Raw genomic sequence first — 72,089 nt, 5'->3', positions numbered from 1 at the left:
ATTCTTAATAATAACATTGCTTTAAAGAATTTTTTTATTCTTACAAAGGATCTTCAGCAAACTGTTATCTTAGGGACTCCGTTTATCAATTTGATAACTCCCTTTAAAGTGACAACTGCTGGAATCATTTTCAAAGCTAAAGATTCAAAGATTGTTTTTCCTTTTCTAGAAAAACCAAAAAAGAGAAATTTGAATCTTATCAAAGCACATTCCATTTACAATTTTGAAATCAATGCTTTGATCAAAGGTAAACAAACCCATCTTTCTCATCTTCAACAAGATGTGGGTTTGAAGAGAATCCTAGATCAACTGCAAAATGATTTTGTTCAAAGAAAAATTTCTGATTTTCAAATGAAGATTGAGAATGAACTCTGTTCTGATCTTCCAAATGCTTTTTGGAATCGAAAGCAACATATGGTAGATTTGCCATATGAAAATGATTTTTCAGATAAGCAAATCCCTACTAAAGCCAGACCCATTCAGATGAATGAGTCTTTAGAAAGCCATTGCAGATTAGAGATTAAAGATCTTGAGTCTAAGGGTTTAATTACAAAGTCTAGATCACCTTGGTCTTGTGCAGCTTTCTATGTCAATAAGAATAGCGAAATAGAAAGAGGAACTCCTAGGCTAGTGATCAAGGTTTGTGTTTGGTTCTGTTTGCTTTGGAGAAGTAGGTTGGGTTGCACCTTCAAGGATCCATTCTTTTGGAAGTGTAATGTCTTTCCATTGAATGGTCTTTGGAATGGTTGTATTTGATTTGGATAGATCTGTTTGAAGGAACAGTGTTTCTCCTTTTAGTGAGTGTAGCTTGTGTTTGGAACCAAAGGCAGAAATCATAGCTTTGTAATGAATTTTGAAAATTAATGCTATCGGAATAGATCCTTCAAGCATTTTGTAATTGAGAGTTTTGATTTGAAGAACGATGCTCTTTAAAACATTTTTATCGTTTAAAGAAATCGTGATATTTGGAAAACAATTGAAAGAAATAGGTCCTTTATTGAGGCTCGACTCAACAGTACCTAACAGGGAATCATAGAAATTTGTAAACCTAGCATCCCTAAGGACGGCTAATATGGAAGTATCTAGACCTTCTCTGGTAAGGGGCTTAATACCTACCTGGACTAGGCCTATGTGGATATACTTATAATCCTTTTCCATATGCTTTTGGAGGGTCTTTGGATTTAAGAGATAAATCTCTTCAAAAGGTTTTGAAATCTGGATATCTCTTTCTTCAGTCTTGATTGTAAAATCAGTCTTGAAGAGAGGGAACTTTGAAAACTCATAAATTTGTTTCTTTTAGACTTTGGGTATTTCCCAATCGTCGATATGCTTTGAAAAATCTTCAATAGTGATTTCTTCACTATTTACAGACCTCGATGATTGAGGCGGAAGAATTTGGAGAAAGGTTCTAAATTCATTTTAACCTAAACCAAAATAACTTTCACGTAAAATGAACAGAACTTGCCATAGGAAACTGATGCGATCTAAAATGAATGTAAAATCTTTGTAATGTAGATATGCTTCTAATCCGGAACCCATTGGCTCGACAAATTAGAACGAGATCAGGAATAGAAGGAAATATTAGCGTTGAAGATTTAGATCTAAGTTCGTGGCGTTGTAACCGGATTCACGCTTTAAGCGACTGGGAGCTTTAGATGCTCTGCGAATCATTTTCCAGCCTATAAACTTATAGATCTGAAAATAAATTTGATCTTACGAGGCAAGCACAGAGCATACGCTTGATGATGGGGAAAGAAGAAGAAGATAAATAAAGAAGATAAACTTTGAATGCTTTATTGATAATAACAGGCTTTGAACATAAACATATAAACAACTTTGAAAGCTTTAAACAAACATACAACTTTGTAAAACTTTGAAACAAGAAGAATATAGACTTACAAGAGGAGTTACAAGATTTCTCTCTCTCTCACTCACTCTTTTCACTCTAATTTCTTCTGTGAGAATTAGACTCAGGAAGAGCTTTCTTTCTTTCTCTCTTCTATGTTTTACTGAATGAATTTAGAAAGTTATTTTGGTTTAGGTTAAAATGAATTTAGAACCTTTCTTCTGTAGATCTTCTTCTTTCTCAAATTCTTCTGCCTCTGAATCATCGAGGTACAAAGGTCTAGTAAATAGTGAAGAAATCACTATTGAAGATTTTTCAAAGCATATCGACGATTGGGAAAAACCCAAAGTCCAAAAGAAACAAATTTATGAGTTTTCAAAGTTCCCTCTCTTCAAGAATTAGAGTGAAAAGAGTGAGTGAGAGAGAGAGAAATCTTGTAACTCCTCTTGTAAGTCTATATTTTCTTCTGTTTCAAAGTTTTACAAAGTTGTATGTTTATTTAAAGCTTTCAAAGATTGTTTATATGTTTATGTTCAAAGCCTGTTATTATCAATAAAGCATTCAAAGTTTATCTTCTTTATTTATCTTCTTCTTCTTTCCCCATCATCAAGCGTATGCTCTGTGCTTGCCTCGTAAGAGGATCCTGCACATCAGAAACTTGTTGATTGTTTCTGTTCAAATTTATTTTCAGATCTATAAGTTTATAGGCTGGAAAACAGATTCTGCAAGAGCATCTAAAGCTCCCACAGGCTGCTTAAAGCGTGAATCTGGTTACAACGCCACGAACTTAGATCTAAATCTTCAACGCTAATATTTCCTTCTATTTCCTAGATCTCGCTCTAATTTGGTATCGAGCCTACTGGGTTCCGGGATTAGAAGCATATCTACATTACAAAGATTTTACATTCATTTTAGATCGCATCGGGTTTCCTATAGGCAAGTTCATTCATTTTATGCGCAGAGTAAGTCCCGACAGGCGAAAGTCAGAGTCGTGGTCCGTGCTTGTCTAGAAAGTTATTTTGGTTTAGGTTAAAATGAATTTAGAACCTTTCTTCCGTAGATCTTCTTCTTTCTCAAATTCTTCTGCCTCTGAATCATCGAGGTACAAAGGTCTAGTAAATAGTGAAGAAATCACTATTGAAGATTTTTCAAAGCATATCAACATGATTTCAAAAGAGTTTGAAATTGATAAAAAACTCTTGCATGAAGATTTCTATTCAAAGAAAAACCATCTTAAGAAACTTTGGTTTTTTAAGAATTTTTTAAAAGAAAAAGATAGTATTCAGGAAAAATACTATCAATTTTGCATTCAAAACAAAGCCCAAATCAAATTTTTTGATTGGTTTCAAATTTACTGCAAAGAAAATGGTATCCTTTATCCCTTTAAGGATAAGTCCATTAGTCCTGTCACAGTAAGGAACAAAGCCCCTGAGTGGAAGGTAGGAGAAAACCTAACTGTCCAGTCTGAACATCCTCCCCTTAGAAAGATAACCATTCCTTATGGAGAGAGTGAGATAGAGGCTACACCTTACAAATTGGTAGGCGAAGACCTTGAGATAGATCATAATACCACAGCTCTCAGCTTTACTGCCCTGTCCGTCGGGACTTACTACTGCGCATAAAATGAATAGAACTTGCCTATAGGAAACCTAATGTAGTCTATCCCTTTTCAATTACCAGTGCAGTCTCTAGAAGACGTCTATCAAGTCAATTGCATCCCGGTGTGGGAATTTTCAATTTAAAGTCAAATTCATCACCCAAAAGGTGGAAAATCAAGAAAAATTCAAAAGCAAGTGAAGTCCTCAATATTCTAAGTAGGCAAAGTCCTCAAAATTCAAGCAGGCGAACTCCTCAAAATTTGAAACAGGTGTAATCGTCCAAATCAAGTGGGCATGGTCCCCACATCAAATAAAAATTTCAAAAGTCTAGGCTTACGGAGCGTGGCTTCTACAGCTCATTAGTATATCCTTTTAGCATATCCTTGATATTATGATCTATCTCAATTTATTTAATCACATGAGTGCTTATAAATTTCGACAAACCAGGGGTAGTTGTCAGCACCCATTTTTCGGATCCAGGTATCGAGGGAATTATGGAAAACTCTATGATGAAAGTTATAGTCTTTCTCGAGTCTCGAGAGATTGAGGATAGACAAATTGAACTAAGGTTCGAGAATAATTTGACTTAAAATCACTTTTCTAGAATCAATTTGGATCCAATCAACAAAAGAAAAAAATAACTTTGAGGGGTAAAAATGATAATTTTACAAGACTAGGGACTAAAGTGAAAATTTTTCTAAACTTTTTGCTCCTTATAGCCAATCGGCTTTACACAATGCCAATTTGCTAATTTTCAAAATTTGATGCCATTTTGCGCGTATTTGACTTTAAAACGCCAAGAATTAATAAAAAAAGGTTCTATAAAGTATTTAATGATAATTGATAGATTTTATTTATTTTATTTGAATTTTAAGAGATTTATTAGATATTAATAATTGATAAAGAATATCCTTTTCTTTGGAATTTAAAAATAGATATGACTCTATCTGCTCCTTTAAGGTTTCCTAAAAATTGTAGCTCTATATAAACATCATTATAACCTAATTCTAGGGTTACTAGTTCTCATCAATTTTTAGCAATTAATAGCAATTCTGAGTTAGAGAGAACATAGAGAAGCCCTACATTCACTTAAACAAAGAGTTTCTTTGGTGACTATAGATATAAGTCACTAAGAAAGAACTCATTTTATAGAAGTATTTTCATTGAACGACATAAGCTTTTTTTAAATCCTAGACAATGTTGGATTCTCATATGATCTTCAATTCAATTGCCTTATTGTCTCCAGAGACTCGCAAATCAGTAATCTACAGTGGCAACCTGAGAATTCCCCTACATCCAACATCATCAACCTCTCTTTCCCTTACTAGTTTTTTTGTGTTTTTTATGATTCTAGAAACATGTTTAAATTAATTGTTTGAATGATTTGTTTTGATTGGCATGATTAGATTATGGTTCCTCATGAATTAACATGTTTCTGATTTTATTAGGTTTTGAATCTAATAATATGTTATGTTCTGAGATTTGAATTTTACAATATGAATGTGTCCGGTTTTGAATATGATAATGAGAAGGATTAGGATTATATGACTTATGTCCTTTTTTTATGAATGATTATGTGATTACATGAAAGTCTAGAGTTGTATGTTCAAATCTAGAATCTGCCATGCGAAATTCTCTAACGATCTACCAGATTATTCTTTTTTGTATTTGTTTTATTTTCTATGTGTTTTAGTTTATTTAATTTATTTTCTATGCTTTCATTTCATTTTTTCTTGTTTGTCATTTTTTTACCTCTATGTATGTAAAATTGGCTCCTAGGCATGACAACTTGAAAGAAAATCGCATAACTAGCATAATCAAGCCCTAGAGTCGATCGACTCTATGACCTCGGTCGATCAGCTCTGTGACCTCAGCCAAGCGGTCAATACAAATCAATAATACAAATCAATAAGGAGAGCATGCAAAAGGAAGAAAAAATAGAGCCTAATTTTAGGCTTGAGGAGAAAGAAAAGGAAGCATTTTGTGGACCTAAATTTCATAAGGCAGCTTAGCCTTATAAACCCCCTATTCCTTTTCTAAACCGACCTAAAGAGAGTAAAAAGGATTAAAAAAATTGAAAGTATTGAGATGCTCTCTAAAGTTAATACTAATTTACATTTGTTGGATGTTATCAGGAATAAGCGAGCTTATGCAAAATTCTTTGAAGAGTTGAACACCAACAAAAGGCGATATGCGAACAATGAAAAAGTACAAGTAGCAAGTGTAATGCTTCAACATCAATTGCCCCTTAAGATGAAGGATCCTGGTAGCTTCACCATTGATATTACAATAGGTGACAAAAAGGATACAAAAGTCGTGTTAGATTTGGGAGCAAGCATCAACTTGATGCCGTATTCAATGTATTAAGTACTTGGCTTGGGAGAGTTGAAGCCTACTACTATGTCTCTACAATTTGCTGATAGATTGATAAAATATCCTAGAGGTATAGTGGATGACTTTCTAGTACAAGTAGGTAAGTTAATAATTCCATTTGATTTTGTAGTGCTTGACATGGAAAACACACCAGCAAGGGATAAAGAACAAACTATACTTCTTGGTAGACCTTTCATGGCAACTACTAGAACTGTGATTGATGTGCAAGATGGAAAACTTACCATGACAGTTTTAGGAGAAACTGTGGAACTTAAAGTATTTGATTCTCTAACTTTATCTCTTAAATCTACTATTGATAAGTGTTCATATAATTATTTAAATTCTCTTGTTTATGAACAATTATATGATGATATTCCATTCTTAATTGACAAGAGCTTTTGTGACACTTTAGATGTTCGCATTACAAGTATGAAGCCATACTTGAAAGGAATGGCTTATGACCAAGAGGTGGAGTGCGCGGATGAACGCCCACCATGAGCATAATCAGGAATGTCTAGCTATAGACAATAAACTTAGCAATTGTATTTTTATTTTTATACATTTAAGTTTGTTTTGTTTTTATTATTATTATTATTATTATTATTATTATTATTATTATTATTATTTTATTTATTATTTTTCTATTTTTTATTTATTTTATGTTTATCTTGTAGGCTTATGTTTGATCCCCAAAAGGCAATATGTCTCCATGAGGAAGCAATTAAAGCGCCAAAAAAAAGGAACAAAGAAATTAATAATTTTTGAGCGAGCCATATTGTGGCAAATGAATTTTCACACAGTCTGTAGTAGAGGCACCAAAGACGACACGGCCGAGTGGGGCAATTTTGTCAAGGCATGGTGCCGCCATGAGGAGGCTACTGCACCAAGTGTCGCAGCCACACCCCGTAGGCAAAGACGTCACACGGGTTTGGTCTTTCTACCAACGAGCCGTGCGGCACTAGCTACTTTCTCCCCTCAGACAAGTAAGCTAGTCAGCCTTACTCTTCAAATGCTAGGCAAAATGCTAGCTAGAATGGCAAGAAGAACAAAAGAGAGCTTAAGAAAGCTTAGAGAGCTTTTAGAAAGAGAAATTGCTTTATTTCCACTTGATTCTCCTTGATGATTTGCTTGATCATTACAAATGAATTCTCTAAGCTGTATATAGGCCTCCATCTCCTCAATGGGCAGTGAGGATACATTTGATCTAATGGCTAAGAGTAAGTATTTAGAATGTCCTATACATTTCCATACTTATCTACACATTATACATGTTTCCAGAAGATTCTAGAATGTTCTAGAAGGTTCCAGAATGTTCTAGAATCTTCCATTGCCTTCCAAGGAAGTCTGGAGACATCTTGGGCCTTTGACATTCTCCCCCACTCATTCTGGTGACGCCCTCGTCGCGTCCTCCTTATAGGCCTCGATTAAGTCCTTAAAGTTCCACAAAGTGAGCTCGTGCTCCCAACTAGCTTCACTTTCGGGCAATCCCTTTCACTTCACAAAATACTCGACACAGCTTGGATGGGAACCCCTTCTCGGTATTGACCCGATGTGCCATTATTTCTTCAGCTTCCTTCTCGGACATGGTTGTGATTGTTGTTGGAGCTCTTTTTGACTCGCCCTTACTTGGATCTTCCTTATCCTCATGGTAGGGCTTCAATAAGCTCACATGAAATACAGGGTGAATCTCTAAGTGTTATGAAAGCTTCAAGTGATAAGCTAGCTTCCCAACCCGTTGCTCCACTAGAAAAGGACCTTCGTAGCGCCTTACTAGTCCTTTATGCACCTCAGCAAACCTTCAGCTTTGATGGGGAAGGAGCTTTACCATCACTAAGTCTCCCTCCTCAAATTTCAAGTGCCTCCTCTTTCCATCCGCCCACTTCTTCATTCTTTTGGTAGCCTTGGTTAGATGAGCGCGTGCCATGTCGGCTTTCTCATGCCATCCTTTGGAAAACTTGAAGGCTGCAAGGCTAGAGCCTTTATACCCCATGGCTAGTGTGTGTGGAGTCAATGGTTGTTGTCCCGTGGTAATCTCGAATGGACTCGCCCCTGTTGACTCGCTCTTCTGCAAGTTATATGAGAATTGGGCCATATCGAGCAACTTTGCCCAATCATTTTGGTTGGCACTCACATAATGCCTCAAGAATAACTCTAGTAAGGCATTCACCCTCTCCATTTATCCATCGATTTGGGGATGAAAGCTTGTAAAGTTAAGCTCGGAACCCATGATCTTGAATAATTCCATCCAAAACCTTCCAGTGAAGCGAGTATCTCGATCGTTGACAATGGTCTTCAGTACGCCCCAGTATTTCACCACATGTTTGAGAAATAGGCATGATGCATCCTCGGCCGTGAACTTTGTAGGCACAGGAATGAACACTCCGTATTTGCTAAAGCGATCCAAAACTACCATAATGTTGCTACATCCTTCAAACTTCGGTAGGCATGTGATGAAATCCATGGAGATACTTTCCCAGGGCCTTTCTGGAATCGGTAATGGTTCTAACAAACCAGCGGGCTTGTTTTGCTCCACCTTGTCTTGTTGACACATAAGACATGTCTTGACATAAAGCTCAATGTCATCCCGCATCTGGGGCCAATAATATCCACGCTCCACAAGTGCCAACGTGCGATGCGTGCCTGGATGGCCTACCATTTTGAATCATGGCATTCTTTGATGATGGCCTTCCTCAAGCCTTCCTATTTCGGCACATAGACTTTATTTCCTTTGGTGACGAGCACCCCATCCTTTAGCCAGAATTGACGAGTCTTCCCCTTCTTCGCCAATTCCACCAGATTCTTGGCTTGCAGGTCATGCTCGAGTCCCTCCTTGATACGACCCACCAAAGGAAAGTTGGCGCTAGTGATGGAAGCCAACTCTGCCTTTCTACTTAGTGCATCAGCCACTAAGTTTGCCCTTCCCGGCTTGTACTCCATCATAAAGTCAAACTCCGCAAGGAATTCTTGCCATCTTACTTACTTCAGAGTGAGTTTCTTTTGCTTGAGGAAGTAACCGGTTGCCACATTATCAATCTTCACAACGAACTTGGTCCCGAGCAAGTAATGCCTCCAAGTTCACAAATAATGGACTACCGCAGTCATCTCCTTCTCTTGGACTGTATAGCAGCGCTCAGCATCATTGAGCTTGCGGCTTTCGTAGGATACAGGATGACCCTCTTGCATTAACACACCACCAAGTGCAAAATTTGAAGCATCTGTGTGTATTTCATATGCCTTGGTGTGATCTGGTAAGGCCAATAGAGGTTCTTCCATTGCCGCTTGCTTGAGTCCCTCGAATGCCTTCTAACACTTTACTTCCCAATCTCACACTTTGTTCTTCTTCAACAAATCAGTTAATGGGGATGCGATCGATGAGTAGCCCATTATGAATCTTCGGTAGTAATTGACGAGGCCAAGGAAAGAACGTAGCTCGGTCACTTTCCTCAGTGGCTCCCAATCTTCGATGGCTTGCACTTTTGCCTTGTCCATCCTAAGCTTGCCACCTCCCACAATGTGCCCTAAGAACATTACCTCTGGCTTCGTAAAGGCACACTTCTCCTTCTTGACATACAACTCATTTTCCTTTAGCACTTGGAAAACTTGTCGTAAGTGTTGGATGTGTTCCTTCAAGGTTTTGCTATACACCACTATGTCGTCCAAGTACACTATGACGAACTTGTCCAAGAAGGGCTGGAATACTCGATTCATTAAAGTATAAAATATGGCAGGAGCATTCGTTAGTCCGAAAGGCATAACTGAGAATTCAAAAGAGCCATACCTCGTAACACAAGCAGTTTTTGGGCTCATCTCCCTCCGCAACCCTCACTTGATAGTAACCCGATTGCAAATCAAGCTTGGTAAACCATTTTGCATCACCAAGTTGATCAAACAAGTCTGCAATCAGAGGAATGGGATACTTATTTTTCACCGTGATCTTATTGAGCGCCTGGTAGTCAATGCACATTCGAAGCGACCTATCACGCTTCTTTTGGAAAAGTACCGGTGCTCCATAGGGTGCTTTGGTTGGCTTAATGTAGCCAGCATCCAACAACTCTTTTAGTTGCCTCCGCAACTCCTCTAACTCAGGAGGCGCCATGCAATAAGGGACTGCCGTAGGCGGGCTTGCACCTTCTACTAGCTTAATCTTATGATCCACCACTCTCTTTGGTGGGAGCTTCTTTGGTAATTCCGCAGGCATTACGTCTTTGAACTCTTCTAGGACACCCATGATCTCTTTAGGCACTTCGTCTTGCGGCAAGGTTTCCACTTCTTCCTTTAGTATTGCAAGGAATGTGGGACGTGCCTTCTTTACCCAGTTGTATGGCCAAGATTTGCATGGCTTTTAGCGTGGCTTCTCGCGTCAACAGTACCATGCAAGTATTCCCTTGCTCTAAGATGCACATGGTGTTGGCAAATGGAAGTAGGAATGCATTTACCTTATCCAGGAACTCTATGCCAAGCACCATCTTATAATCATCCATTGTAACAATAGAGAAGTCCAAGGGGCCAGACCACTCACCTAGGCTTACCTTAACATTTCGTGCGACTCCGTATGTCGCACTCGGTGCTGAATTGATAGCCTTAAGCCACCCTTGCTCCTTCGAATACTTGATGCCAAGTCTTTCTGCTTCTTTTGCCTCGAGAAAATTATTGTTGGCACGGTATCCAATAATGCTTTTACCATGTGGCTTCCAACCTTCGTCTCGACGAACAATCAACCCTTCTTTTCAGACTTAGGCATCTTGAATTTGGTTTTGATGGCACTGAGGAGTTGTAGAGATCCCATCTTTGACCCCTCTGGCTCTCTTTGGTGTTCTTCCCTTTCTTCGACCAATGCAGAGAGCTTGCTCTTCATAAGGCACTCTCTTGTCTTATGCGGAACATCATAGAAGAAACACTTGAGACGTGGCCTATCTCCACCCTTGTCATCTTTATTGCCATGGTTGCCTCCCTCTCTAGGCTTGCCAAACCTGTAAGAGCCTTCCTTCTTGTGGTGGCGGTCTCCCCCACTCTTTCCCTTGCCACTCCTATCTTGGTTGGGCTTGTGCTTGTCTTGCCTCTTGATCTCTATTAAGGATTCAGCCACGGCAATGGCGGTGTTGAGATCTTGGACACCACAGCGCTCCAACTCCAACCTTGCCCAAATCTGCAACCCATCTATGAACACAAATAAGGCTTCTTCATCGGTATAGTTAGGAATCTCAAGGAGTGTGTCTGTGAATTCTTTAACATACTCCTTGATGCTTCCCATATGTGAGAGTTGCTGCAACTTGGCCTTTGCATCTCTAGTAGCATTCTTGGGGTAGAATTGCTTCTTCAAATCATCTTTGAACTCTACCCAAGAGTTGATGGTGCATGTCCCTTTTTCTATGTCGCCACTCCTCCTTCTCCACCACAACATTGCGGTATCTTCTAGGAAGAGTGCGACAGCGTCAACCTTTTTGGCTTCTTCTACTAAGCCAAGTTCCTTGAAGTATTGCTCCAAACTCCATAGGAAGTTATCGATTTCCTTCGCGTTCCTTGAGCCTCTATAAGCTTTAGGCTTTGGAACATCTATCTTCGATGGAGTAGAGACTACTATAGGCACGCTTCCACTTTCTTGGATAGCTGCCTTCTTGCAGAGGATAAGCTCTTCCTCGGTTACTAACAACCTAGTAACCATCCCATCAAGCATTTCCCTCAAGTCACAACCTCAGCAAGGAGAGTTTTCTCCATGGTCTTGGCTTGTTCTTGACATTTGGACATCCCCTCGTTCAAGGCAGCTTGCATCCCTTCTTGAAGCTCTTCTCTTCCATTCTTGAGCTCCTCAATGCGTTGCTCTAAGTCCCTGAACATATCTTGTCCCTTGGCCACAGTTAGCTCTATCTTGGCTAGCCTGGCATCCATGTCAGACACAACGTCCCTCGACCTTCCTCTCTCCTTCCTCGGTGGCTTAGACGCTTCCGGTTGGTCCTTCACAACTTCACTATGGGGTTGCCTTACCTCTTCGGAAACTCTAGTAGCCTCACTTGCTCCCGATGTCTTTCCTATTTCGACGATCGTGCTTAACTAGCTCTGATACCAACTGTCACGGGCTTGGTCTTTCTACCAACGAACCGTGCGGCACTAGCTACTTTCTCCTCTCAGACAAGTAAGCTAGTCAGCCTTACTCTTCGAATGCTAGGCAAATGCTAGCTAGGATGACAAGAAGAATAAAAGAGAGCTTAAGAAAGCTTAGAGAGCTTTTAGAGAGAGATATTGCTTTATTTCCACTTGATTCTCCTTGATGATTTGCTTGATCATTACAAATGAATTCTCTAAGCTCTATATAGGCCTCCACCTCCTCAATGGACGGTGAGGATAATTTAATCTAATGGCTAAGATTAAATATCTAGAATGTTCTATACATTTCCATACTTATCTACACATTATACATGTTTTTAGAAGATTCTAGAATGTTTTAGAAGGTTCCAGAATGTTCTAGAATCTTCCATTGCCTTCCAAGGAAGTCTGGAGACGTCTTGGGCCTTTGAACCTTCATGTAGCTAGGGAAAACCTCACGGGCACAAGGCTTAACGACGCAGTCCTCGAGGCGGCCACGAAAAGAAAGTTTGAGCGAAAATTAAAATAATTAAATCCAAGAACTTGAGATTGATTGTGAATTATTTTTAGTTAAAATACCCTCTTTTAAAATTAAATATATATCCATCTCCTCCATATAATAGTCATATCATTGATTTAGAACGTTATTTTAAATTTTATTCTAGGATTTATATTAATTTATTAGGACCTAACTTTTAATTATCTTAGGATTTAATCTTTCTAGTATGTTTAGGATAGTTTATTATTTTTAATTCTTTATTTCTTTATTCTTTTTATAATTATCAATGATGTGTGTTCAAGTGTGCTTCTAAGGTTTGGATGGTGGAGATTGGAATTCAAGTTCATGGCTTACTATGCATTGCAAAATTCCATGGGAGTATTCTATCTTTTTCCTCTCTTTTTGTCCTTTATTTTTATATATGCAATGACATTAAGGATAATATCAAATTTAAGTGTGGGGGAGGGAAGTAGAATATTTCTTCGATTAAACTCTATACGTCATATGCCATGAGAATTAGCAACTTTGGTTAATCTTTTGCAAAATTTTAAACTTTTCCACTCAGCTTTTTCTTATTGTTCTATATAAGAGTCGATAAAAGAATGCTATTATGTTAAGATTTTTGAACTCTTGAGTTAGTTTTTAACATGTATAATGTGAACTCATGAGTCATTTGCATTTAAATGATCAAGTGTTCATCTTTTGCATATGGACATGATGAGTAGTTTAGCAACATTTGACATGGGTATTGATTAGAAGTGTATGATTTAGGTTATTATTTTCTTGTTACTAAATTAGCTTACCTAAGTTTGTGAGATATGATATGGGCAAGTTAAAGCTCTAAGTTTATTAAATCTACTCCGCTAATTTTAGTTGCTTAGTAACCGGGAATCTTCATGGCCAATGTCGATTTTCGCGTAAAAAGGCAATTAAGATTATGAGTATGCAAAGCATCTTGATATATGTTTTGTTGAGTAACCAGGTGCATTCATCACCCATGTTTGTATTTGTGTAAAAAAGCATAACATCTCAAGAAAGAAACAAATACCCCAAGTATCAAAAATTAAAATCCAAGGGGTATAAAGAAAAAAAAGTATAAGAGCTTCAAAAGCAAGTAATAAATGCCTATTGATCTCTTCTTTTTGAATGAAGGTTTTGCCTTTTTGAATAGGGGTATAATAATTTGGATTATGCATCATAGTTATGTCCTTTGAAGATGAGTTAGATTATTTGTTGTGAAACAGCTGTGAAAGATTGGATGCTTGAGTCTTTTGATTAACAATGATTGAGTTTATATTTTTAAGAGAAAATTATCATGATTCAAGTGTTCTTGGGTTGACATGATCGTTGCATTAGTGAGATTCTTTTGAATAATATCTTTAAGCTGAGTATGGATTTTTTTAATGATTTTGCAAAAGTTAATTCTCAGTTGCTATTTACTTGAGGACAAGTAAAAGTTTAAGTGTGGGGGTATTTGATTGGTCCAAATTATGTATAGATATTTAAGAGTATTTTAAAGCTTTAATGATATATTTATATATATAATATGGTGAAACTATCTGCTTTTACCTCACTTAAGCTTAATTGTCTATTTTCAGAAATATTAGCAAAAAGAGGAAAATATGGAGCTAAAAGAAGCTTAATGGGACATATTTGTGTTAAGGCCCAAGATTAAGACGCATGGACTGCTAATTACAAGGCCTAAGGGATATTTTAGTCATTTTATACAATTATTAGGATTTATATTAACAGTTATTTATGGGATAGTATTTGGTGGAGATTAAGATACTTAAAATTTTATTTATTAGATAGACTTATATTAGTATACTTATCTCTATAGAGAATTATATAGAGGAGGACTCTTCTCTATATAAATTTTTGCAAAACCTAAAGGAAGGAAGAAAGGAAAAAAGAAGGAGGGGAGTTTTCTCCTAACTGCTCTCTACACCTGCCACCATTATTCTCTCCATAATTCTCTACAATTTTCCATAAACACTTTACTTTTAGTTTTCATTGTTCCTTTAGGATCTAATGAGCTTCTCAAGAAGTAGAGACTGAGGACCAATCTTCTTCCTACTTAAAGAAATTCTAAATCTTGAGGGAGCTTTTTATTTTATTATTTTATGTCTTTCTATTTAATACTATGATTATTGGGTTAAATATGTTAGACTAATTTTCATAAGTATTTAGTTTAGTCTTTTCACTTTTGTATGAACCTTGTTATTTATTTATTTAATAAATGATTTCTTTACCTTCATTTCTTTATTAGTTTCAGTTATTATTGTTAGTTAACCATCTTATTAATTTAGCAATAGTAATTGTTATGAAAATCTTTAGGTTTAAAAGTATTAGAAACATCATCTTTGCTTTAATCTATGTTGGTATAAGAAACCTAGGTTGCATCATTAGCTTGAGTGACTTAGGGAAAAAGGTATATCACCATCTCATTCATTAGATCTAGGCTTAAAGTAAAACAAGGATATTACTAAGTAAATGGCTAGATTAAATACTATTTTTAGCATATAGTTTTAGATCATAAGCATTTGCATTTGCATTACATCTTTATTTATTGTTTAGTTATTTTACTTTATGAATGTTACCCTCTCAACATACTCATTTAAAGTGTTTAGATTTACTTTTATTGTTTTGTGTTGATAATTAGTCTTTATAATAAGTGTTCTCATAGTTCCTTGAGAGATCGACCTCGTGGTGAACTTACCCTTACTATACGAACGTTTCGTACACTTGCGAGTACTAAAAAAGACACTTGGTTGCGCGCCCGAATTCGAGTTAACCTTTAGCATGTAAGGTGAAATTTAATATACCAATATATCTAAAAATTGACAAAATAAAAAATAAACATAGTTACAATAAATAATAAATATTATTCCTATGAATGATGAATATTAATGTTTATCATGCTTTTAATCATAAAATTATTAATTATATATGAATGAAATTATGAGTTTGTCAAATGTGTAAAAAATTAGTTCCAATCAATAATAATGAAATCTTTTAGTATTTGAAGACTTTCTGAAAGTTATAGTATATTAATTTTAATAAATAATTAATCTTTTCATTTGTATATCGAATTTTAATTTTTATGAAGTATGACTAATCGAAAAGATTAAAAAAATATATTAATAATTATATTAATTTTTGAATTCTATCTGCCTATAAAATAACTTTTCATAAATATATGAAAAATTTTATTTAATATAAAAATTATTTGATATAATATTAATTTTTATAAATAATTTTATCATTATTTTAAATATAAAATTAAAAAAAGAATTGTTTAATCCCACCGTAAAGTCTTTTCTGGACCACTTTGTGGTCCACGAACCACCTTATAAATTGCATTTTTTTAAATATCATAAAAAATCTTAAGTAATTCACTCATCCAAAACAAATAATATAATTTTACCATATGCCAATTTTCTTTTTTACCATCAATGATTAAATATGTGCAGTACTTCAAAATTTGCTTAAAAACCGTTAAGCAAATGACACAAGTAACATCTTATATTTAGAAAATGAGGTATAATATCTTAAATTATATTACTTTATATTTATGACTCATCCATTTAAATGAGTTAAACTCATTCTATTTATATGATGGATGAAATTAAGCCTTCTTAGATTCCATTAAGATTGAGTGAAATTTATATTTATTTAAATAATAATTATAGACAACAAACGACTAAAATTGTGTAACATAATGATATGAACACGATATTAGGATAATTATATAAAAATACTTTTTTATTGACAAAAAATAGACATTATGTAACTTTATTTATACTAAAAAAATTATGTCATAAATTTTCTTTTTTAAGTGAATTATCTCGGAAAAAAAAGTTAATATTTCTTCTATTCTTTTTTTTATTTGAATAATGATGCAACTATTACGTTAGTAGAAACAAAGAAAAGAGAGTGATCTATTCTATACCAATAAGTACCAATACATATTGGGAGTTGGTTCATCCATTTTATACTATCGAATGCATAGAGATTTGTTCATCATTCTTAGAAAAAGAGAAAAGAACCCCATATTAATGCAGGCATTACCTCACTAGTAATGGCAAAGGTGAAATTTTGCCTTCAACTTTGACATAAAAGACCGTTTAAACAGCCTGAAACATTAACCTTTTATGGATAATCCTTTCTTTAAAGGTCCAGAAATTGTCAACTTGTCAAACATTGTATGTATCCATTTCAAACTACTAGTTAGTAGTGCACTTTCCTTCAAAAGGCCCTCACTTGGTGCAGAATACAAATTTATTTCTTTTTGTGACATTTTTGGGTTGACAAGCACTGAGGGCAAGAACAATTGTCCGTGAACAAATTTGTTCCTCAGTGGAAATTCCTTTCATCTTTGCAGCCGCAACATTCTCCTCCTCCGATCTCTCCTCTCCCAGGACTGCAGCAGAGGAAACTAATTGCCTGTTCATTAGAATAAAATAGTTGAGAAAAAAACTAAAAAGAAAATGTTCCTGGCTCCAAGGCTAAGTTCAACCAAAAACAAATAACAGTTATTAAATCGTTAGCACCTCATAAAAACATTTCTCCTAAAATAGCTATTAATACGAATAAGAGAAACTCTGTTATAGCCATTGCTGTACATTCAATCTACTCTACGGAGAGGAATACATAACATCTCTATTTGGTCATTTAGGCAAAATAGGAACAAAAGCACATGTGAGAACAATGAAACCAATAGGAATCGAGAAAACATGAAATGGAGCAACCACCTAAATCTTGTCTATAATTAATCAAGTCACTTTGCACAGCACACTAAGTTGATATCACATTTCTCTTTCTTGTTAGACGTCATTTTTACTAATTCTACACTATTTATAATAAACATCAAGTATGAAACCTGTTTGTGCAACCACCGTTAATGCTTTTCACATCCTTACGTTCTCTTTTCTTTTTCTTCTTTACACGTTTTTGCATGTTTTCAACCACTAAATCTTTAGATGACGCGTCTATTTCTTTGAGCTTATCATAAGTCTTGCTCACTTTTCCTTCCACCTTTTTCTTCTTTGATTTTCTCTTCTCCTTAGGGATAGAATCACCTTCAAGATACCTGATCAAACAAATAAACTTTCTTAACACAAAATCAAGATGAATGCTTTGAGAAATGAGAAACAAGGACATTACTTTCAACTCCTCCTCTGCCCCATCCACAGAAGCCCTTACCCTCGTTTGATTTCCTCATTTAGACCAATAATACTCCAATCTCTAATTACAAGCAACTCAGTCGTTACCATTTTTCCCTTCCTTAATTGCCACAGTACAGGACCTTTGTGCAGTTTGTCATGCATACGTTCATTTATATTTAGATTCCAACCATGTTCATAAGACAATGACAAAAATAGTAAACTTTCAAACGATAATTACGATTCATCCCACTAGCTACATTAGTTTGTCAATCTGCAACTTTTTCGAACCATTACCAAAATTGTCATTAATTCATGATATATGAAGTAAAATAATTTGCACAATTTTCTCTAATGTATAAAATATACCAATTAAATGTATGAAACAATGTAAAATGAAAGAAATACATAAATACATACATATATATATATATACACACACACATGTATATATAATATATATTTATTCATGAATAGAACTTTTTATCTTTAAATTTTTAGAATTAATCTTTTAGCAACAACTTACAATGAGAAATAGTTTGTTTTAGAAGGGCACTTCCTAGCATACTTCTATGAATGTGGGTAGTAATGAATGTAAAGAGTAAATATTTCTTGATCTTGCTTTATGATCAATGGTTAGCTGCAACCATGTTCATAAGAGAAATTGCTTCAAGCAAGAGGTAAGGACCCCAGCTTCATCAACCACAACCATGACTCAGGTATTGTATGCTTATGACAATCATACAACATGGCAAGTTGACTTGCCTATATTTAAGGGTTTGACAACCATGTCGGCTTCTAAAACTTTAAATCTATACTTAAATGACTTTGATGACAGGGGTGGAACATCATTTGCTTCAAATGGAGTAACAAGATGAGAAATTTCCTAAGGTAAATCATGAGAGAGAAATTATCCTCACATTTTTTTCTCTGAATTTGTTACCACAGAGTCAGCATCTAGGGGAAGAACCTGCTTTCCAGAACTAATGCCATTCTCAGAGGATTTCTTACATATCTCAACTTTACTAACATCCTCTGGGTCCGGCTTTTTAGAGGCTAAAGACACATGCCTGCAGAAAAAAAAAGCATTTAATTATTAGATCAAGAAAAAGAAAGGCTTCCCTCAAAGACTAGCTAAAGAATTGCTCCTGAAGAAGATTAAATAATATGAAAATAGGACCAGTTATCTGCTTGTAATGTTTCTATTTCTTTTAGTTGTAACATCTCTACCTATATAACTTCGCATTTGGAGATGCATGATATAGGTGTCAAAAGAATAGATTTTTCAAGATAAGCTTCCATGACAACCTAGTGCTAGAATAAAAATCCTTCACAATGGCTAGGATGTCACCATCAAATAAATTATTTAAATTATTAATGATAAATTCTGGTATGTCAGAATTCTCCAATATGTCAAATTGTCCTAGTTTCTCATGCTCCAAAATACTATCTAGTAGTTAGCAAAAGGCATAATTAGATCAACAAAGTGTTGCACTTGTTTTAGCTAGCGTCGCATGAGCAGCATTCTGTATTTTAGGCTATTAAAATATTAACTTTGATATCAGACAAACTTGAGATTGCAAATGTCTAATAGAAAAGATTCAACTATGTAGAATTTGCATGTTACAAACACAACTAAATCCAAACACAGCATCAAATATATAGGTTGAGCTGCATATTAGTAATATTGAAATAATAGATTCACAGTGAACAAAAGCTCTAGCCTTTTAGAATTGCATATATGTAGAACAACAAAACGAATTGGTATCAAGAAAATAAACTAAATAACAAGCATAAAATTGAGCAGTCAGTAAAACCAACTTCATGTTCCCCTGCATCAATCATCAAGTCATTCATTTTGCACAAGAAATCAAGTTGCTACTAACACTTAAATCAGCATGAAGGCAAACAAATTAGAGTTCTAGAATATCTTTACAATTGAATAAAGTATGAAACCTGTTTGTGCAACCATCCTCAATACTCTTTGCATCCTTATGCTCTCTTTTCCTTTTCTTCTTTTCACGTTTTTGCTCGTTTTCGATCTCCAACTCTTTAGATGAAATAGGTATATTATTGAGCTTGTCATCAGTCATGCTCACTCCTGATTCAGCATTTTTCTTCTTTGACTTTCTCTTCTCCATGAGGGTAGAATCACCATCCACATGCCTGGTCAAAAATAAACTATCTTATTACAAAATCAAGATGAGTTCTTTGAGAAGTATGAATATAATTTTCAACTCTTTTCTCTGCCCTAGCCACAAGCTTCTAACCACGTTTAATTTCTTCTTTTTAACCACTACTAGAAAACATTATAGTTTCGCCATTTTTCCATTCTATAAATGCCACAAGCAAGGACATCTATTTAGTTTGGTTATGCACATGGTCATTTATGTTCCTGCAAACATAGGTTTACCACAAATTTCATATGATAGTTACCGTTATATAGAATATAAATAACTATATTACTCAATAAACCTTGTACTATAAAAGATCAATTCAAAATATAAGATCTATTGCCATACTAAAATAAGAAAATATTAAGTTTTTGTGAATATATAGACAAGACCAAGGTATTCATCCTTCATTATTATTATATTAATAATCTAATTTGTAACAAGACCCACCTAAAATGATTATATTAAAACAAATAAAACCATTTTGTACATTAATCATACATCTATTTTTCTACACTACATTCACACTACCTGCATTAGTTAGTTAAATCTGGAGTCTTTTCATCTATTATCAAAATTGTTGTTAATCTATGATAAATGAAGTATAAACTATAATTTTTAAGGTTTAGCTGCACAATAATCTCCAATATATAGACATCAACATAATGTACGCTAAGCAATAGCATGTTTAACAAGACTGCTTCCTAGCATCCTATTTTTTAGAACATGATGATTTATTAATGTAAAGACTAAATATTTGTTTGTCTTATGTTTTATGAAAAATGGTTAGCATTGATCATCAGTTTTATTCATGAAAAATTGCTCCAAGCAGGCGGTGCTATTACATTATGGCCATGTAACCCTAGCTTCATTAAATTAGAGCATGACCCAAATATCCAAATGCTTATGACATCATTCAACATGCCAGCGTGAGTCATTTTTATTTAAGGTTTGACAGCCATTTTCATTTCTAAAACTTTACATATATACCTAAATAAATTTGATGGTAGAGGTGTAAGCATCATTTGCTTTAAGTACGAGAGTAACAAGATTAAAAAATTTCTAAGATAAATCATATGATAGGAATCATCCTCACATTTTATTCTCCAAATTTGAAATTGCAGGGTCAGCAACTAAAGGAAGAACTATCTTTCCAGAACTAATATCATTCTCAGTGGACTTTTCGTCTGTCTGAACTTCTCTAACATTCGCTGGATCCTGCTCATCTGACACTAAAGATACAAGAAATTGCCTGTTGAAAAAGTAACACTTGATCATTAAATCAAGACAGAGAAACTCTTGCCTCAAAGACTAGCTAAAGAATTGCATCTCAAATAAGTTTAAATAAAACAAATACCAGGCTGGTATTTTACATGTTTCCATTTTGTTTAGCTATAATAACATCTCTACCTATATAATCTATGAAAATTGAACTGTAAGGATTAGAAGAATAGATTTTTCAAGATGGCTTTTCATGAGAACTTAGTAACAGGCTAGTAATCCTTCGCAATGGCATAGATGTCACCATCCAGTACTTGATTCAAATTATCAATGGCAATTTTTTGTATGATCACAGAACCCTCCAGTATGTCAATTCTCACGGTCCAGAACACCATCTAATAGGTAGAATAAGACATGTTAGATGAACCCAATGTTGTACTTGGTTTGATGAGCGTAACATGGGCAGTTTTCAGAATTGCAGGATATTCAAAAGTTACATTTCATATCAAACAAACTTAAGAATAACAAATGTGTAATGCAAATGATTCAGCCGTGTGTTGTTTGCATCCAACGAAAGCATCAAATATTTAGGTTAAACTGCATATTAGTAAGATACAATAGATTCACAGTGATCAACAGCTCTAGCCTTCCCAAAATTCAAGCATTGCAGCTGCAACTCAGGCGAAAAATGATAATTTGTATGAGTAAGAAATCTAACTTCCAATTTTCTACTAATTTCTTGAATTATACAACCATATTTCATGTTCATTCAATAAAGCAGATGCAGTTAGAGAATTGTAACTTTAAAAATTTCTTTGATGTAATTATTCGTTACGAAAATGATATATTTTCTTGTAATGGTGATCTAATAGGATGTTTAAGGTTTAGTATTTTTTAGAACTCCTAAATTGCTGTTTTATTTGGACTTCCTTCCTAACATCATAACAGAACATAACAATAAGAGATTATTACTTTTAAACCTTTGTGCTTTTTCTATAGTTGAGTGCTTGGGTTAGAGTTCTTGTACATATAGTTCCTTAGTGATTCTATGTCAAGAGCTCGGTATTGATTTGAATTTATCTATCCAATTCATTACCATCATTCTTTAACAAGTCATCAAGACATTAAATAGATATTATTACATGCTGTACAGCTGTAAAGTCATAAAAGAGATTCCTTTTTTTTTCTTCTTAAGCGCAGGGAGGGGCTTTCCTAGCATATTAGAATAAATCTTAAATGTTCTTAAAGAAAAACAAGAGTCCTAAACCAAATAGGGCGTATTAAGGACAATATTTCAATGCCAATTTATCCTTGCAAGACTTTTGACTCTATTAGCATTTTAACAATTGTCACCTCTATTGCACTTCCAGGCTATTTTTCTTTCCTTTAATCTTCAATATACTTAATTTCTCTTGCTCTTTAAAAATTCAAGAATTAATTTCCCTGCTAAACATACATAAAGGTATATGATTAATTAGCTGGTGATAAATATATGATTAAACTGCAAGTTCAAAACAAATCTTCAAATGATGCATAAATGAAATTGGTATTCATCAGCGAACATTAGACCGGACTAAATTTAACTAAGCTTAGTTCGTCTTGTTGTACCACTTTTTTCCAAGTTAGTTTAGTTCTACTCTACCCCTTTCTTACTCCATCCGGTATAATATGCCAATTTTGACCATCCAAAATGAGGCATTGAAGGATCTATAACTCACATAATCAAACAATCTACCGTCTCCATTTCCTTCACTCGTCCTCAAATATGAAATAGGTACCCGCTCTAAGCTTCTCCCAAATGCACTCATTATGAACTTTGACCATCTTTGTATTCCTAAAAATCCATCTTAACATCCTCATTTCCATTAATCAGCAATCATTATTAACTGATATTTTCACAAATTTAGACACAACTATTGAGATTAAAGCCAAGTTATTGTTGAAAAGAACTGTCATGGCCATTGGACTATATCTAAATATTCAATAGCATGCCTATGTCCAATGTTCAAAACTAGGTCATTATCCAATTAGCCAGTAAATTTAAAACCTGTTTCTGAACTCATCCTCCATGTTCTCCACCTCCTGATGCTTTCTTTTCTTTTTCTTCTCCTTTTCAAGCTTTTGCATGTCTCTAACCGCCAACTGTGTAGGTGGTTCAGATACATCTTCGTCTAACAAATCACCATGAGCATGCCTGGTCAAGAAAACAAACTACTTCAAACATAAAATCAAGATGGTTAAAGAAACAAAGTTACACTCATGCCAACCCCCTCTCTGCCTTGGCCTTGGGTCAAAAGAAAGAGAAAAAAAAAAAAGAAAAGAAAAGGTAGTCAAGGCATGTTCTGAACTTTTAGAAAGATAAGATCATTATGCAAGTTCAAATGGCAGAATTTGAACGAGAAAGATGTTTTTCAGTAATCATTGCGACTTGTAACTTTACAAGTTAACCACTACATCGGTTTTATTATTCTACCAAAGTTGATGGACATAACTGTAACAATACAAAGACTAGATCTTCCATAATACTAATAGCCATATCTTTACAGCTATTAATCTGGCATCAAATAAACATAAACCTGATTTCACAATTGTCCTCAATGTATTTCGCAACCTGATGCTCTTTCTTCCTTTTCTTTTTCTCTAGCTTTTGCATATTTATGACCTCCAACTCCGCAGTTTTATCATTCAGCTTGTCAGCAGTAATGCTTACACTAACATCTAGCTTCTGCTTTGCTTTATGCACCAAATCACCATTAATTGACCTGGTTAAGAGAAATACTTCAAGCACAAAATCAAGGTGGACACAAAAATTTCCAAGGGATTACACAAAGAATTACTCAGTCTCACCTATTCCCACTAAGAATATTCTCCACATGTTCTTGTGTAACAATCTCAGAAGAACTGTGCACAAAAAATTTCCAAATTCCAAATTCTCCATCAGTACCTTAAATGATGTTAGCAGTTGCAAGATTGTAATTACTTAAGTTAAAACAATAAACCTATTGCAATCAATTTTCAGACAAGTGCTACAGTTGTTTCCTTCAACTTGATTATCATTTTCTTTGCTAATAAGCTTGGAATTTCTGGACTTCATGTGGCTCCTACTTTTCTCCTTCTGCGGTTTTTCAGAGGATCTTGGTTTAATCACAGTTGAAGATAAGGGGTCACTTTGGCATTCTTTAAGTGTCATAGTTGGATTGACCTCCACCTTTCTATTCAATAGTTCTGCTTGTGTATCCTCCTTTACGATCAAAGCTTCAATACATAGCCTGTTGAGCCATACATTCAGTCAACAAGAAGATCACAAGGGACAAGCTCTTAAGAAAAAACAAAATGCAGCTTCCATAACTAATAATACGCAAACTACTCCAAACCATCTAGTTTACTTTTTAAGTGTCATTCCTAACAATTTTCTTTGTACTTTACCTGTAATGTAGGACCAGTTTTCAAAATGATCAATGGGCTATATCAACATCAAGTCTACACATTGCAGTAAAATCCACAAAAAAGGATAGAAAAGAAATACACGTTCCATGTTTTCCTTCCGATGATATGTTATGATAGCACTTAGATATAACATTTATTGTACAACAAAGTTGCTGGTATTTGGCTATAACATGCATTAAGTAGCTTAGTCTTGGTGCAAATGACTCATCAGATAGTCTAGCAAATAATATTATCACATAATGGAAGATCATTCCAAAGACCAAAAAAATGACAGAATTTACAAGAAATGTAATGCCATTTTTATGAACCATGAAGTAATAAGTAAATTATCTATTATTTCACAATGCTAAAAAATAGACAATTGAACCAAAAGTTTCTAAGTCAGGCATTTCAGCAAACTCAATCAGGAACACCATTTACATAGGTAGAATCAGACTGCATGACAGAAATATGGGGCCTTCCTATTTTGCTTGATTTTGGTATTGGAATGCAAAAAGAAAATTGTTGATTTATAATATTTAACGTAATTATATTGTTTCTCTTAGAGTCTTAGTGGTCCATAGAGTAATGGGCTTGAGTTGATGTTCTAGCCTTTTATCAAAATGGTTGAAGCCAATTTTTGATTTGCTGCACCAACTTACAAGCTACTCATTTCCTTTCTTCTTTTCCATGTGGGATCTTTTTATCTTCTTTCTTTCTTTCTGTTACTATAATTTCCTTTCATATTTCCCATTCTCCAACAGTTTCTCTAATTTAATTAATATGCGAATCTTTTACTTTAAAGAAACAGGCCAACCACACATCTTGGGAAGTATAAAGATTTGGAACAAACTTGCATGAAATCAATTCTAAAGTTAGTGGCAGGATGATTTTTGTGAGCAAAGGCTCCTTAAATAAATCTCACCTCTTTAACTTCTCTATCATATTTTTTAAAGACATGTGCCACTTTCTTCTCTGTTTTAGCCAAAGTAATTTAGACCTCAATTTACTAGACCATAACCATCAATCTACTAGCACTATAAACAATAACTGGTACGCTTTTGCTCTCTCTATCTCTGTAGATGATACTATCATGGCACCACTAGCCAATTATTTGCTTCAGCTGGTTTTTATACATTTCTTGCTCTGGCTTTCGCTCTCTCTATACTTGTGGATGATACTACCTACTATCACTATAAATAACAACTGTTATACATTTCTTGCTCTGGCTATCCCATTGTTTCATATGACTATCTTATGGTTTTTATACAATAATATTCTTGCTTGATAGTATCCTTTGGCACAACAATATTCTAGTATTTCATTGTTATATTTCTTTTCCCTAGCAGCGTCATACCTACGTCCATTAAGATTATACCATAATGATTATGTGAAGCCAAAACAATCAGAATGAAGAGCAAAAATGTTCAAATGAAAGGTCTTACCTTTCTGCATCTCCAGCAGGTACAGCAGCATCAATTTCTTGATCATCACCCTGACCATCATGCTTTTTAAGAAAAATCCCGTCCTGAATTTTATCTATTTCAGCCCTTGAGGCAGCTGAGTTGTCTTTTCCATTTTCTTCTTCCGATGCAGATATCGTGCAATGTTGCTGACAAGCTGATATGGTCATGGCTCTCTCGAGCAGATTGCACACTAAAGCTTCGTCATCTTTTGACTTCTCAACAACAACTGAAATATTAACTCAAACTTGTAAATAACAGTTGTAACATAAATTCATAATAAACATAAGAACTTCCATATCTTAGGCCAAAAAAGCCCTCAGAGAAAGAAAAATTTACATTGTAGCTAGCTACATTGTCATACAAAGAATTAATTAAACAACTTGAGAGATAACAAGACAAAAATAAACTATCAAATCTATGGAGTTGCATTCGCTAGACGGTACTTGCTGGAAATCTAACTTACTGTTAGCCATGTCTCATGTTTAAATTAAGTCCAATTTTTCAACTAGAAAAGAGAAAAAAGAATCTCCAAGGCCTTTAAATCTATCATCATAAATGCATCCAACACATATTAAAGAGTAGCATTTGCGAATTAGTTTAATAATTCATGTATCATACCAATCATTCCACTAATATCTAGTAAGCTCGAAAACACTGCATGAAAACAGAATAGTGATGTTCTAATTAAAATTATTAACAAACACGATTTAGCAAACGAATTTATTTTACCCCATATATTACAGACACAATAAATTTTTCCTTTATGTTTTGCTAAGAAATCAGAAAATTTATGTATCTACCACAAAAGCATCAGTCAACACATAGAATGCTCAAATAATAAGAAATATTAACCATTTTTGCACATATTAGGAAGGGAGCAATCTTATAATAATATTTTATTCTAACATAAAAGATCTTTATCCTAATCATGAACTAAAAGAGAAGCAGAGAAAATAGTATAAAGAGTGTTCAGTCACAATCAAAAGAAAGCTATAGACATATATGGTGAACTTTGGAAATCAAAGAGCTAACACTGAGTAAAAGATAAAGTGTGGAAACTTTGATTGATAACTAAAACCAATTTCATGAGACATCTCTCAAATTTATGGCAATTAAAAATCATAAATAGCATTACTGAGAAAATATCAAAAGTTGAAAAGATAAAATGTTGGAAAACAATCACATGTTTGAGTAAATAAGGGAACTTCAAATTTTGTTAATAATAAAGAACCGCTGAAGTTAAAATCTAGATGTGTATAATACATGGAACATCAACTGTGATATTGATTTCCTTTTCTTTTATTGAATGGTAAAGTTTTACATGTAAATTAATTGCTTTATAATAAATAGATACAGTAACACGTCACAGATTTATGGTATAACTTCTCCTACCACATTGTACATTGTAATTTCTCGCAAAAATTTACACACGGTTGCCACCTCACCCAACAAAAAGGAATTCCATATCAGTGGGATTGAAGGAAGAAAAGAAGATGATAATACAAGACAAAGCTTCCATACTACAATAGTAACAAAGCTTGTCTTCAATTACATAATAGGAGAAAGTAGATAGACACTATATCCAAGAGGCCTAATAGCCCAAACAATCCAAACCTTTATGAAATTTTGTTAATTTGGCCAATTCTTTAAAATTGTCAAATTTAGCAGGGATTTAGCAAATTGGGTGCAGTTTTGGCATAATTGAGTTGATATGGATTCCAATTAGGAAATGAGAAATCAAAATTGATGGGTCCTAATACCACATTATTTATACACGTTACTTAATTTTGAATTCTCATTTTCTAAATTATGCTCATATTACCATTTACATTACTTAATTTTGACCAGCAACTCAATTTAATCAAAATTGCGTTTAATTGGCCAAATCATGACTAAATTGACAATTTTAAAAGAATTGACCAAAATAGCAAAATACGGATTTTTTAAACTGTTAGACCTATCCAAGAACTTCAAATAATTCGTCACTAGGCTACCACCCAATCTAAGCAAGGTCAAAACCAGAAACAAAAATAGGATGTCATTGCCTTCACCACAAAAGCAAACTCCAGCTATATATGAAAATTTAAGAAAAAAAAAAAAAAAAAAGAGGGAGATTATACAAGTACACAGACATGAAGTTATAGAAAGATGAAATTTAATTAATCTTTGGTCTGTGTTTATCATATAAATGATATTGAAATTAAATATAACATATATCAAGCTTAACAAATAATAACAAGGACTCACAAACATCACATAAATAAATGATTTAAAATTTTATTCAACCATAAAAAGCATGAAAGCGTCTAATGGTAACCAAAATCATACAAACCTCCAATTTTTGAATGATTAGAGCAGATCCTGTCAACAGGGTCACCAACAAAATCTTCAAGATTGTTATGTCTGACGTCACTTGAACTCTCCAAAATGCCTGCTTCTTCTTCAGATATATCACTAGAGAATAGACAATCATAATAAATAATAAATAAAAACAGCTGGTAGAACATTATATAATGCTCCAAAAAGAAGAGGATCTAATCATCTCCTATTCCATTTTCTCCCTGTACTTCTCTTTCTTATCAATTAACTCTTTAATAAATTGTAGAAAATAAATTAACATAGTGAAAAGGAAAAATTTGTTCTAGTTTAATGGTCTTCCAATTAGTTTAATTTAGTTTTTCTTATAAAGATAATTACCAAGATTGCAAGGATTTCTATGAATAGCACTTGAATCCCAATATTTAGATACCAAGAAACATTTCGAATCCATGACTACAATATTACAGCACTTTCTCTATATTAGTAAACTATGACCTATATTTTCTTTTAAATAATTTCAAAATTCATTAGAGAGTAGACTTCTTTTATTCCTTTTTCCCCTTCCGTTCTTTTAGCTGAAGTTCCTATTACTGATGCTAGCAAAAGAATAGTAATTTTTGAACCGAAAACTGGCAAAGTTTGTCCTACATTTCCAAAGACAATGTTGCTTTTCTGGCCATGATATACCTACTTATCATACATGTTGATAGCATCAAAAAGCACATCCACAATACTAGGCTCTTTTACAATCCTCACCAGATTAGAAGTCTCATGCACTTAGGCTACCAATTTTAGTGTCAACCCCTATTATGAGGTTTAAGATGTCAAAACGTTTAATATTATCATCTTGGATTTACCAAATTGATATTATATAATAGAATATGTATAACTTATGTATTAATATAATATAACTACAATATAATATTACTAATTATATTAATTTGCACGATATTGCTAATTAAATATAATATTAATAATAGAAAAATAAAAATCAATGTGTATGGACTATAATAGAGAAAAAGAAATCCACTAATATTTTCACAAGCAAACTCTTACCTTCTAGGATTTATATTCAGCAAGACCACATTTTCATCTATGTTCAAGAGTTCCCTTCCCAAGTCTCCACTAATTTCAGCATCTTGGACAACAACTTCATTTTTCTGAACATCATATGTGCTCTCATTTTCAACATCTTGAGCAACAAGAGTCTCTTTCTCCAGATGATTAGCATTCGTCGATGCAGGGATAGCTGAAATTGGAATTAAAATGTCTTAAACAATAAATTTTGCATTTATTTTTCATGAACAAAAATAGATGAAATTAAATGTAGAAGTAAGAATTGATTTTTCTTTATGCATCTTCAGATAATAGTGAATAATAACCAAGTGGTTCAGAAAGCTCTGCAGACTGTTTAACAATTTCATCTTTTTTATTATACTGATGTTGAGAACCATCTACTTTGTTGGTAATGTCCTCCCCAAAATGCTTCACAGCCTCATCATTTTCTAACTCAACTCTGACTGATACGTCAATTCAAACATAAGAAATAAGAAATGAATCATATAATAACAAAAAAATGGAAGTGAGAATCTAATATACAAAATAAAAAAGATAGTGAAATGCAACCAAGCGGTTCTGAAATCTTAACAGCTCCAACTACTTCTTCATGTTGAGCAACATATGTTCTCTCAACAATGTTATAGTGATGGTGAGAACCTTCTATATCGCTAGCATTATCCTCCTCAAGATGCTTAGCATTTCCAACATTATCACTTTCTAACTGCACTGTAGCTGAAATGTCAATTTCAAACATATGAAATGAGATTTAGACTACTTGCAGCCGAAAATAAAGAAAAAGGAAATAAGTCTAACGTAAAATCAAAAGGAGATTTTTTTTCACTTGTATCTTTAAGGAATAAGTGAATGATTACCAAGTGGTTCTGAATGCTCAGAATCCTGAACAACTTCGTCTGTGTACGAAAGTTCCCTTCCCATGTTTCCATCAATTTCAGCATCTTGGGCAACAGCTTCATCTTTCTGAACATCACATGTGCTCTCAGTTGCAACATCTTGGGCAACAGGATTCTCCTTCTCAAGATGATTGGTATTCGTTGACGCAAGTATAGCTGAAATTTCAAATAAAAATGTGTTAAACAATGAGATTTTTTTGCATTTATTTTCCTGAAAGAAAAAGTAGAAAAACAAATATAAAAGCATAGCAGCTTTTTTTAATGCAACTTGAGAAAATAATGAATAATAACCAAGAGATTCAGAAAGCTCTGCAGATTGTTTAACAATTTCATCTTGATGATTACACTGATGTTGAGAACCATCTACTTTGTTGACAATGTCCGCCCCAAAATGCTTCACGACCTCCTCATTTTGTAGCTCAACTCTAACTGAAACATAAATTCAAACACAAGAAATAAGAAATTATCATATAATAACAGAAAATAAAGAAATGAATCTAATATACAAAATAAATACTCCAACAGCTTTTCTCTCGACAATATATAATTGATGCTTAGAGCCTTTTTTATTGCTGGCAATAACCTCCTCATGATTCTAAGTATTTCCAACCTTATCATTTTCTAACTGAACTATATCTGAAATGTCAATTTCAAACATATGAAATGAGAAACATTTTATATTACTCATAACCCAAAAAGACAAAATAACATGAAACAGGAACATATATGTTTTTCCAACTTGTATCTTCAAAGAAAAGTGAATTATTACCAAGTGGTTCTGAATACTCAGAATCTTGAACAACTACTTCACCATTTTTAACATCACATGAGCTCTCAGAAATAATAAATTGCCGCCGAAGACTTTCTACATTACGGATAATATCCTCCGCAAGACGCTTGATCCACAGAGCCTTTTCGTTCCCATACTCAATTATTTCTGAAATGTGAACTTCAAACATGTAAAAGAAGAATTGAAGACAATTGAGAAGAATTAAGGAAACTTACGCACACAAAAAATTTTAAAAAATAAATTAACATTCAGGTAAAGGAAGATTTTTAAAATAAAAATTGTAACGTAAAACGATAAAGAATGATGACCAAGTGGTTTCAAATTCTAATGGCAAGTTACATGTGAACGACCACAATTGAGTGCATAGGAGAAAAATAGAAGACATGCACGAGTATAACAAATTTTCAAGCATCCTAATAGTGCTTGCTTCATGCACAGGGAAGACTTACCGTAGCTAAAAAGACAATGAAATATATTAAATGATGTGTGCTACGTTTTTGCTCTTTTTCCTTGCATGTACAGAAGAATTTGTATGTTTAAGAATGAGACTAGGATGTGAAAGATAAGATATCCACCTAGCTTAATGAACAAACAAATCATGCTAATAACGATTAGCAAGGCAACTGTTTCTGATGAATGCTCCAAAAGCATTTATTTTTGTAAATTAAGTTATTAAACCATTTTAATATCTAGGCCAGCCATTGTTTTGAAGTTGTGCAATTAAAGCCAACAAGGACAAATTCAAACCTAAAATACTTGCTTATAAGTCTGCCTCAGTAAAAATTAAAACATACCTCTAGCTGTACAAGTATCAAGGCAGTTGAACACTTTAAGGGCATTATCATCATTAGCAGCATCGTGGACAGCTTTTAATTTGCAAAAATCACTGATAAAAAGTGAAAGAAACAAAATTCCCACAAAGAAACGTATATGAAGATACAGTAAACCTTATTTGTTTTTCGTTTTAAATATATAAAATGCAAGTTCAAACGAATGAAGAAAGGAAAGGCAAGGATACGTTTGAGTGGAAGAATCAACTTTGGTGATGCGAGGAGGGAGATAATAACCAGAAAGATGAACTTCTCGAGGCCCTTTAACTGTGAAAACTATATCTTCAGACTCTTCAAATTCAAACTCAAGACCAAGTGACCCTTTATTCACAGCACATATGGATATTGGGGGTTTACCCCCAATGCTGCATTGCACATAAGTGAATGTATTCTTATAGGGACAGTAGTAATCATTAACTGTAGTCACCTGTACCCACCAGAAAAATGTTAAAACATCTTTTCGAGTTTGAACGAAGCCAAATTAATATACAACCACTAAAATATGTATACATCAAAGGAAAAAAAATAGAAAAAGAAAAAAGAAAAGAAAAGAATTAGAGAACCTTTGTTATGCGTAGCCTTCTTGGAGCAGAAGAAACAGTGCTGTAAGTGAAAGGTACTCCTACCTTCAGTGAAACCCCTTCATTATAGACCAAAAAACAAAAGAAGGAAAAGGTTAAAACTTGGGAAAGATATAAATAAAAACAGCCACTGCTGCTGATAGTAATGCTAAAAAACTGCAGGTGGTTTTGGTGTTTTTTTATTAGTGTTTAATTGGAAAATACAGTATATAAAAGAACAGGAATCACAGAACCAACCCCAAAACGCCATTTTCTTCATTGAGCAAGATCCTTCAGTTCTTTGTTCTCTAAGGTATTGCCTTGCCTCTTTGTCTTCCCTTATAAGTTTCCTTTGGGAATATATCATAATAAATAATAATAATAATATATGGTAAAGCGTGGGAAAATGGAAAGCAATTATTATTAATTTTTTCATTTTTCGATATTTATTTTTCTAAAATCAACTTTTAAAAATTCTTACAAAATTCAACTCTTTCCAAAAGTTATTTTTCGCATTGCAAACAGAAAAAAAATCTTTAAAATAAAAGGAATCATAATTTTTGTTATGAAAAATTGTTCCAAATTCTAATTTTAAAATAGTTTTAGTCTTCATTTTTAGTTTTAAGATAGTTTTATTCTCGAGATGATTTTGATCTTTCAACAATAATAAATTATAATCTTTCTTTAACCTAAATTTTCCTATCTAATTTTGAGATGAAATGAATAAGAAAAAAATTATATCCTAATTTAATATTTTTATTGTAATTTTATTTAAAATAAAATATATGAAATCTTAAACACTTTGACTGTCTATGTGATATTTCAAAATCTTCCTAATTTTCTGGAAATCATTGTTGATCTAAAAATCTTAAATGTTTATTAAAAAAATAATTTTCCATAAAAATGATGGTTTTGACTTTTTAACAAATAGAAAGATTTGTGCAATCAAATAGGAAGTTTTATAGATGACATCGATGAAACTTTGAACTAAAAAAAATTAACTTTTTGTGTATTTTAATAATTTCTTTGAATCTTTTTAAATTTTATAAATTTAGCTAAAATCGAAAGTGTTTTTAATTAATAATTTAATAAAATATAGATTGAGTAATATAAAAATAGACCGAACACGTAAAAATAAATAAACAGAATAGTGATATAAATTTGAAAAAAATTAATATTATAGTCGAACTATATTTAAATAATCCATCCAAATAGAAAAAAAAAATATCAATTTTGATAGGATCGAGAATTCTCTATATTATTTATCCTATTTTTAGTAAGACAAAAATATTTTCTGATTTTTATATAAAAATTTGAGACACAACATACTATATACATAATATATAGACACTCTTAATATTTACAATTCTTTTATTGACTTTATCGACGAAATGAGTGTTCGGAGAAAAGTTCGTTTGTGCCTTTTTAATCTCTTTGGGAAGGTAATCTGGAACTTGGATCACCTAAAAAAATATCCGTTCATAGCTAATCTGTTGACCAACTATCCGTAATTATGGCCAACTTCTAAGACTGATCCATGCGGTAAAATTATGTCACATGCTAACACATATAGAAAAATTATTAGCATTAGGACTCAAAAATATTTATTTATTTATATTTTCTGATAATTATATCCAATTGTTTTCATTATTAATTTACCAATATAATTGTAAGATAATTATAAAGTAAATAATAAATAATATAATTTGAAATTTAAAAAATAAAAAAAAAAGTCCAAAAAAAACATCTAAATATTTAAAATGATCACCATATGAATAAAGGAACAGTAATTACCTGAATTAGTCATTATAACTTATGTTATTTTTTATCACAGTCATTACTTGGGTTTATCACCATCCAGCGAATTTTGATACTCCTCCTCGTAAGGATTTATATCCTGCACTCTGTGCCACATTATAATATTATGTGTTACCACCAGATACAATTGGTGTGTCAAAATTCTAACTCATGCGTCAGAATTTTAACGCATATTCTTTTAAATTTATATTCATTAAATCGGTATTAAATGTTCATTAGCTTTATATTCATTAAACATGTACTAAATGTTGATTATTTAAATCTTAAATGTTTATTGTTTGTTAATATTATTTTATTAAAAGATATTTTTACCATAATATATATTTGTAGTATAACTTTAACTTGATTCTTTTTTTTGTTTGCTAACTATAAAGACGATTTGTCACGACTCGATCTATGGACCCGTGACCCGCACTAAAGAATGGGCAAGCTTAAGGCCACTGAAACCCATAGCAAGCCTAGCTATTCAATATATTAGACAACATACACACATGCATACTACTTATGTATGCCAACAATTCATTCACATAATCATAACATAACTAAATTAATCCATTTGCATGATCACTTAATAATTTTCTATGGTTTTAACATACCAAAATGAAAGGTTTAAGTTTTAGAGCAACTACTGCAGATAATCTAGATTTTTAAATAATTTAAAATATAAAAAAAATTAATTAATTACAATACGCCTGAAGGAGAAAAAAATCAAGTTGTCCAGAGAAAGACGGCGGACAATCCAGCTATCACCTGAAAAATTAAAAATGAGAGTGTCAGTCTTGGAAATGAGTTAAATTAAGCAGCCATAAATATATATATATATAATGGTTATTTAAATAATATAAAACATCACAAAATAATAAGTGCGCGCCATATAATAATTTTAAAATATGCAATTCTTAATACATACGGGACGAGTGCTTCAGCAAAACCCTAACTCCAATTCTAGCAGCCTTTCGACTCTCTTATTCCAATAGGATTGGCGCCCAGAGAATGCAACTCAACCAGGATCCTTAAATCCAACCCGGTCACTTAATTTCCAATATAGTCGACGCCCAAATAGCAACGCTGGACTAAAGACTTTTCCTCTGGCAACTAAATTTCTATAGCTAGAGAGTTATACTCAACCAGGACATATCAAAAAAAATATTTCCTTATTACCTGTCTTTGATTTATACCGGTGCGCACGTGGTCCTGATGCAACCGATTAGGTGGCATGTTCTACTGTCGTCCCATCCCGAGTCATAATACAATTATAACATTGATAACATGAAAAATGACATAAATCGCAAGCAACTGTACTGTTGTTCAATAACGTATTAAATAAGACTGAACATAACATATATCGCATGCAAAAACTTAATTAATTAAATAATTAATTAAATTCATAAATCAATTAAAAAGAATAATTTAAATCCATAAATCAACTAATTAAATATATAATAATAAATAATAAAAAATTTTAAGCAATATTTATAATAACAAAAATATATTAATACGATGATAATATTAATAATATTCGTAATAATTATTAATCGAAAATGCTACATAAAAATTGGCATGGCACATATGCAGAGAATATATGACTTTAACTCAGAGTTCTGACGACCCTCTTAGCTCTTACACTTCGGGTAAAGCGGGCTGAATCGACGGGTTATCTATTCACGGGATAATGCAATCAATAAGAGTAAAATATTTAGTAAACAACCCTAGGACTAGACTCCTAGAATTGACTATCTGAGAATTTCGATTCGAAAATTCTATAGAAAATTCGGCAGAACTTACCCTAAAATACGAACTTTTACCCCCATAAAAGGGTCCAGAACTTGTTAAGAGAACACTTCTAATATTTTTTTAATTATTTAACAGGAGTTGGATCACCCATAACTGTATTATTTTTCCGACTACACAACACAATCCAATTCACAATATAATAATTAACAATCCGACAATAAATATTATTTCATGATTCAACGCATAAATAAGTTTCTCGCATTTTAATTTAAATTACTCAGAGCCTCAATTTATAAAACCAAATAATAATTACCACTATAATAAATCCATATTATTTCTATAATCAAGCTACTAATTAATTAAATTAGATTAATTAATTATTTGTAATCAACAATTAACGTACCAAATATCTTTTAATAATTTTTAAATAATTTTTCAGGTCCAAGCAAATTAAACTGAGCCAAAAACCTAAACTTCTTGGCATTCGAAAAACACCAGGGTCCGAAAGCCGGTACCGTCAATGTCAATGGTGTCGGAATTTGAATCCGGAAGCACCTATACAAAATTTGAGACACGTTGAAACCAAAAACACTAAAATCACCACCTTTCCTGTGCCAGAAACCTCTAAATCGAGGCAAACATGGTGCTACTCCGGCGAAGCGTCACTTCTAGCTTCTAGCGAGAAAAAATGGCGGGGAAGAGTTGACCTGGGGGTTTTCGACGGTGGGAAGTGAGATTCCAGTGTCGGATTGGCCAGAGAACGATGGCAGCAAGGTGATTTGGCGGCGGTAGCGGGGGAAGGAAGCTTCCTCCTCTCAACAGCTCTCCCTCGACGGCTGAAGACAGCATAGACGGCGGCAATGGGCTGGCAACGTCAAGGGCAGCTCACGGTAGGTGAGGGATGAAGGGGGGGCAAGGGAAGCTACCGAAAACAGAAAGTGCAGGGGGGAGAGGGAGGTGACGTTCGGGAAAGAAAGGAAGAAGGGCGAGGGGCAAATGCAACTTTTCAAAATGAGAAAAAAATGTCCAAAAGACCACACACACACACACACACACGCTGTCATTTCATTTTTCTTTTTCTTTTTCAAATATATATATATATATTTATTTTGATGTGAATTGAGTTATATATATATATATATACACTCAAAAACTATATTAAGTAGTTTAACCTTAGTCCCATACTTAATAAAATTGCTAACGTCGATAAAATAAATTAAAATAAAATAAAATAAAATTGACTTGCTTATATTACAAAACAATATTCAAATTCACCAAAAATAAATATACTATAGTATTGAATAATATTTATAAAATGATACTCATATTATCAGATAATTAATGTTTAGTCAATAACTCAATTCACATCAAAATCTTAATTTACTAAAATGCTTCCAAAAATAATTAAATTAAATTTTAAAATTCAGAGTATATTCTTTCCCCTTAAGAAAATTCATCATCGAATTTAGAAAGGAATGAGGCTTACCTTAAGACTGAAACAAATGAGGATAAGAATCTCTCATTTCCTGCTCGATTTCCTAGATACACTCCTTAATGGAATGATTCAGGCACAACACCTTAACCATCGGTATAATCTTAGAGCATAGTTGGTGACCTTGAGTATCCACGATCATGACTGGTTGCTCTTCGTAAGTCAAGTCTTCGCTCACTTCCACATATTGAGGTTACAACACGTGCGAAGAATCTGAAATGTACTTCCTCAATATGGATATGTGAAATACCGGATGCACATGCAAGAAATTCAGCGGTAAATCCAACTTGTATGCTACCTCTCCAATCCTGTTAATAATCTCAAAGGATCCCGCATAACGAGGGGTCAACTTGCCTTTCTTACCAAACCGCATCACACCTTGCATAAGAGACATCTTCAGGAATACATACTCCCTAATACTGATCTCCACATGCTTCTGTTTCGGATCTACATAACTCTTCTGCCTACTGAAAGTTGTTTTCAGTCCCTCGTGGATAATAGAAATCTTCTTCGAAGTAATCTGAACCAACTCCGGTCCTCCTAACTTTCGTTCACCAACTTCTTCCAAACACATAGGAGATTTGCACTTCCTATTGTATAATGCCTCGTAAGGAGCCATTTTGATGCTCGCATTATAGCTGTTATTATAAGCGAACTCTATCAATGGCAGGTGCTAATCCCACTGACCATTGAAATCCATAATACACATTCGAAGCATATCTTCTAAAGTCTGAATTGTCCTTTCCGATTGTCCATCAGTCTAGGGGTGAAAAGTTGTGCTGAAGTCCAATCTAGTACAAAGCTCTTCTTATAGCTTTCTCCAAAACCTCGAAGTGAATTTCGGTCCCCTGTCAGACACTATAAATATAAGAACACCATGAAGACTGACAATTCTCTCTAGATACACCCTTGCATACGTAGCCCAGAATAAGTAGTCTTCACGAGAAGGAAGTGCACTGACTTAGTCAATAGGTCCACAATTATCTAGATAGAATTATAACCAGCCGAAGTCTTAGGTAAACCCGACACAAAATCCATACTAATCCTTTTCCATTTCTATTCCGGTATAGGAAGTGGCTGCAACAACCCTGACGGCTTCTGGTGCTCTAACTTAACTTGCTGACATGTCAAACACTTGGAAACAAACTCTGCCACATCCTTTTTCATCCCATTCCATCAATAAATGTCTTTCAATCATGATACATCTTGATAGAACCTAGGTGGATGCTGTAAGCTGTGTAGTGAGCCTCTTCTAAAATCTCCTTCCTGAGATTATCCACATCGGGAACATACAGTTTAGTACCCATCCTGAGAATACCGTCATCATCTATAACAAAATCATCAGCTTGACCTTGCTGCACTTCTTTCCATATTTTTCTTAACTGTGGGTCTTGACTCTAAGCTAACTTAATTATGTCAACAAGCACAGACCTAACCATGAAATGTGCTAACAATGCTCCTAATTCCAATACTTCCATCTGCAACCTTGGTCGTATAACTCATGCAACTCTTTGGTCAGAGGTATTTTCTCCGCGCTAATATGAGCAAGGCTACTTGCTGACTTGCTGCTTAAGGCATCTGCCATGATATTTGCTTTACTTGGATGGTAGAGAATGGTACAATCATAATCCTTTAGAAGCTCCAACCATCTCCTCTGCCTCAGATTTAACTCATTCTGTTGAAATATATACTTCAAACTCTTGTGATCTATATATATCTCGCATGTCTCCTTGTAGAGATAATGTCTCCAAATCTTAAGGGCAAATTACTGTTGCCATCTCCAAGTCATCAGTAGGGTAATTTTGTTCATTCCTCTTCAACTGCCTGGATGCATAAGCCATTACCTTACCATGCTGCATTAAAACACAACCCAAGCCCACTCTGGAAGCGTCACAATACACCATGAAACCACTAGTTCCAAAAAGTAAGGTCAACACTAGAGCTGAAGTCAAACAATTTTTCAGCCTCTAAAAGCTCCTTTCACATGCATCAGTCCATCTGAATTTGACATTCTTTTGAGTCAGCCTAGTTAAAGTAGTTGTTATTCTTGAAAGTTTTTGCATGAATCGATGGTAGTAGCCTGTCAATCCTAGACAACTACAACTTCCGTCACCATGGTTGGTCTTTGCCAGGCAGTCACTACCTCCACTTTCTTAGGGTCTACTTGAATACCTTTTCTAGACACCATGTGACCTAAAAAAACTACGCTATCTAACCAAAACTCGCATTTGGAGAACTTCGCATACAACTGATGCTCCCTTAACGTCTGAAGTACTATTCTCAAATGCCACGCATGCTTCTCTTTACTTCTGGAGTACACCAAGATATCGTCAATAAATATGATGATAAAGCAATCCAAAAACGGCTTGAACACCCGATTCATCCAATTCATCAGATCCATGAAGGCTGTAAGAGCATTAGTGAGTCCAAATGACATTACCAAGAGCTCATAATGCCTATAACGCGTCCTGAACGCCGTCTTCAGAATGTTTTTCTCACGAATTTTCAACTAGTGATACCCCAATTGCAAATCAATCTTGGAAAAATATGCGGATCCTTGAAATTGATTATGAATCGTCACCTTATTCAGCTGCCAGTAATTAATACAAAGGCGCTAAGTACCACTCTTCTTCTTCACGAATAGTAAAAGAGCACCCCACGGAGATGTACTGGCCTAATAAAACCTTTATCTAAAAGGTTCTATAATTGCTCATTTAGCTCCTTTAACTTTACTAGTGCCATTCAGTAAGGTGGCATAGAAATGGGAGCTGTACCCGGTACCATATCGATGCAGAACTCTATCTCCCTATCAAGCGGCAATCCTGGTAGCTCTTCTGGAAAAACATCAAGAAACTCGCAGACCATAGGAATGTCCTCAACTCTGCCTTCTTCTGCTGAGATATCCTTGACACCTACGGCGAAGCATTTGTCTAGTCGTAGTGGCTGACATGAGATTCGATGGTGTAAGTATCTACTCGCTTTTAAGATGAAACTCTGAGTCTCCCGGAATTGAAAAGGTCACTTGCTTTTCCCGATAGTCCAGCATGGCATAATGCATAGCCAACTAGTCTATTCCCAAAATTACATCAAAGTGCATGACGTCTAACAAAATCAAATTGGCAATCAGATCTTGACCCTCAACTGACATCGGACACGACTAAAATACAACATCAGTCTCTAAAGCGTTACTCAACGGCATAGTAACCGACATAGGAACCTGAAGTCTAATCGGTTGAACACCTAACCTTAATGCAAAACTAGGAGATATAAAAGAATGCGTAGCCCCAGGGTCTGGCAAAACTCTAGCCTCAGAATAGCATACTAGAATAATACCTGATACCATAACATTAAAGGCTCGCGCATCCTAATAGGTGAGAGTAAATACTCTTGCCTGCCCACAGCCTGACTACTAAGAGCCTGAATTTTGACCTTGAATTCTGCCCCCTGATCAACTTCCCATGACCCTGCCTCCAAAACCACAACCCTGTTGGCCGACAAACTGAGATCCACCCTGAGAATAACCAGAAGCTGCAGAAAAAGTGGGTCAGGCTATACTAGTAGATGAGCCTTGAGAGAAAACTGGCTGACTAAAATAGTGAGGGCATGCTCGTTCCATATGACTCATCTTGCCACATCTAAAATAGGCTCCGGTAGAAAATAGGCACAGTTCTTGATGTGACCTGCTGCACATCTAACAAGTGCTAGCTCTAGAACTAGAACTACTGTAACTATAACTCTATCCATTGCCACTAAAGCCCTATCCTGGTCTGAATTCTCGGCTCCCTTTTCGATTGTGTCTACCCTTCTTGTGAGTACGACAACCTCTCTGCCTGGCCTACTGGTCGAAAACCCTAGAGTATCCTCCACTACCGTAAATTGACACTGCTAGTTGTGCCTACTTTGACCCTCAGTCTTGGTCTTCTTCTTGCCTTCATCGATCTGGCCAAACTCCCACAGGGTCATCTCAATCTGCCTGGCCATATCAATAACCTCTAGGAATCTGCTCCTCCTGAACTGAACCAAGGAGACAAACTCTGGACCGAGACCCAAATGTATTTTTTGTTCTTCTGTTTTTCGGTCCCTACGGCATAGGGCGCATACCTGCTCAGCTGAACAAACTGCTTAGTGTACTTTGCCACTGACAGATCTCCCTTAACCAGCCTCTCAAACCTCTTTCTGTACTCCTGTTTCAGACTGAAAGGAATGAAGTACTCCTCGAACCTATCTCTGAATTCCCTCCATGTCATGCTATCTAAAAAGGGACGAATGTAATCCCTGAACCACCGAGATGCTATCCCCTTCAGAAAAAACCTATCATCTTGATGGTCCTCTTATTTGAACAGCAAAAATCTGGTGTTCTCTTCTCAACCTCATCGAGGAAGTCCAAAAGGGTCCCCTGATATCCCATCAAACTCCATAGGCCTCAGCTTAGTATACTCGGACATGCGGACCTTATTCGGGTTCTCAATACCGGACCGACTACTGCGACTCCTTAAACCATGTGCAGCCTACTACTGCTAAAGAACCAATAACTGCTCCAAGGCTCTCTACACCCACTCATAGTGGCTACAAAAACTTCAACTAGAACTCCACAAGCACCAAGTGTCTCCTGAGCCTCGCCCTGATCTGGCTGGGCGGCCACTCGAGGCCTACCTTGCCTCCTGGTGTCATGGGCTGGTGCTGGTGGGATCGACTAGGTAGAAATCTCATATTGGGCCTCTTAGGCTGCCGTTGCTACTGCAATCGCTCGAGTCCTCAGCATAACAAAAACTAAAAATAAACAAACAAGATATTAAAACAACAACATACTCTCTAATATATAGGCAGATACTAGAATCAATGATACATGCAAGGACAGACTTGACCCTAACTCTGCAATAGTTGAGGAAGCTAACCTAGGTTGAAGGAAATCTAAACCTAGACTCTCATACCAACTTTGTCACGACCCGTTCTGTGGGCCCGTGACGGCGCTAGAAAATGGGTAGACTTAAGGCCACCTAGACTCGTAGCAAGACTAACTATTCAATATCTCAAACAATACACATACATGCATACTACTCAGGTATGCCAACAATTCATTCACATAATCATAATATAATTAAAAAATCTATTTGCATGACCACTTAATAATTTTCTATGGTTTTAACAAACCAAAATGAAAGGTTTAACTTTTGGAGCCACTACTGCGGATAATATAGATTTTTAAATAATTCGAAATATAAAAGAAAGAAAATTAATTACAATAGGCACAAAGGAGAAGGAAGTCGGGTTGTCTAGAGAAAGACGGCAGAGAATCCAACTGTCACCTGAAAAATTAAAATTGAGACTGTCAGTCTCAGAAGTGAGTTAAAATCATATATTTGAAATTAAGCAACCATAAATATAATATAGAACATTACAAAATAATAAGTGTGTGTCATATAATAATTTAAAAATATGCGATTCTTAACACATACGGGATGAGTACTTTAGTACTAACCCCAATTCTAGCAGCCTTTCGGCTCTTTTATTCCAATAGGACGGGCGCCTAGAGAGCGAAGCTCAACCATTATCATTAAATTCAGCCCGGTCATTTAATTTCTAATATAGTCGGCGCCTAGAGAGCAACACTCGATCAAGGACATTTCCTCCGACAATCAAATTTCTACAGTCAAGAGAGTTATACACAACCAAGGCAATATCAAAAAAATATTCTTTTACTACTTGTCTCTGATTTATACCAGTGCACACGTGGTCTTGATGCAACCGATCAAGTGACATGTTCTACTATCATCCCATCTCGAGTCATAATTGTAACACCCATAATTTTTTTATATATTTAATAATGAGTTTTTATTTAAGTTAATTTTAGCTTCATTATTATTGGGTTTAATTTGAAATGATTTAATGAAAAATTTAATATTAATCAAGTAAATAAGTTATTTTCTATACCCAATTAGTTTGAAATTTTAAGAAATTATTCAAGTAAATTATTTGAGAAATGATTATATTTTACTTATATAAATATGCTCTTGGGAAAATTTGAATAACCAAAATATAATCATTTCTCAAATAATTTACTTGAATAATTTCTTAAAATTTCAAACTAATTGGGTATAGAAAATAACTTATTTACTTGATTAATATTAAATTTTTCATTAAATCATTTCAAATTAAACCCAATAATAATGAAGCTAAAATTAACTTAAATAAAAACTCATTATTAAATATATAAAAATTCCGGTGTTACATCTGCATCGTCTTATTGAGTAGCACCGAAGTTAGTGCCTGGGAAGTCGAGTAGATGTCAGAGCTTTATGGTTGAGTTTTGTGGTTGGGATAATGTTATTTTTATGGGGTTTTAATGGAAATTTGTGAGTTTGGTATTTTCGTAAATAAATATGTCGGTCAGGGGTATTTTTGTAATTGTGTATTTTCAATAATTCGGTTTTGGCCCAAATTAAATAGTTAAGGGCTTAATTGAAAGGCTAAAAAGAAGTTTGGGGGTCAAATTGGAATTCTGCAGGATAAAATTGTAAGTAATTAAGGAAGTTGAGGGACTAAATTGTAATAAGGAAAAGTTTCGGGGGCCTAATGTCGATATTGAAAGGAAAGAAAATCGGGGAAGAGGAAGAGGAAGAAAGGGAGGAGAGAGAGGCGTCGGCGTCCATGGTGGAGACCGGAGGCCGAGGCGGCGTTGGCGTCGGAAGGAAGCGCCGTCAGCGAGCCCGATGGTGGCGGTGGAAGCGGCATCGGCAGCGGCGGAATCGCTGACGTGTGGCAACGGCTTCCTAGCGTCGTTCGGCCGTTTCCGGTGGCCTTCCGGCCGATCTCGGTGGCGATCAACTCCCCTTGGAGAGAGCTTCCTTTGGCGGCAGCTGTCGGTTTAGTGACCGGAGGAGAGTTCCGTGAAGTGGAGGCAGCCCGTTTTGGGCTTTTCCGGCCGAGCTCCGGCCGGAGGATGGATGATCGGAGGATGTATCCCGACTCTCCTCGGCTCAAGCTTCGCGATGGCACCTTTGGTTTCGTGGGCGATCGGGCTTCGTTGACAAATCGACGGTCGAGATCGTCCGCAAATCTCCGGATGATCGGGTGTCGGATCGGAAAATCGGGCGGGGATCGTCATCGGTAGCGTCGTTGTGAGTCCGATGGTGTGTTCGGATCGTCGATCGGACTCCTGCGAGCGATCGAGCGTCTCGGTAATTTTTCTTTGGCCCGTTAATTTTAGAAATTCTTGGTTTAATTGTGTCTATTGGATTATATTGAGTATTTGATGATTTTTGTGAGTAAAAATAATTATCCTGTCGGTTTACGCCTCGTATTTTGTCTTTGTGTGGCGGAGTCGGGAAATAGTGAAGTTTGGGGACCCGACTCCCGTTGTTTAAATTGTTGGATATTGGAAGTGTTCTTCTGGCAGGTCCTGGACCCGTTTTTACGGGGGGTAATGTTCGTGTTGTAGGGGAGGTTCTGCCGGATTTTCGGTAGAATTCTCCGAGTCGAGATTCTTAGGTCGATCTCAGGAGTCTAGACCTAGGATTAATGATCGATTGTCTCAGCGTATTGATAAATTGTTTTCCGTGATTAGATGATCTGTCTGTTCGGCTCGCTCCTACCGAGGCACCGGAGCAGAGCTAGGAGGTCGCCCAATCCTGTGAGTTAAAGTCATTTAATCATTGCACTATTGCTAAGTCTGATTTAATATGCTATTTTGAAAGTTCATGCATAATATGATTATTAGTATCGCAAGATAAATGATTTCACTTGATTATTAATATTTGAAATAATATAAATATTATTATTAGTATGTTATAATAAGATAAGCGTTATTATTTTTCCCCTCACAAATTGCACGTTGTTTTACCTTAAATCTTTAATCTTTATTTCGATATGTGTTGGTTGAGTTCATCAGATAATGATATTTATTATATGTGATGATTGCGAATTGGGAAATGTGGCTTGTAGAACATGCCACCTGATGGGTTACATCAGGACCGCGTGCGCACCGGTAATGATCCTGGATATAAGGTTATTATGGATTTGTTTGCCCTGATCGAGCATTGCTCTCTGGGCTGAGTTCAGTTGATTGCCGGAGTTAAGGTCCCTGATCGAGCTTGCTCTCTGGGCGCCGGCTTATTTGGAATTCAAGTGTTCAGGCTGGAGGTAAGGACCCTGATCGAGCTTGCTCTCTGGGCGCCAGACCTGTTGGATTAAGAGAGCCGAAAGGCTACTAGAATTTGGGGTTTAGGGTTCTACCGAGCCACTCGTTCCGTAAAAGTAAATATATATTTTTATTTATTTATTTATTATGGTATTTGATTATAATGTGATTTGTATTTACGTGCATGGTTGATATTTTGATTCGAATGATTAATATTTTATGTGAAGGAAATAGTAGGGTACGATTACAGTATGGTTTGATATACTGATTTGAATAATCTATGTTTTTTGAGAAGAAGCAATAGTCCCTAGATTATTTGATTTTAACTCACTCTCGAGACTGACAGTCTCATTTTTACTGTTTTTCAGATTTGTGACTATTAGTTCTCCTGCGACTCTTATTCAGTAACCCGACTCCTTCATCATCGGGTGAAGTATTGATTTGGTATGTAAAATGGTAAATCTTAGATTTTCCGCAGTAGTAATTAGCAGATGTATCAGTTGTAAATTTTCTGAGCTTCGGGTCTCGCCTAGTTTTTTTTTTTTTTTTTGTAGACCGAAGTAATTTTGTAAAGTGTAACTATTAAGATAAATTGTGGCTTTAATAATATTAATTTGAGATGAGATTTGTTTAAATCAGTGAGTGTCAGGCTTACTACGGGTTTCGGTGGCCTTAAGCCTACCCATTCCCTAGTGCCGGTCACGGGCCCACGGGTGGGGTCGTGACAATAATAAAATTATACATGGATAATATGAAAAAATGACATAAATCTCAAGCAATCTTACTATTGTTCAATAACGTATTAAATAAGACTGAACAGAACATGTATCGCATGCAAAAACTTAATTAATTAAATAATTATGTAAATCCATAAATCAATTAATTAAATATATAATAATAAATAATAAAAATTTTCAAGCAATATCCATAATAACAAAAATATATTAATACGATGATAATATTAATAATATTCATAATAATTATTAATCCAAAATGCTATATAAAAATTTGCATGGCACATATGCAGAGAATATATAACTTTAACTCACAGTTCTGACGACCCTCTTACTCTACTCCTACATTTCTGGTAGAGCGGGCTAAATCGATGGGTTATCTATTTGCGGGATAATGCAATCAATAAAAATAAAATATTTAGTAAACAACCCTAGGCCTAGACTCCTAGAATTGGCTATCTGAGAATTTCGACTCGAAAATTCTACAGAAAACTCGGTAGAACTTTTCCTAAAATACGAACGTTAACCCCCATAAAACGGGTCCAGAACTTGCTAAGAAAATACTTATAATATTTTCTAATTATTTAACAGGAGTTGGGTCACCCATAACTACATTATTTTTCCGACTAGGCAACACAATCTAGTTCACAATATAATAATTAATAGTCCGATAATAAATATTATTTCACGATTCAACGCGTAAGTAAGTTTCTTGAATTTTAATTTAAATTACTCACAGCCTCAATTTATAAAACCAAATAATAATTACCACTATAATAAATCCACATTATTTCTATAATCAAGCCACTAATTAATTAAATTAGATTAATTAATTATTTATAATCAATAATTAATGTACCAAATATCTTCTAATAATTTTTAAATAATTTTTTGGGTCCAAGCAAATTATACTGAGCCGAAAACCTAAAATTTTGGGCATTCGAAAAATACCAGGGTCCAAAAGCCGGTACCGTCAATGGTGTTAGAATTCAAATCCGGAAGCGCCTACGTGAAGCTTGAGATGCGCTGAAACCAAAAATACCAAAATCACTGCCTTGCCTTTGCCGAAAATTGCTAAATTAAGGCAAACATGGTGCTACTCCCGTGAGGCATCACTTCCAGCTTCCGGCGAGGAAAAATGGCGCAGAAAAGTTGACCTGGGGGTTTTTTACGGTGGGGAGTAAGATTCCGGTGTCAGATTCCCTTTGACAATCAAATTTCTACAACCAAGAAGTTATACTCAACCAGGGCAATATCAAAAAAATATTCTTTTAGTACTTGTCTCTGATTTATACCGGTGCACACGTGGTCTTGATGCAACCGATCAAGTGTCATGTTCTGCTGTCATCCCATCTCGAGTCATAATATAATTATACATTGATAATATGAAAAATGACATAAATCAAAAGCAATCTTACTATTGTTCAATAACGTATTAAATAAGACTGAACAAAACATGTATCGCATGCAAAAACTTAATTAATTAAATAATTAATTAAATCTATAAATCAATTAATTAAATATATAATAATAAATAATAAAAAATTTCAAGCAATATCCATAGTAACAAAAATATATTAATACGATGATAATATTAATAATATTCGTAATAATTATTAATCCAAAATGCTAAATAAAAATTTGCATGGCACATATGCAGAGGATATATGACTTTAACTCACAGTTCTGACGACCCTCTTACTCTACTCCAACATTTCTGGTAGAGCGGGCTAAATCGACGGGTTATCTATTCGCGGGATAATGCAATCAATAAAAATAAAATATTTAGTAAACAACCCTAGGCCTAGACTCCTAGAATTGGCTATCTGAGAATTTCGACTCGGAAATTCTACAGAAAACTTGGTAGAACTTTTCCTAAAATACGAACGTTAACCCTCATAAAGCGTTGCTAAGAAAACGTTTCTAATATTTTCTAATTATTTAACAGGAGTTGGGTCACCCATAACTGCATTATTTTTCTGACTAGGCAACACAATCTAGTTCAGAATATAATAATTAACAGTCCGATAATAAATATTATTTCACGATTCAACACGTAAGTAAGTTTCTTGAATTTTAATTTAAATTACTCATAGCCTCAATTTATAAAACCAAATAATAATTACCATTATAATAAATCCACATTATTTATATAATCAAGCAACTAATTAATTAATTATTTGTAATCAATAATTAATGTACCAAATATCTTCAAATAATTTTTAAATAATTTTTCAGGTCCAAGCAAATTATACTGAGCCGAAAACCTAAAATTCTGGGTATTCAAAAAACACCAGGGTCCAAAAGCCGGTACCGTCAACTGTATTAGAATTCAAATCCGGAAGCGCCTACGTGAAGCTTGAGATGTGTTGAAACCAAAAATACCAAAATCACTGCCTTGCCTTTCCCGAAAACTGCTAAATTGAGGCAAACATGGTGCTACTTCCGTGAGGCATCACTTCCAGCTTCCGGCGAGGAAAAATGGCGGGGAAAGTTGACATGGGGGTTTTTTACGGTGGGGAGTGAGATTCCGATGTCGGATTCACTCCGACAATTAAATTTCTATAACCAAGAGAGTTATACTCAACCAGGGCAATATCAAAAAAATATTCTTTTACTACTTGTGTTTGATTTATACCGGTGGACACGCGGTCTTGATGCAACCGATCAAGTGGCATGTTCTATTGTCGTCCCATCCCGAGTCATAATATAATTATACATTGATAATATAAAAATGATATAAATCGCAAGAAATCTTACTATTGTTCAATAACGTATTAAATAAGACTGAACAGAACATGTATAGCATGCAAAAACTTAATAAATTAAATAATTAATTAAATCCATAAATCAATTAATTAAATATATAATAATAAATAATAAAACTTTTCAAGCAATATCCATAATAACAAAAATATATCAATAGGATGATAATATTAATAATATTCGTAATAATTATTAATCGAAAATGCTACATAAAAATTTGCATGGCACATATGCAGATGATATATGACTTTAACTCACAGTTCTGACGACCCTCTTACTCTACTCCTACATTTCGGGTAGAGCGGGTTGAATCGACGGGTTATCTATTCGCGGGATAATGCAATCAATAAAAATAAAATATTTAGTAAACAACCATAGGCCTAGACTCCTAGAATTGACTATCTGAGAATTTCGACTCGAAAATTCTATAGAAAATTCGGCAAAACTTTCCCTAAAATACGAACGTTTACTTCCATAAAACGGGTCTAGAACTTGCTAAGAAACCACTTCTAATATTTTCTAATTATTTAACAGGAGTTGGGTCACCCATAATTGCAATATTTTTCCGACTACGCAACACAATCCAGTTCACAATATAATAATTAACAGTCCGATAATAAATATTATTTCACGATTCAAAGCGTAAGTAAGTTTCTCAAATTTTAATTTAAATTACTCACAGCCTCAATTTATAAAACCAAATAATAATTACCACTATAATAAATCCACATTATTTCTATAATCAAGCTACTAATTAATTAAATTAGATTAATTAATTATTTGTAATCAATAATTAATGTACCAAATATCTTCTAATAATTTTTAAATAATTTTTAGGTCCAAACAAATTATATTGAGTCGAAAATCTAAAATTTTGGGTATTCGAAAAATACCAGGGTCCGAAAGCGGGTACTGTCAATGGTATTAGAATTCAAATCCGAAAACGCCTACGTGAAGCTTGAGATGTGCTGAAACCAAAAATACCAAAATCACTACCTTGCCTTTGCTAAAAACTGCTAAATTGAGGCAAACATGGTGCTACTCCCGTGAGGCATCACTTCTAGCTTCCGGCGAGGAAAAATGGCAGGGAAAAGTTAACCTGGGGGTTTTTTACGGTGGGGAGTGAGATTCCAGTGTCGAATTCCCCCCCCCCCCCCCACTCTCATTTTATTCATTTTTCATATATATACACATTTACACGCTCAAAGCTATATTAAATAGTTTAACCTCGGTCCAATACTTAATAAAATCGCTAAGGGTTATAAAATAAACTAAAATAAAATTGACTTGCTTATATTACAAAACAATATTCAAATTCATGAAAATTCAATATACTATGGTATTAAATAATATTAACAAAATGATACTTATATGATTAGATAATTAAATGTTTAGTCAATAACTCAATTCACATCGAAATTTTAATTTACTAGAAATGAAATTAAAATTTGAAAATTCACTGATATTACACGATTTATATTATATTTATGTTGAATATGTCTGTTTGAATAAATTAATGAATATAACATTCATTAATGATGAATATTCATTAACAAACTAATGAATATTATGCCTATAAATTATCGATACTTATATCAATCACAAAATTATTTCAATATGCATTAGAAAAAATAATAATCTAACTTTTGTAAATAATCAACATCATTTTCATCTAAAATAAATATTTCATAGTGATTTGAGGAACATATATAAAGTTAAAACTACTGAATTAACAAGAATAAATTAATGAACACGCGGATCATAAATAATGAACAACCTTCACAAAATAATGAACATTTAATAGTTGATGTAATAAAAAATGAACATCTTTATAATAAACAATGAATATTGTGCCTATGAATGGTGAATATTGATGTCTATTATAAAAATGTAACATTTTTAGTTATGAAATTATTAATTACATATTGATGAAATTCTTAAATTATCAAATGTGAAAGTAATTAGTTTCATTCACTAATAATATAAATTTTTAAACATACCAAGATTTTCCAAAAATTATATTATGTTAATTTTAATAAATAATTTATATCATCATTTGTCGAAAGTATATCGATTTTAATTTTTTTTAGAGTTTGATTAATTGAAAAATAAAATAAAAGGTGTTAAGAATTATATTACTTTGTAAAATTTATTTACCTGTAATATAAAAATATATATTTATATTATTTTAAATTTTGAGATAATTTTTTTTGGTATATGTTATTACATTTTAACATATAAATTTTTTATTTTAACACGTTTATTTATTTTTAACTTATATAATTTAAATTTGTATAAAAAAGTTATAAAAGACATTAAAATATTTAATTTATTATTATTTATATAAATAATAATAAATAATATTAAATATGAAAAATATCATTTAATTTATCTATACAATCAATTTATTTATAATTTAAATAATTACGATAGTCCTACAACAAACAAACGAGTAAAAGACTAATCCATGAATATATATGTCTTTCTTTACAATGAAATATTATATACAAAAAGTTCATTAAATAACTACCTTTGTACTCTATTATTAATTTTTTATCCATCTATCTTATTATGAATGTTTCTCTTAATATAAAAAAGTAATCTTTCAAATAATTTTTTCTGCGATTTAAAAAACAATAAGAACAATTTAGTGCTAACAAGATTAATAAAAAAATTTCAGACAAAAAATCGGAAAACTAAAAAGAAGAAGAAAAGAAAAAGAAAAAGAAAAAGACAGAGAGGGAGGCGGACGTGCAACTGCAAAGTGCAAGCCATTTAGCTAAGAGATGTAAAGTATTTTTTTTTAATAAAAGCTCACACGTGCAAAAAGTCCTAGGAATACAATGCACGATGTGGCAGGGTGCAGGGCATAAATTGTCCCTCCTCACTCCTCCACACATAATCTTTCTGAGTTATCTTTGAAGTCTGTTATTGACAATTTTAATATTATTCAATAATATAATAACCAAAATACATTTTATACACCATGAGACTCTCTTTTAATTTTTTAATTCTTTCTCTTGCAATTAAGTCTCTAGCATTATAGGAGCGATTCTTACACCTTTATACGAGCAATAAATTTATTCTTTTTTTTTTCTTTAAACTTTAAGCTTTCTAATATGCTAGAAAATATTTTTAAAAATTGTGATGGTAAGTGAGTTTTATTTATCAGTTAGTTTCTAATATTTTATGAATGCATATATTATATTTTCTTTGATTTCTTTTTTGTAATAGTTGTAATGTGTGTGTTGGTATTTTTTTTTTCAATTTTATTAGAATTATGCTTAATTGATAACTTTCATGATTTGATTAAGTGCTCTATAGGTAAAAGTAGGAACAGAAGCATTTTTTTTTATTCTATTACATGTAAATTGTTTTTACTTATTTTTTATTATTTCAGTCTAGACATGAGATTAATTGCAAAGAGGTTATATATATAAGAAGGTAGACATATGATTTAGTAGATTATATTTTCTTATTACAAATTATGTTCAATTACACAGTCAATTTTTAATTAAAAACTCTCTAATTTTTTAGGTTCTTGGTTGTCTATTCTATAGTGTGTTATTTTTAAAATAAATATGATGGATAATCATAACTACATACATCAAATAGAATCTTAATTATTACATTCTCAACTAGCTTACATACAGTTTGCCATAGATAGAAATAATAAGGGACCTGCTTTATGCTTTAATAGAAATTCTAATATCCATAGCAAGGTTATGCGCACAAGTTCAATTTTCCTATTTTTTTTTAAATTGATACCATAATTTTTCATTTTCTAAATCTTAAATTTATCAATAAAATTTGAAACATTTGATTGAAAATTAAAGATGGAGATTACAAACATAATTATCTTTTTTGTCAAAAAAGGACCCATAATTATCTTTTAGTGTACTCTCTTTTTATATATCTTTTAAAATTCTAAATTCATGATTGATCATATTTTCTATCGTTAATTTATATATATATAAAAAAAATCTTTTTCAAAACAGTTTATTATACATTGATTATGTTGCCTTTTGTGATTAAAATAATTGACAGCTTTATAATGTTAGTCTCAATGACATGAAAAGTATCTCCAATTTTAGCTAGGATGTATTCACCTATATATCTTAACATAAAAAATGCTACGAAAAAAAATCATCTGGTTCCACATCGTTTTATTTATATTGATGATTAACTTATTGTAAAGTCATTAAAGATTGTCATAACATACCTTATTACTAAACAATCTTGGAGATTATTAATTGTGATATAAACAAGACTTTTGAAACTTAATTTTTGAGAACTTATAAAATTATTAAAGTAAATATTAGATTTTTCAGTGATAGAATGTGCAACCAGAAAATTAAGATAATAAACACTAAGCAGTTCAAATAAAAAATATCACTCAATAGAAGAAGATATCATTAGCAGAAATGAAAATATTCCTGCAATTTTAAACAGCTATATGCTTCATAAGATGCATTAAAACATGATAAAAATATATATACTTTTCTATTTATATTTTAGTTATATTTGACTGTCAAGTTTATTTTATAAGTAAATATTTACGATTAATTTATTAGAAGTATTGTCATAAGAGTATATATAGTGCAAATTTGTAAAGAAATAATATATGAGAATTAGATTAGAAATAGAATGATAATTTCAAAAAATACTAATGTTATAGTTTTTCTTTAAAATCTTTTAATTCTATAAAATAATAAGTATTATTTATTTTATTTTAAATATTGTCTAATTGAAAAGTTAGATAGTCCGCCTATAAGGGGGACACACATCTAGTTATTAAAATAAATTGACTATAATCAACTTGCTTTTTCTCTCTTCACAAATTCTTTTAATAATTTTGAAGTTATTTATTTAAATTATAATGAGCTTAAGAATTTATATGAAAAAGAAAACTACTAATTTTATGAATATTATAGAGGTGCATTAACTATCTAGAAAGATATATATCAATTAGTATTAAAAGTTTTATAATTTTACACTCAACCATCAAATTACTTTAATGAAAGCAATATTTTCAACTTGCTTATAGAATTTATTTACAAAAATTAGATTAAGTTTATAATTCTAATAAACAGATTAAAAATCTTATAATAATTCTTATGATGATAGGGTGAAGAAAATAATTTAAAGTAAATTAAAGTATAGATTGTCTATTGATAATTAAAGTTTTTAATAATTTAATTGTAATTTAATATATGAAAATGAAATTATCTTTTGTCTCATGCAAATCATGAATATTTTGCTCTTATTTAGAGTGAAATAATATTTTTATGTATGGTTTATATTAAGTCAAATAAAATATTTGTAGGGTAAAGTAATATTTTTATTATATTTTTATATTAAGTCAATTGAAATATTATAGATGTATGCTCTTTATGTTATTATTACTTTTAGTTAAATTACTTTATATGCAATTCTTTCCGTTTATGCTTGCTTACTTGATGTATTGATGTGTCTAAATTAGTATTCGCAAGTATACAAACTGAATGGTAGTTTGAGTAAACTCACCACGAGGTCGATCTCATAAGGAATTATGGAGCATATATTATAAAGACCAACTATCATACAAATTACTAAAAGTAAATATAAACACTCTAAGCCGATGTTTTGAGAATGATCTTAGTTTAATAAAAAAAATTAAATAACCAGAAAGTAAATATGCAACTAGAATTATTAATATGAACTATATGATAAAGTAGTATTTAGTCTAGCTTTTACTTAGTAATCCTCTTAATTCTCTTAAGCCCTAATTTAACAAATGAGATGGTGATGTGCCTTTTCATTAAGTCACTCAAGCTAATGATGCAACTTAGGTTTCTTATACCAACATAGATTAAAGTAAAGATGATGTCTCTAATACTTTTAACCTAAAGATTTTCATAACACATATTACTACTAAATTGATATGATGGTCAATCAATAATAATAGATGAAACTAATGAACATATGAAGGAAAATAAATCATTCATTAAACTTAAAATACATAAGGTTCATACATAAGTAAAAAGCTAAACTAAACACTTATGGGACTTAGCTTAACATACTTAATCCAATGATCATTGTAATTAAATAGAAAGACTTAAGATTCATAAAACAGAAAACTAGAACTCCCTCAAAGTTCAAAGGCTCTTCAAGGAATGAAGAAGATTGGTCCTCTTTCTCCACGTCTTCGAAAAGCTTCTCTGATTCTTCAAAGAATGATGCAACACAAGCTAGCAAGATGTCAAAGATGATGAACTCCAGAATTTTCTGCAGAGAATAATGGAACCCTTCTTCCAAGAGACCCAATAGCCAAAGAATACCCTATTCTAATTCACCTCTACTCCTTGTAGAGATTCTCTACTTTAGAGTTCTTTTCTCCACACACAACTCCTATAGTTTATCTCTTATTGTCCTAAACAAACTAAACAACTCAAAATGATAATTATCCACTAATTACATAATAATTACTTAAACTCCCCTTTTTGGGCCTTAACGAATTAAGCTAGGCCCAAACTATTAATAGCCCACGTGTCTGATTCTCGAGTCTTTAATAGCCACAGTCCAATTACGCCCATTAGTGCGTTTTTAGCTCAAATTCTCCTTTTTTGCATTATTTCCTAAATGTAAACAAGAAAAATTAAAGTGAGGTAAAACACATCTTTATACCATATTATATATAGAAACAAATCATTAAAGCTCTAAAATACCCTTAAATATCTATATACAATTTAGATCGATCAAATACCTCCACATTTGAACTTTTACTTGTCCTCAAGTAAACAGTAACTTAAGAATCAATCGTTGCAAAAATTCAATAAAGCAATTCATACTCAGCTCAAAAGTACTATTTAAAAGAATCTCACTAATACATAAATTATGCAAATCAAAGAAAACTTGAATCATAAGAATTTTTCTAAAAAGGTTGTAAACTCAATCATAGTTAGTCAAAAGATTCAAGTATTCATCATTTACACATGTTCACAACAAATAACTTAACTCATTATCAATGAATATAATTATAATGCATAACCCAAATTATGATAACCCTATTTAAGAAGGAAAACCTTAATGTTCAAATAGAGATCAATAGGCATTTATATTTTTCACTTGCTTTGCAAGCTCTTTTCTTGAATTTTCTTTTCTTTTCACCCCTTAGATTTACTTGATACTTGGGGTTTCTTTCTTTCTTGATATGTTATGCCTTTTTACGCAAATACAAACATAGGTAATGAATGCATCTGGTTACTCAAGAAAATAAAAATCAAGATGCTTTTCATACTCATAATTTCAATTGCCTTTTTACACAAAAATCAACATTGGTCATGAAGACCCCCGGTTACTCAGCAACTAAAACTAGCGAAGTAGAATTATTAACTTAGAGCTTTTAACTTACCTATATCATTTCCCACAAACGTAGGTAAACCATAATAATAACAAGGGAATAATAACTTAAATCATACACTTCTAATCATACCCATGCCAAATGTTGCCCAACTACTAATCATGTTCTTATGCAAACGATGAACACTTGATCATTTAAGTGTAATCAACTCATGAGTTTACACTCATATGTGCTTAAAAATTAATTCAAGAACTCAAAGATTTATCATAATAGAATTCTTTCATTGATTCTTTAGTGTAGAATAATAACAAAAAGCTGAGTATAGAATAGTTTTAAATTTTTTACAAAAATTAATAAAAAACTACTAAATACTTAGCATATATAACAGAATTACTCTAAATCTTCCCCCCACACTTATTTCAGACATTGCCCTCAATGTCTTAATAATAAAAAGAACACATAAAAGAGAAAAAGATAGAGTACTTCCTTTGGAAATTGGAGTGCCATTTAATCACCATTGGGCATAAGTAATCATCATTCCGTATAAACCTTAAACAAGCTTTAGAGAACCATCATTGATAAGAACTAATTAGCTTAAAATAAAATATCATAAATAAAACAGAATTTAAAAGTTATTATTACAAAATAAATGCATAACAAAAATCTTAAATAGCTATAAAGCATGGAAATCCTAAGATAGCTAAAAATATCAAAGCAAATGCCCTATAGTAACTAGATAGCTAAATCCTAAAACAAACCAAGAAAAAACTTAGTACAAAACTAGAATCAATGATGAGGCGGGGATGATGGTGGTGAAGGAGCATCAAAGTCGACGGATTCGAAGTAGCAATCGAGTTTGTATGCTTGTCGACATTGACTCTTCTCCACATTAGCTAATCGAGAATCAAAGGCATCGAGTCGTTGGTTAAGGTTGGTGTTCATCGCTTAGAGTTGAGTTAAAACTTGGTGCCAACCTTGATTACCCTATTCTTGCCCTCTACTTTCTTCCCTATCCGATTCTTCCTCCATATCATGTCTTGGTGGCTCATCTCTAGCCACACTACTACTACCTCCAATTAATCCATGCTTAAAAGTAAGAGGACCACTGATGCAGTTCAGTTGGCAGCATTGGCATTCCTGAACAAATTTGATAAATTACGGTAGTGGCAATTTCATAATTTTGAGCAACTTTTTGAAGTCGGATTCGAGCGGAAACGGGCCTCTAGTTCAAACTCACCGCCTTTAGCTGTGACATCTATTGCTTTTCGGACAAATTCTTTCATTTTGGGCCTTAAATCTTATTTTTTTTGTATTTTTAGGCTTTTTGACTTATTTTTGGTATTTTAGGGTTTTTCCTCTAAAGACTATTTATTGTTCTTTTTGAGCATTGTGAAGGCTGGTTGTTTTTACCTTGAGTTCAATAAATTCGTATTTTCTTCCAATTTTCTAGCATTATTGAATCAACAGAATGTTGAGGATTGCACTTCCGGTATTCTTGTGAATCAACTGACTTGTAATTATTTGTATAAGCTTCCGCTACATCAGGTGGTATCAGAGCATCGATCCTGAGATCATGCCGCCTAGAAGGAATCAGTGTGTGCAGGAGGTATATGAGAGAGACATGGAGCAGAGGATCCAAGAGATGATTGACGAACGAATGGATCGGGTGGTGGAACAGTTGACAAATAGACTAACCATGATTTTTAGTAACCAGAATAGAGCCCAGGAAAATAATCGTCTTGAGCAGCTCGTTGAAGACGAAGATTTAGGAGATGAGTATGACGACGAGGTTCCCCGCCAACGTCAGTGACCAAACGCACTTGACAATAATAGGCGCTGGGAGAGTGGTATGCGGACTGAGATTTTTGAATTTCATGGCAGTCTTCAAGCCGAGGAATTTCTGGATTGGTTGGCGATGGTTGAGGAGATTCTGGATTTTAAAGGGGTGTTGGAAGACAAGCGTGTCCCTTTAGTTGCCACCAGGTTAAGGGGTAGGGCCACCGCGTGGTGGCAGCAGTCAAAACTGACTCGCGCCAGGTTGGAAAAATATAAAATCGCTACTTTGGAGAAAATGAAGAAGCATATGCGATCTGCCTTTCTACCATATAACTTTCAGCGGTTGATGTACCAACGTCTGCAAAATCTGAGACAAGGTATGAGATTGATGGATGACTACACTACGGAATTCTATCAATTGATTGCGAGGAATGAGATCTAGGAGATGGAGGATCAACTGGTAGTGAGGTACATTAGGGGGTTGAGGCCACAATTACAGGACACGGTGAATTTATTTGATCCTGTTTCAGTGTCTACAGCTCACTAGAGGGCTTTAGTGGTTGAAAGACAATCACACAGAGTTGCCAGTTCGAGTAGTTGGGGCGGTGGTAATAGTGCTGCTGTTAATAATAGCAGTGTTAATAAGACAGCAAGTAGTAATAGTGGCAGTGGTGTTTCCAGCAACAGCAAAGGCCTAGGGCAATTTACTAGATCAATAGGGGGCATAAAGTGTTTTGGCTGTGGAGAGGTTGGCCATAGGCTTTCTGAATGTAAGAAGACAACAGGTAAGAAGGCCCTTTTCCTTGAAGCAGACGACTATGTTATGGAGGATCGAGATATTAAGGGTGAACCTGTGTATGATGAGGATAAAACAATCGACGAATTATTGTTGGAAGGAGATGTAGGGTCTGCTCTTATTGTTAGGCATTCTTGCTTAACTCCCAAAGCGAGTTCTGAAGATGAGGATTGGCTCAGAACTAATATCTTTCAGTCTACTTGCACCATTAAAGACAAGGTATGCCGTTTTGCCATTGATGGGGAAGTTGTGAGAATATAGTGTCAGTTGAGGCTGTAAATAAATTAGCTATACAGACTGAAAATCATCCTAAGCCCTATAAACTGGCTTGGTTAAAGAAAGGTGGGGAGGTTGCAGTGTCCAAGAGAGCTCTGGTATCGTTCTCTATTGGCAAGGTGTATAAGGATGTTATATGGTGTGATGTGGTGACGATGGATGCCTTCCATTTGCTGTTGGGGAGGCCATGGCAGTATGATAGAGACATGATGCATAATGGCCGAACTAATACTTACAGTTTCACCTTTGATGGAGTTAGGATTGTGTTGCTGCCAATGCAATTGGGGAACGTGCATAAACCAGCCAGTGGGACAGGGACAAGCACTCTATTGTCCTCGGCTCAATTCGATGAGGAGCTACAAGAGTCGGATCAAGGGTATATGCTGTAGGGAAGGAGGTAACAGAGCCCACTACCATTCCAGACACTATAATTCCCCTGGTTACAGAATTTAGTGACTTGTTTTCTGATGAGTTACCTGACGGTTTGCCTCCACTTCGTGATATTCAACACCATATTGACTTGGTGCCTGGTGCAGCATTACCAAACAGACCACATTATAGGATGAGCCCCAGTAAGCATGAATTACGTCGACAAGTAGAAGAGCTGCTGGTTAAAGGCCACGTGAGGGAGAGTATGACTCCTTGTGCTATTCCTGCTCTTTTGACACCTAAGAAGGACGAGTCTTGGCGCATGTGTATGGATAACCGAGCCATCAATAAGATCAACGTCAGGTACAGATTTCCTATACCCCGTTTGGATGATTTGCTTGATCAGATTAGTGGTGCAACTGTTTTCACTAAACTTGATTTAAAGAATGGGTATTATCAAATACGTGTTCGGCCTGGGGATGAGTGGAAAACAACATTTAAAACTAGAGAAGGGCTGTATGAGTGGCTTATGATGCCCTTTGGGTTGTCAAATGCCCTAGTACTTTTATGCGTATTATGAATCAATTATTGAGGCCTTTCATTAGCAGATTTGTTGTGGTCTACTTTGATGATATCCTGATTTATAGTGCTAACCATGATGAGCATGTACAGCACGTCCAGGAAGTATTTAGTATGTTGCGCAAAGAGCAGTTTTATGCAGCCTTGAAAAAGTGTGTTTTTATGTTTCCCAGAGTACTGTTTTTGGGGTATGTAGTTCTGCAGCAGGTTGGAAGGTGGATGAAACAAAGGTGACAGCAGTCAGAGCATGGCCTAAACCAACTACCTTGACAGAAGTGCAGAGTTTTCATGGACTGGCTTCTTTCTATAGGCGTTTCATTGTGAATTTCAGCACCATTATGGCCGCCATTACAAATTGCATGAAAGGTAATCGGTTTGAATGGACAGATGCAGCAGAATCCGCTTTTAATGATATTAAAGACTGCCTTACCACAGCACCAATCTTGGTATTGCCAGATTTTTCCCAGGTTTTTGAGCTTCATACAGATGCCTCCAAGGTTGGGATTCGTGCCGTTCTGAGTCAAAATAGTCAGCCTGTAGCATTTTATAGTGAGAAGCTAACGGGTTCTCAACTAAATTACAGCACGTATGACATTGAGTTTTATGCAGTAGTGCAAGCGGTTCGGCATTAGCGACATTACTTGTTCCATCGGGAATTTATCCTGTATACTAACCATGATTCGCTGAGGCATATGCATCAATAGGATAAAGTATCACCCCGTCATGCTCGTTGGATAGCTTACCTTGAACATTTCACCTTTGTTGTGAAGCATAAAGCTAGCATTACCAACAGGGCAGCGGATGCCTTGAGTTGTCGGAATAGCTTGTTGGTGACTATGCGAGTGGAGGTTCCAGGTTTTAACTCTTTTCAAGAATTATTTGCTACTGACCCTTATTTTTCTGTGGTGTTACAAGATGTCCAGGCTAGTAAGAGGACAGAATTCACGCTGCAGGAGGGATTTTTATTTCGTGGTAATCAATTGTGTATTCCAGATTGCAGTCTCCGCCTGCAAATCATTAAAGAGTTACATGGCGAGGGTCATGTGGGGAGAGACAGGACCTTGCAACTGATTCAGGCTTCTTATTTCTAGCCTTCAGTTCGCAAAGAGGTGGACAAATACGTCCAGAGATACCGGGTCTGCCAGGTTTCTAAGGGAGCTAGCACAAACGCAGGGTTGTACATGCCATTGCCAGTTCCTTCTCAACCTTAGGCTGGCATTAGTATGGACTTTGTGTTGGGATTGCCGCGTACCCAACGAGGTAATGACTCCATCTTTGTGGTAGTTGACAGATTCTCTAAGATGGTTCATTTTATTCCCTGTAAGAAGACCACAGATGCTGTTAATGTCGCTCAACTTTTCTTTTGGGATATGTATTGTCTTCATGGTTTGCCAATGTCCATTGTCTCTGATCGAGATACCAGGTTACTGAGTCACTTTTGGCGCAACCTTTGGAAGATGGTCAACACACAATTGAAATTTAGCAGTGCTTACCACCCTCAAACAGACGGACAAACTGAGGTGGTCAATCGGTTTCTGGGCAATTTGTTGCGTTGCTTGGTGGGTGACCATATTAAGAGCTGGGATTAAAAGCTTTGTCAGGCGGAATTTGCTCACAATCACGCTATGAATAGGAGCACAGGATTCAGTCCTTTTCAAGTGGTTTATTCAGCGCAACCCTGAGGTCCACTTGATTTATTAACGCTGCCTAGTAAGACTAGGATTCATGGAAAGGCAGCAGATTTTGTTGCTGGCTTGCAGGATGTTCACAAGACAGTGTTCGATAATCTGTCCGCTGCCAATTCCAGGTACAAGCAGGATGCAGACCAGAAACGCAGACATGTGGAGTTCGAAGTGGGTGATTTTATTTGGGTAGTGCTGACTAAGGATCGCTTCTCTGTGGGTGATTATAATAAGCTATCTGCTAAAAAGGTTGGACCTGTTGAGATTGTTGCAAAAATTCTGTTGAGATTGTTGCAAAAATTAATCCTAATGCCTACAGGTTGAAGCTGCCAAGTCACCTTCGTACTTCTGATGTGTTTAATGTCAAACACTTAATTCCTTATGCTGGTGATTCTTCTAATGATGAGAATTCGAGGGCGAATTCTATCCAGCCAGGGGAGAATGATGCGGTTCAGTTGGCAGTATTGGTATTCTTGAACAAATTTGATAAATTACAGTAGTGGCATTTTTATAATTTTGAGCAACTTTTCGAAGTCGGATTCGAGCATTTTCAAAGGCTATTTTGGGTGGAAACGGGCCTCCGGTTCAAACTCATAGCCTTTGGCTTTGACATCCGTTGCTTTTCGGACAAATTTTTTCATTTTGGGCCTTAAATCTTATTTTTTTGTATTTTTGGGCTTTTTGAATTATTTTTGGTATTTTAGGGTTTTTCCCCTAAAGACTATTTATTGTTCTTTTTTATCATTGTGAAGGCTGGTTGTTTTTACCTTGAGTTCAATAAATTCATATTTTCTTCCAATTTTCTGGCATTATTGAATCAATAGAATTTTGAGGATCGCACTTCCGGTATTCTTGTGAATCAACGAATTTGTAACTATTTGTATAAGCTTCTGCTACATCAACCACCACGACAATTTACCAAATTAGCTCTAATCAATGTATTAGTATCTAAATTGCCCATGGAGGATAATGCCTCATATGGAGAAGACTCCGGATCAAAACTACAAAGATACATAGCCAACCTTGTAACAATATGTCCTAACCCGATATAATTCTTAGGTCTAGTCGGTGTCCTTAGTAAACTTTGCATAATAAAGTATGCCGAAAAAATAGATTTATGGGTATCCAAACACCATAGAATATTTAGTTCTTGCTTCGTCACCTTATTTGTCTCTTTCTTACCAAAGATGCCTCCACACATGAATTTTGAAATAAGCAAATAACAATGATCATTGAAGACATTATTTGGCATGTTATTAATATCATATTTGTCTTGACCCGTTAGTTTTTTTCCAAAACTTACCCAAATCAAACTTATGCTATTGCTCATAAATACTTCCTTTCTTTAAACCGAAAGCTTGGACAATTGCATCAATAGTAACAGTATAATTATGCCCAAACAATCTTACCTTAAACTCCTTGTCATTGGAAGGATCACAATATAGAGTTGTGAAAAACTCTAAAGTTAATTCATTATATGATAGCAATGAGTTAAAGGCAAAATCCTTCCATCCTAATCTATCTAAGATTATCATCATTATTTCAAAAATATTTAACTTAACTAGAGAGGGAGCATCCAAGAACTTACATGAAACTTGCTCTCTTGAAGCAAGGCTAAGGAATTGATTGCCCTCTTCATGAGAATAAAGATCAAAAGGATCTCCATAAGTTGCCTTTAAGCTTTGTTCTTCTTCATGAGAGCTTGAGACTATCTCTTTCCCCTTTTCCTTTCTTGTTCTCTTCTTTGGGGCCATTTTTTACCTAAGGATTGGTGGGTAAAGATTTTGAAGTTTTGGAAGAAAAATTGAGGTTTTTTGTAGAGAGAGAAAGAAAAACAAGGAGAGAGAAAATAGGAGGTGGTGTTAATGGAGGAAAAGAGAGAAAAGAATAGAATTCTATGTGAGAGTTAGGGTTTTGGGGAGGTGTGTTTTTGAATTCAAATAAAATTCTTTTTTGTGTTTTGGTGGGAGATGAACAACTTTGGAGTCCTAATGTATTTCAAATTAAAGTTGCTAAACTCTTTCTTTTATTTTGGGTTCTGCAACCCCCCAGCCCTCCCCGCTTGGTGGATGCTACCGCGAGGTCATGGCGTCGCCGAGCGCTGCTATGGACCTCGCGGGAGCATTCGTAGCTCGTTGGTGCCTGCCCGTGAGGTGCCGCTGCTGCGCACCTCGCGAGGGCATCCGCGGCTTATGCAATTTTTTTTTTTAAAAAAAGTTTTAAAAAACAAAAAACAGAATTGTATTTAATAATAATAGGAAAAAAAAACTAAGCTATCAAGGATGACTTTACTAGAATTAAGACTAAATTCCTAACTAAAGACAAGCATTACAAGGGATACTCAAATCCTAACTAAATGACCCTTATATAATACACATAATCTTATAAATACTTGAAGCACAATATCGACTAGTAAATTAAGTGTTACCACATAAAGCTCCTTTGTTGTACTTGATGATCGTGCATGTGCTCGGATGGTTGAATCTCTTGCAGGTTCCTAAAAACAAAGCGAGAAAATACTTTAAATTGAAAACTAAAATAGTAAAAATAGAAAATATATAATATACAAGTTCTAAATTTATTGTCTATAGCTAGACATTGACAAAAGTTATTTCAAATTGGAGGTGCTTCCATGCACTCCACTTCATGTCCATAGGTCATCCCTTCACAGTATGGCTTTAAGCGATGGCGCCATTAACTTTGAATTGGTCTTGGGTCTTAATGTTACGTAATTCCACCACACCATGATTGAAAACTGTTATTACTTCGAAGGGTCCGTTCCATGTGGATCTAAGCTTTCCTGGAAAAAGTTTAAAGCGTGAGTTAAATAATAATACTTTCATTCCAGGAATAAAAGATTTATGAAGTAAACTCTTATCATGTTGCTTCTTGGTCCTTTCTTTATATAGCTTGGCATTCTCATATACCTCAACGCATTTCTTCTAGCTCATTTAGATATAACAAACATTCTTCACCTGCTTTAGTTAAGTCCATGTTAAGCTCCTTAATATTATGCTTTATGTTCTAATTCGACCGGTAAATGGCAAGCCTTGCCGTATACTATTCTATAAGGACTCATTCAAATCGGTGTTTTATAAGCCATTCGATATGCCCACAAAGCATTATTCACGTGCATAGCCCAATCTTTTCTAGATGTGCGCACTGATTTCTCAAGTATTGACTTAATTTGTCTATTGCTAACTTCCACCTGTCCTGATGTTTGTGGGTAATAAGGTGTTGCAACTCTATGAGTTACTCCATATTTCTTTAATAAGGTGTTAAATGCCTTGTTGCAAAAATGCGTTCCCCCGTCGCTAATGATTGCTCTAGGTGTTCCAAACCTGTTAAAAATATTATCTTTTACGAATTTGCATACTATCTTAGCGTCATTAGTTCGTGTAGCTATTGCTTCTACCCATTTAGACACATAATCAACAGCAATAAGTATATATTCATAACCATGAGAAGGTGGAAATGGTCTCATAAAATCGATACCCCACACATCAAATAGTTCAACCATAAGATTAAAAGTCTGAGGCATTTTAGTTCATTTGCTAATACTTCCACTTCTTTGGCACCTATCACATTTAGCACAAAAAATATGAGCATCTTTAAATAACGAAGGCCAGAAGAAACCTGATTGCAGAACCTTGTAGGTTGTTTTCTTACCACCAAAGTGACCCCACAATGCATTTCATGGCAAAAGGCCAAAACGCTTTGTTGCTCATCTTCAAGAACACATCTTCTAATCATTTGATAAGAATAATGTTTAAACAAATATGGGTCATCCCAATAATAATGCCTACACCCTAATAGAAATTGTTTCTTCTCCTGCCAAGTTAAATCAGTTCTCATAATACCACATGCCAAATAGTTCACAATGTCAGCATACTATGGCTCATGACTTACTATAAATAATTGTTCATCAGGGAAAGTGTCATTAATTACTTTTTTAGAACCAAGGTTATCAAAATCAGAAATCAACCTTGAAAGGTGATCTGCTACTACATTTTCACTCCCTTTTTATCTTTTATCTCTATATCAAACTGTTGCAATAAGAGCACCCACCTAATAAGCCGTGGTTTAACATTAGGCTTAGTTAAAAGATATCTCAAAGCTGTATGATCTGAATGAACAATGACTTTAGATCCTACCAAGTAAGATCTAAATTTGTCTAGTGAATATACAACAGCTAGAAATTTTTTTTCAGTTGTCAAATAGTTTACTTGAGCATCATCAAGAGTTTTGCTAGCATAATATATTACATGCAATGGTTTATTAACTCTTTGGCCCAAGACCACTCCTATAGCATAATCAGATGCATCACACATGATTTCAAAGGAAAGAGACCAATCAGGTGCCACAATAACCAGTGCACTATTCAATCTTTCTTTCAAGATGTTAAAAGCAAATAGGCATGCATCATTAAAAATAAAGTTAACATCTTTAGCCAGCAATTCAGTTAAAGGACAAGCGATTTTAGAAAAGTCTTTAATAAAATGCCTATAAAATCCTGCATGGCCAAGAAAACTTCTAATGCCCTTTACTGAAGTAGGAGGAGGCAATTTGGCAATTAAATCGATTTTTGCTTGGTCTACTTCAATACCTTTACTAGAAATAACATGTCCTAACACAATACCTTGTTTAACCATGAAATGACTCTTTTCCCAACTCAATGTTAAGTTACATTCAATGCATCTCTCAAGTACACGAGTCAGATTACTTAGACATGCATCAAATGAGGAACCAAAAACTGAAAAATCATCCATAAATACCTCGATGTAGTCTTCTAACATGTCAGAGAAAATAGAAAGCATACATCTTTAGAATGTTGCTGGAGCGTCGCACAGCCCAAAAGGCATCCTTCTAAACGCAAAAGTTCCAAAGGGACATGTAAAAGTTGTCCTTTCTTCATCTCCAGGTGCAATGGGTACCTGGTAATATCCTGAAAGTCCATCAAGAAAACAATAAAATTCATGTCCTGCTAAACGCTCTAATATTTGATCAATAAAAGGAAGAGGAAAATGATCCTTCTTTATTACTGCGTTTAAATTTCTATAATCAATACACATTCTCCATCCTGTTGTCATTCTTGTGGGGACTAACTCCCCTTTTTCATTTTTAACAACTGTTGTGCCTAACTTTTTAGGCACTATATAAACAGGGCATACCCAATTACTATCAGTTATAGGGTATATAATACCCTCATCTAATAACTTCTGAACTTCATTTTTTACTACTTCTTTTATATTAGGATTAAGTCATCGTTGTGTATCTCTAACCGCTTTAGAATTGTCTTCTAAAATAATTTTATGCATATACATTGTTGGACTAATCCCTTTAATATTAGAAATTCCCCACCCAATAGCTTTTTTAAGTCTTCTTAATTCTCTAATAGTTGCCTCTTCCTCTAAAGGAGAAAGATCAGAGGCTATGATCACTGGATATGTATTCTTTTCTCCTAAGAAGACATATTTAAGTGTGTTAGGAAACTCCTTAAACTCAACCTTAGGTGGTTCATTAATAATTTCTGATTTGCGTTCAATAGGTAAATCTAAAGATTTAATAGTGCTTTCATTAGATAACACTGGAATAGCTTCATCTAACTTATCATGTAGGTCTAAGACTTCTTCATCTAAACATTCTTCATGCTTTTCTAATGTTAATGCAACTTCTAACTTATTATCCTTATCCTGTAAATATGTTTCATAAATAAAATAATCCATGCATTCAACATATGAACATTCATCAATTGAAGTGCTAGGAGATATGGTTAGAGAATCAAACACTTTAAATTCTACAGTCTCTCCTAAGACTGTCATAGTCAGCTTCCCATTGTGCACGTCAATAACTATCTTGGTAGTTACCATGAAAGGTCTACCAAGGAGTATTGTTTGCTCCTTATCCCTTGCTGATGTTCCTTCCATGTCTAGAACCACAAAGTCAACAAGGATTATCAGTTTTCCTACCTGAATCAGCAAGTCTTCCACTATGCCTCTTGGATATTTAATTGACCTATCAGCTAGTTGCAGAGACATGGTGGTTGGCTTCAATTCTCCTAAGCCAAGTTGTGCATATGTTGAATATGCCATTAAATTGATGCTTGCTCCCAAATCCAATATGGCTTTAGTAACCTTTTTGTCTCCCATTGTAATATCAACGGTAAAGCTCCTAGGGTCTTTCATCTTAGGAGGTAATTGTTGTTGGAGAACTGCACTTATTGTTTCAGACACCATAACTTTTTCATTGTTCCCATATCTCCTTTTGTTGGAATTGAGTTCCTTAAAGAACTTAGCATAAGCTGGCATATTCCTGATCACATCCAACAAGGGCAAATTAATGTTAACTTTAGAAAGCATATCAAAAATTTCAGAAAATTGCTTATCCTATTTGCTTTCTTTCAATCTGTTCGAGAACGGAATAGGAGGCTTATAAGGCTCAGCTGCCTTATGAAACTCAAGTCCTAAAAATGCCTCATTGTCTTTCTCTTTCTGTCCAAGATTGGGCTCTATTCTTCCTTCTTTTTGTAAACCTCCTTCAGTTATCTTTACATCAACTAGTCCACCTTTTGATGTACCTGCGTAAGAAGAATCTTTTTCAATTAGATTTTTAACATTATTGTGAACAGTGATTGCTTTAGCTTGCTCAGGTTGACTTGGCAATTTTCCTTTCTTATTTTCTTGTACCGCTTCAGCAATTTGCCCAATTTGAATTTTCAATCGCTTTACTGAAGCTTCTATGGAATCAGTTTTCTTCTTATTCCTCTTCATTCTGTCATGGGTAGCTGTCATAAAAGATTAGAGTGTTTCCTCCAAACTTGGTTTGCTTTGAGGGGCTTGTCCTAGATTTGAGAATGGAGGGTTTTGATTCCTTGGGTATTGAGGCTCTTGATTCTGATACTGGGGCTGGTTTTGGTTCCTCAGTATTTGTGGTGGGTTATGATCGTTATTTCTCCAAGAGAAATTTGAATGATTCCTCTATCCTGGATTATAAGTGTTGGAGTATAGATTATTCCTAGGTTGCCTAGGTTGATAAGATTCCATCAAGTTAACCTGTTCATAATCATCTCTTGCATAAGTCTCATAAGACGAACAAACGTTAGCACTATGACCATAAACACCACATATAACACATATCTCATTGCTTTGTACATTCTTAGTTGAAGCAAGAATCTTAACTTGTTTAGTTAATTCGGCTATTTGCATAGCTATCTCATTATTAGACACGACTTCATTCACTCCTACTCTTTTTGTTCTCATACTCTTTTGTTGTGAATTGGCTCCTAACATCTCAAAGATATCATAAACCTCATTAGCAGTTCTTTCTAGCATAGCACCCCCAACTATTTTAAACCATCATAAAATGATTGGTTAGTAACAGGAAGTGGATAACCATGGTGTGGGCATTGTAGTAAAAGTGATTTGAAGTGGTCCTATGCTTCGTGAAAGGATTCAGTATCCTTTTAATAAAAATTGAAAATCTCAATCCTTAATTCTTTGGTCTTTTGATGTGAGTAAAATTTACTCATAAATTTTTGATACAATTCATCCCAAGTTCTCAAGGAATTAGGAGGCAAGGTTATTAACCAAGCCTTTGCTTTATCTTTTAATGAGTAAGGGAAACATCTCATCTTTAATTGATTTTCATTGAGTCCAGATAATGGGAATGTGTAAACTATAGCATAGAACTCTCTAATGAATGTCAATGCATCCTCACTGGGCATACCATAAAATGACGGAAGCATATTAAAATGGATGTTCTTAAGCTCATAATTCCTAGATGCATCGCCTAAGACTATGCATGAAGTAGTGTTACCAATTATCGGACTAGCATAGTCCTTCATGGCTATTTGCCTTTGCGCTGCAACTTCCCTTTGATCATTAGCCATTATCTCAACTTCTTCTTCCAACTCTTGTTCCAGCTTTTCTTCAAATTCAATTCCTCTTGGAGGTACAAACTCACTCTCTACCTCTTGGTCTCCTTCTGCTTTTTTAACAGTTGATCTTAAGTTGTAAGGATTTTGAGTTGATGAATCACTTGATCTCGTTTTCCTGCTAGGCATACAAAATCAAAGGAAAAATTTCAGAAAAATTTAAAAACAGAATTTAAAAAATAAAACAAAAATAAATAACATGCAACACACAAAAAATACAAAAACGATATTTGACAATTAATTAATATAATATTGACATAATTCCCCGGCAACGGCGCCAAAAACTTGATGTGTCTAAATTAGTACTCGTAAGTGTACGAACCGAATGGTAGTTCGGGTAAGCTCACCACGAGGTCGATCTCACAAGGAATTGTAGAGCATATATTATAAAGACCAACTATCACACAAATTACTAAAAGTAAATATAAACACTCTAAGCCGATGTTTTGAGAATAATCTTAGTTTAATAAAAGAAATTAAATAATCAAAAAGTAAATATGCAACTAGAATGATTAATATGAACTATATGATAAAATAGCATTTAGCCTAGCTTTTACTTAGTGATCCCCTTAATTCCCTTAAGCCCTAATTTAACAAACAGATGGTGATGTGCCTTTTCCCTAAGTCACTCAAGCTAATGATGCAACTTAGGTTTCTTATACCAACATAGATTAAAGTAAAGATGATGTCTCTAATACTTTTAACTTAAAGTTTTTCATAACACATATTACTACTAAATTGATATGATGGTCAATCAATAATAATAGATGAAACTAATGAACATATGAAGAAAAATAAATCATTCATTAAACTCAAAATATATAAGGTTCATACATAAGTAAAAAGCTAAACTAAACACTTATGGGACTTAGCCTAACATACTTAATCCAATGATCATTGTAATTAAATAGAAAGACTTAATATTCATAAAACAGAAAACTAGAACTCCTTCAAAGTTCAAAGGCTCTTTAAGGAATGAAGAAGATTGGCCCTCTTTCTCCACGTCTTCGAAAAGCTTCTCTGATTCTTCAAAGAATGATGCAACACAAGCTAGCAAGATGTCAAAGATGATGAACTCCAGAATTTTCTACAGATAATAATGGAACCCTTCTTCCGAGAGACCTAGTAGCCAAAGAACTCCCTATTTTAATTCACCTCTACTCTTTGTAGAGACTCCCTTCTTTAGAGTTCTTTTCTCCACACGCAACTCCTATAGTTTATCCCTTATTGTCCTAAACAAACTAAACAACTCAAAATGATAATTATCCACTAATTACATAATAATTAATTAAACCCCCCTTTTTGGGCCTTAACGAATTAAGCTAGGCCCAAACTATTAATAGCCCACGTGTCTGATTCTCGAGCTTTAATAGCCGCAGTCCAATTATGCCCATTAGTGTGTTTTTAGCTCAAATTCTCCTTTTTTGCATTATTTTCTGAATTTAGATAATAAAAACTAAAGTGAGGTAAAACACATCTTTATACCATATTATATATAGAAACAAATCATTAAAGCTCTAAAATACCCTTAAATATCTATATACAATTTAGATCGATCATGTATTTATGAGTTTTAAGTTTCAATTGTTTATTGATCATTGTAATCATTTTAAAAGAATTATAAATTTTTAGTTGAATAGATTAATTGAAAGTTTAATAACTCTTCTTAGAGATTATGAAATCGTTATCTAAGATGATATAGTTTCAAACACTATTTGCATCAATTAATTTCACTCGAATTTTCAAAAAAATAAATACATAAATTAATTCCTCATATTAAGTCAATTGCTTGGATATCTTATATTTTGAAGACTTGGTTATCATAAAATAAAAATATGCATTTGATAATTCTATTTTAACTTTTAACTTTATATTAGATTATTTGTTATGATCTAAACATAAAAATTATTCAATCAAGAATTAAAGTGTTTAGATTATGTTAAATATTGGTTCATCTAATTCTTTAATTTTGTATTCTTTCTTTTATCATTTACTCTACATAAATTAGTAGAATAATAAAGTTATTAATATGATTCTTAACCAATTAGGTGTTGTGTAACTCAAAATTTCAACTAATATAATTATTATTAACTAATTAAATTTACTTTAATTAATATAATATTCATTAAATGATTATAATAATAATTAATAAAAGACATTTAGATCTGTATATGTGTGGCAACATTATTTTTATCTTTTATTATCTTAAAAGTAAATGTTATTTCCACATTATAAATTGTTAGGATTACAATTTTATAAATAATTTCTTATCTAAAGAAAAGATTATGGACCTAGCATTTTAAATTATAGGAACAGATTCACTATTTTTAATTTAGT

At 34.0% G+C, this 72,089-nt stretch overlaps 1 protein-coding gene and 1 non-coding gene across 2 annotated transcripts; one reads left to right on the top strand and one right to left on the bottom strand.

The window, feature by feature from the left end:
• Positions 1 to 16,318: 16,318 nt before the first annotated feature.
• LOC8264465 (putative autophagy-related protein 11) lies at positions 16,319 to 32,522 on the bottom strand. The gene is made up of 20 exons (XM_015716420.2): positions 32,322 to 32,522; positions 31,947 to 32,185; positions 31,723 to 31,814; positions 30,908 to 31,075; positions 30,430 to 30,567; positions 30,100 to 30,294; positions 29,795 to 29,959; positions 29,551 to 29,688; positions 29,225 to 29,417; positions 28,182 to 28,303; positions 25,829 to 26,075; positions 23,957 to 24,226; positions 23,805 to 23,858; positions 23,534 to 23,719; positions 23,005 to 23,151; positions 20,833 to 20,988; positions 19,519 to 19,728; positions 18,483 to 18,632; positions 17,280 to 17,489; positions 16,319 to 16,843 (listed from the first exon to the last, which is right to left on the bottom strand). The coding sequence occupies exons 6-20, from the start codon at positions 30,161 to 30,163 to the stop codon at positions 16,657 to 16,659; spliced, it is 2,499 nt and encodes an 832-aa protein (XP_015571906.2). The 5' UTR covers positions 30,164 to 30,294; positions 30,430 to 30,567; positions 30,908 to 31,075; positions 31,723 to 31,814; positions 31,947 to 32,185; positions 32,322 to 32,522; the 3' UTR covers positions 16,319 to 16,656.
• A 36,684-nt stretch (positions 32,523 to 69,206) lies between these two features.
• LOC112534029 lies at positions 69,207 to 69,315 on the top strand. Its single transcript, XR_003078355.1, has one exon. It is a non-coding gene; the product is annotated as a small nucleolar RNA R71 (small nucleolar RNA).
• Positions 69,316 to 72,089: the final 2,774 nt, after the last annotated feature.

This window comes from Ricinus communis, chromosome 2, assembly GCF_019578655.1.
Source record: "Ricinus communis isolate WT05 ecotype wild-type chromosome 2, ASM1957865v1, whole genome shotgun sequence".
In the NCBI taxonomy this organism is placed as follows: Eukaryota; Viridiplantae; Streptophyta; class Magnoliopsida; order Malpighiales; family Euphorbiaceae; genus Ricinus; species Ricinus communis.
This window is presented reverse-complemented; position numbering and strand designations above follow the sequence as displayed.

Bases quoted from the DNA above. Each gene is read 5' to 3' on its own strand.
- LOC8264465 (XM_015716420.2), bottom strand. From the start codon at position 30,163: ATGGGAAGGGAACTTTCGTACACAGACGAAGTTGTTCAGGATTCTGAG. The intron at 29,689-29,794 runs GTTGCATTTCAC...TTGACGTATCAG, and splicing joins TAAGATTTCAGAACCGCTTG to TCAGAGTTGAGTTAGAAAAT. The intron at 18,633-19,518 runs GTTTCATACTTT...TTTTTTCTGCAG, and splicing joins GAGGATGGTTGCACAAACAG to GCATGTGTCTTTAGCCTCTA.